This window comes from Melanerpes formicivorus, unplaced genomic scaffold (assembly GCF_026170545.1).
Source record: "Melanerpes formicivorus ecotype bairdi unplaced genomic scaffold, bMelFor1.0.p_v2 SCAF_2, whole genome shotgun sequence".
NCBI lineage: Eukaryota > Metazoa > Chordata > Aves > Piciformes > Picidae > Melanerpes > Melanerpes formicivorus.
In genome coordinates this window covers 43,093,015-43,165,103 of record NW_027142354.1, presented here as the reverse complement: position 1 = coordinate 43,165,103, position 72,089 = coordinate 43,093,015, and positions in this window count along the sequence as shown.

Below are 72,089 nucleotides of genomic sequence, written 5' to 3'. Positions count from 1 at the left end.
AGCGGAGGTGGGGGACCCCTCTCTGCCGAGGGGGGCACTCTCATTTCTGTGTTACTCTGTTGTATATCTTTGTATATATTGTAGATATTGTAAATTTGTAAATAATCCCCTGCAAACCCTACATCGCTTTGTAAATATAGCTCCACTGCTTTGCTAATTCAGCTTGCGAGTTTTTTTTTTCCTTTCCCTTCAATTTTTTTTTTTCCTTTTACCTTACAAGGGGGAAGGGAGGAGGCTTCTTGGCCTTACCCTTTCACCCACCACATTTTTTTTATTGGCGTACCCAACGTGCGGCAGATAATTAGTTTAATTTATTACTTGATTGATTTAGTGTTTTCTAGCTGAATTAGCAAACATGAAGGTATTGTGGTTTGTGGAGCGATTGTTCTTTTCAATTTTTGGGGCTCTGGTTTACAGGTATTGTTTGGGTTTGATTTTGGATTACCTGGGTAAATATTTGGTGCGGACAATTTATATGTGGGTTATGTATAAAGTTAAACTATGGTATGGAAAATGTATTAATTTCTTATGGCCAGTGAGATACAGGAATGTTACCTCCACCACTCTCCCAATTGAGATAAAGAGTTTTAAGATTCCGCCTGAGGAGACAGTAACTTTAGGTAATGCCTGGGATCCAAAAGTGATTTATGTGATGTGTATAAATCTGTTGCTGGTGATGGTAATTGCATATTTACTGTTCTCTCTGCGGCAAGAGAGAAAGTTATCCAGGGCATGTTTTGTTATTAAAACTAGATCAAAAAGAAAACGCCGTGGCTCTCGATCAGTCCCAGAGTCATCTAGTGACGAGGACTGTGGAGAACCCGTGTCAGTTAAAAAGAAGGCTAAAAAGTTAATTGGTAAAGCAGCTCTAAATGACTTTGCTGATTCTAGCAAGCAGCCAAGGGCATCGGCTGGTATCAACATGGCACCTACTCCTTCTCCCACTCCTTCTCCTTCTTCTTCTTCTCCGTCGGCCAGTAACGGAGCAACATCACTTCCACCCACTCCCTCGGTGGGACCGGAAGTCACTGCCCCAGCAGCTGATTTATCTCAGGACTTATCAGCTTCTATTAAGGTGGCTGTAAATTCAAACACAGCTCCAGTTAAGGTGGCTCCTTTAAAGACTAGAGCTGGAAAGGGCAAAGATGGAGAAGAAGAAGAGGAGACTGATCCTGGTGAGGGACCCTCTACTGTAAAAGATCCTGCTCAGGAGGAAGAGAAGGTTTGTTTTAAAGATCTAGCTAACCTAGTGAGATCAAAGCAGGATAGAGATGAAGCTAGGAAAGCAGCTGGCAAAGGTGGTTCTCAGCTTAAAGAGATCCTTAGGAGAATGACAGCAGGATTTTATGGGCAAAGAATTCAGGGAGATGAAGATGAAGATGATATTACGGACTGTTCGTCACCACGGGAGGAATTGCGTAATGTCCGTAAAGATTTCACCAGGGCAGATAAGGAGCCAGTTCTAGCTTGGCTTAGTAGGTGTTATGATACAGGTGCTTCAGCTCTAACAGTTGGAGACAAGTCAGCAGCTCAGTTAGGAACTCTCTCAAGGGACAATGGAATAGATAGACATCTAGGCGAAGCTCTCGGTAAGGTTAATCTGTGGATACGCCTTTTAATAGCGGTTGCCCTGAGATACCCTTCCCGAGATGATCTTCCCTGGAATCCTAAACCCTGGACTACCATAGATGAGGGAATTAAGCGCTTGAGAGAATTTGCTGTTAGAGAGCTACTCTATGGTGAACATGAAACTCTGAATCCTGATGACATTCCTGTGGGTATTGGTCTTGCTAAAAAGATCATCAAACTTGCTCCTTCCAATTATGCAAACATTCTGGCAAGCAGAATTGTGTCAAGAAGTTATGGTGGAGCTTCTCCCACGGTTGGCCAATTCAGTGATCAAATGAGACAACTGGAGGATAGCATGACACGTGGTTCTTTGGTTTCAGCCATTGAAACTCTGTCTGGAAAAATTGAGAATTGCATGAAGGATCTGAAAGATTCCATATACCAATTGGCACAAAGGGATAATTTCAATTCTTCCTCCAGGTGGGTACAAGTTTCATCTGTGAGGAATACACGTCCTCCAAGGAGGTCATTCCAAAACAGGTCATTCCAAAACAGGTCGTTCCAAAACAGACCACCAAGGCAATCACGTAGAACTATTTGGATAACTCTGCGTGATCAGTTTGGTGAGAACATGAACCGCTGGGACGGCCAACCAACTTCTAATCTTTTCAGGAGACTGAGGGAATTGCAAAGTGGCAGAACCCAAGGTAGCAATACCAGAAGGGTAGCTGTTACTTCCACAGTTCCCCAGAACGACTCTTATGGCTCCAACAGTGGCTCCAGTTATAACATGCAAAGTTATAACCCTGCACAATATGTGCAATGCACATGTGCGCATGTTCCCCATAACTAGGGGTGCCCTGCCTCCCGCCAGGGGGAGGAGAGGGATAACAGAGATAATAGAATCTATTGGGATGTGTACATCCAGTGGCCTGGCACTTCACAATTTCGGAAGTACAGGGCCTTGGTTGACACAGGAGCTCAGTGCACCATAATACCATCAAATTATCAGGGATCAGAGTCAATAACTATTCTGGGAGTCACTGGTGGATCTCAAGAGTTAAGTAAGGTAGAGGTTAATATAAGTTTAACTGGTAAACAATGGAGGAAGCATACAGTTGTGACCGGACCTGACGCACCTTGTATTTTGGGAATTGATTTTCTGAGAGAAGGGCGTTTCAAAGACCCTAGAGGTTACAAATGGGCTTTTGGAGTAGCTTCAATAGAAATTGATGGACAAAAATTGAAGCTATCTGCCAGACCTGAACTTTCTGATGAATCTGCAGTTGTGGGACAACATAAGATACAGGACATTAAATTGCCGGTTGCTTCTCAGACTGTGCATCACAGACAATACAGAACCAACCGTGACTCTTTGTTGCCCATTCAGAATCTGATTCGTCAGTTGGAGAGTCAGAAAGTCGTCAGCAAAACTCATTCACCTTTCAACAGTCCAGTGTGGCCTGTGCGGAAGCAGAATGGAGACTGGCGTCTGACGGTAGACTACCGAGCCCTAAACGAAGTGACATCACCTATGAGTGCAGCAGTACCAGACATGATGGAGCTACAGTATGAGCTGGAATCCAAAGAGGCCAAATGGTATGCTACCATAGACATTGCTAATGCATTTTTCTCTATTCCTATAGCAGAGGAATGCAGGCCTCAGTTTGCTTTCACCTGGAGAGGAATCCAGTACACTTTCAACAGGCTGCCAATGGGCTGGATCCACAGCTCAAGCATCTGTCATGCAGTGATCCACGATGCTCTGGAGAAAGGCGGTGCTCCAGAACACATCCAGTTCATCGATGATATCATCGTCTGGGGTAAAACTGCTGAGGAAGTCTTCAAGAAAGGTAACAAAATCATTGACATTCTTCTGAATGCAGGTTTTGCCATCAAACGAGACAAGGTGAAAGGTCCTACCACAGAGATTCAGTTTCTGGGAGTGAAGTGGCAGGATGGACGCCGACACATTCCAGTGGATGTGGTAAATAGAGTCTCTACCATGGCAAGTCCCACAAACAAGCAAGAGACCCTACGTTTCTTGGGGATAGTGGGATTTTGGAGACTGCACATTCCTGGATACAGTCAGATTGTGAAACCTCTGTATGATGTAACTCGAAAGAGAAACCATTTCCACTGGGGACCTGAACAACAAGCAGCCTTTGACCAGATAAAGCAAGAGGTAATTCAAGCAATGGGTCTGGGACCTGTCCGAGATGGTCCAGACATTAAGAACATTTTGTACACGGCTGCAAGTGACAATGGTCCAACCTGGTGCTTGTGGCAAAAAGCTCCAGGTGAGACACGTGGACGACCTCTTGGTTTCTGGAGTCGAGGTTACAGAGGTTCAGAGGCTAATTATACTCCAACAGAGAAAGAAATCTTAGCTGCCTATGAAGGAGTGAAAGCATCTTCTGAAGTGATTGGAACTGAATCACAACTTCTTCTAGCTCCCAGATTACCAGTTTTGAATTGGATGTTCAAAGGCAAAGGATCCACACCACATCATGCCACAGACTCAACCTGGTCTAAGTGGATGGCTCTGATAACACAGAGAGCTCGAATGGGAAATCTTGAAAGACCTGGTCTAGTGGAGGTGATCTCAAGTTGGCCTGAAGGTATCAACTGTGCCAAACCTCCAGAGGAGAAAGTAACTCGTGCTGAGGAAGCTCCTCCTTACAATGACCTTTCTGATGATGAAAAGAAATATGCTTTGTTCACAGACGGTTCCTGTCGTCTTGTTGGAAACAAGCGAAGATGGAAGTCTGCTGTGTGGAGTCCAACACGCCGAGTTGCAGAGGCGAAAGATGGAGAAGGAGAATCCAGTCAGTTCGCAGAGGTAAAAGCTGTCCAGCTAGCTCTTGACGTAGCTGAACGTGAGAGATGGCCAAAGCTTTATCTCTACACCGACTCATGGATGGTAGCCAATGCTCTATGGGGTTGGCTAAAGAACTGGAAGAAGAGTGGTTGGCAGAGAAAAGGAAAACCCATTTGGGCAGCCAACCTATGGCAGGACATTGCTGATCGAATCGAGAGAATTCCAGTGAAAGTGAGACACATCGATGCTCACATTCCTAAGAGCAAAGCTACTGAGGAACAGCAACACAACCATCAGGCAGATCTAGCTGCAAGAGTTTCTCAAGTAGACATGGACTCTAATCTTGATCTCGACTGGAAACACCGAGGTGAGATATTCTTAGCTCGGTGGGCTCACGATTCGTCAGGACATCAAGGCAGAGATGCAACATACCAATGGGCTCGTGACAGATCCATAGACATTTCCATGGATGCTATCACGCAAGTCATCCATGACTGTGACATTTGTGCTGCTATTAAGCAGGCAAAACGACTTAAGCCCTTGTGGTATGGTGACAGATGGTCCAAGTACAAATATGGTGAAGCTTGGCAGATTGACTACATCACTCTACCCCGTTCTCGTTCTGGTAAGCAATACGTGCTTACTATGGTAGAGGCAAACACTGGATGGTTGGAAACTTATCCAGTTCCACATGCAACTGCACGCAACACCATTCTCGGTCTGGAGAGACAAATCCTGTGGAGACACGGAACTCCAGAGAGAATTGAGTCAGACAACGGAACTCATTTCAAGAACAACCTTGTAAAGAACTGGGCAAAAGAGCACGGTATTGAGTGGATATTCCACATTCCCTACTATGCACCAGCTTCAGGAAAGATTGAACGCTACAACGGTTTGTTGAAGACCACTCTCAAAGCCATGGGAGGTGGATCTTTGAAAAACTGGGAAAAACATTTAGCACAAGCAACCTGGCTGGTAAATAGTAGAGGTTCAGTGAACCGAGCTGGAGCTGCACATTCAGATTTGCTACGGAAGGTAGAAGGTGATAGAGTTCCTGTTGTTAGAGAAAAGAATCTGTTAGGTAAAACTGTTTGGGTATTTTCACCCTCAGGAGAGGCTAAACCTGTCCGAGGGGTGGTTTCAGCTGAAGGTCCGGGTCACACTTATTGGGTAATGCAAGAGAATGGTGAAATTCAGTGTATTCCACAAAGAAATTTAACTTTAGCTGAAAGAGGTTAATTTCTAACTGTTGTACAGCTACATCGCGTCCAAAGGAAGAATCAACGAGGAATCTACGGTGCACGAACCCTGAGATCCCTGAGAGCCCTGAGTCAACTAAGAGACCCTGAGAATCCCTGTTTCCCTTTTCTTCGCTTCATCGGTGAAGAAATGAACTGTTTTCCATTTTTCTCATTTTCTGATTTTCTTGGACTTTTGAATCATCTACATCTGAGCATAGCCGGAATGGACTATGAACTTTACTCACGAACTGTAAATATCATTTTGGATTGGATGGACAGTATGAACAGCCAATGAAATTGTTTAGAAGGGGTGGATTGTGGCCGGTTGACGTTGCCCCCTTAAGAAAGGGAATATGGTGGACGGAAGTTGGTAAACGGAAGGAATAGTCTAAACTAATTTCATTGGATGAGTGGGAGGAAGCACTTCTGAGCTGGGACTATACTGGACATTTCCAGCACTTCTCAGTCAGTCTTGCTTCCGCCTCTTCTTCAGGCAACAGCTTTCTGTCCTGGGCTTTCTGCCAAGGCCCCGGCCTTGAAAACAAGATACCAGGCCTGTATACTAACTCCCTTCCAATTAACACAAACTGCTTCTAACTTTTTTTTCCTCTCTTCTCTTTCTCTTTCTATCCCATTCTGGGGAAAGGGGGGGAAGAGAGGGGAGAGCGGAGGTGGGGGACCCCTCTCTGCCGAGGGGGGCACTCTCATTTCTGTGTTACTCTGTTGTATATCTTTGTATATATTGTAGATATTGTAAATTTGTAAATAATCCCCTGCAAACCCTACATCGCTTTGTAAATATAGCTCCACTGCTTTGCTAATTCAGCTTGCGAGTTTTTTTTTTCCTTTCCCTTCAATTTTTTTTTTTCCTTTTACCTTACAAGGGGGAAGGGAGGAGGCTTCTTGGCCTTACCCTTTCACCCACCACATACATCGCACATGGCAGACTAAGGTGTAATTATAGAACTCTTACTCTTTTTCTAAGAGGTTGGAGAAGTTCTAGAGACAGCATTTGATGCTTCTTGGAAGTATAAGCAAGAAGAAAGGGAGATGGTGATCTCACTAGGGTATGGCAACCTTCATCACCTCAAGTCACTTGCACACAGCTTATTAGTCATTCCAGATTTTGCACCTGATATCACCCAGATATTTTAGCTATCTGCAGGTAGTCAAACAGGCAGAACTCCTATTATCTCTTTCTTTGAAGAGAGGAGAGAGAGAAGCAGCAGCCAAGGGCCTTTTACTTTCAAGCACTTCTTCTGAGCTGGATATTTTCTGTTGGTACTTATACTGTAAGCTCATTCCTTTAGAAAAATTCCTAGGAGAAGAAGCTATACCAGAAATACTGGCTGAAATAGTAGCTCTTCATTCTTAAGGTCAGTGGAAAAGCTTTCCTGTAAGCTCAGTGAAAATGTATCTGATAGATAGAATCATAGAATCATAGAATCAGTAAGGTTGGAAAAGACCTCAAAGATCATCAAGTCCAACTCCTCATGACTAACTAAACCATGGCTTCAAGTGCCAAATCCAATCCCCTCTTGAACACCTTAACATAACATAACACAGGCTTGGGGATTTTCAGCCCAGTGTTACTCCCACTGCCCCCTGCCCCCACCTGCAATCCACTCACATCTAGAAAGCATGTCCAGAAGGACAAAGCTATGTGAGCATTTCCCTACAAATCCCCAAGCTGTAAAGCATGAAACCTCATCCCTCAGCTCTCTTCCAACAGCAAATGCTCTTGAGCAAGGTCTAAAGGATCCTTCATCCCTCCCAGCAGCCCCCAGTGCTGCACCATCTCTCCCAGCACTGCTCACTGCTGGCTGCCAGCAGGAATGAAAGTAAAAAGAAAGTTGCCCACCGTATAAACATAGAATCATAGAATTAATAAGGTTGGAAAAGACCTCAAAGATCATCAAGTCCAACCTGTCACCCAAGACCTCATGACTACTAAACCATGGCATCAAGTGCCACGTCCAATCCCCTCTTGAACACCTCCAGGGATGGTGACTCCACCACCTCCCTGGGCAGCACATTCCAACAGCTAACAACTCTCTCTGTGAAGAACTTTCTCCTTACCTGGAACCTAAACCTCCCCTTGCACAGTTTGAGACTGTGTCCTCTTGTTCTGGTGCTGATTGCCTGGGAGAAGAGACTAACACCTTCCTGGCTACAACCTCCCTTCAAGTAGTTGTAGACAGGAATAAGGTCTCCCCTGAGCCTCCTCTTCTCCAGGCTAAGCAACCCCAGCTCCCTCAGCCTCTCCTCACAGGACTTGTGCTCGAGGCCCCTCCCCAGCCTCATTGCCCTTCTCTGGACACGTTCAAGAGTCTCAATGTCCTTCTTAAATTGAGGAGCCCAGAACTGGACACAGTACTCAAGGTGTGACCTAACCAGTGCTGAGTACAGGGGCACAATGACTTCCCTGCTCCTGCTGGCCACACTATTCTTGATACAGGCCAGGATGCCATTGGCCTTCTTTGCCACCTGGGCACACTGCTAGCTCATGTTTAGGCAGCTGTCAATCAGTACCTCCAGGCCCCTTTCTGCCTGGCTGCTTTCCAGCCACTCTGACCCCAGCCTGTAGCACTGCATCTCCAAAGTAAATAAAAATCATGAAGGGAAATGACAAAGGGCATCAAGTGAAATCAAGTGAAATACCAGAAAGAAAAAATAGTTCAAGAAGACAGATTCTTCATAAGCAATAAGTCAGAAGCAAGTAAAAAAAATAAAATAAAAATTAGAAACTATGGAAGGTATTAATAGATTAAAAAAAAAAAAAAAGATTAACAGTCTGACACAGCTGTACCTTCTCCCTCTAAGAAACAACACAACAATAAAACAAGACAACTTTAGAGAAACGTATTAGCATTAGAACTTAAAATCTAATAACTCCTCTAAGCATTTTAGATTATGATGCTGTTGACAGGAGGTTAGAGGTGCACCTTTGCAAGTGGGAACGAAGATTAGGATTTCACTTGAGGAATTAAAAACGTGAGAGAAAAGAATCAGAATAAGGAAGTTTAGCACAAGCAATGCCAGAAGAGAGCCATTTGGCCCAGTTCTCTAAAATTGAAATACATTTAACTTTGATTGAATCAGTCAGTGCTTAGCTGAACAGGGTACCTGGACCTGTTGTCAACTGGAAGGAAAACAGCTGATTTAAGAATCATCAGTGCCACAGGAGTTTGCTGTTGTTAAGCAATGTATACAGAAGAAACTTTTGGTTCTGTGAAGATATTGGCAATCCTAAACACACATTGTTAAGGAGATTATTTATAGCAGCATATGTTCTCATGAGCCCTCTGTTATCATTATGGTCTACATTAGTATTTTGTGTGTAAAGTTGTACAGAGAAGAGTACTCCAAAGCAAACATGGCCAGGACACAGGATCAGGACTCAGGACTTGATTTTTAACTCTCTCACAAATTCACTTTCATTTAATCTCTATCTCCTTTTACATATATTTGACCATAGCCATACCTATCACTCTGGACATCCTCTATGTATGTCCCACCCCATGGACGTCCTTGGAGTACTTTCATTCTTCTTCATGGAAATGTCAAGAGCCATGCCATCTGCTAGGAGTTTACTACCGACAATGGGCAGCTCCCCAACGGCAAAAAGATTACTGCCAGCACTGTAGCTCTGTTTCAGTACACATCTTCATGCCTACCTTTGCCCAACACAACCAAAGAGTAAGAGGCAGTATCAGCAGAAGTCACACCGCAGGTTGGTACATGTTAGTGTCCTCAGAGAGCACTAATTTCAGGGGCATTTTTCATGTGTTTTCATGTGTTTCAGTTCTCCTGTCAGGAGGCTGTAGAAGAGAAGGATCAAAATTTCCCTTTTTGTGTCTGTTCTAACCCTTTCCCCCCCTTCTTAAGAAGTCTCAAAAATCTCTTTTTATATTTTATTAATATCTCTTAATCTCTTCCTCTTTTTTCCAAGAACAAGACAGAATCTACTTCAGTATTTATCAGACTGATGACATGACAAGGTTTAAATAAAAACAGCTCTTCTAGTTTCATTTGAAAATATGACAAAGCCTGTTTATCAAATACAACAAACCCATCTATCACCTTCTAATTGGAAGCCTTTTCTGCCAGCATGCCTGGTGCCTCACTAATCTGTACACAACTTAATAGGGAAGTTAATAAATTATACAAGAGAACTAATTACACCTATTTGTCAAAAGATGAGATAGTTAAACTGAGGATTTAAATAACAAGAAATTAGCATTTTATCCTAATTAGTTTGACCTCAACTTTGGGAGACAAGGGAAAAGAAGGAGAATTTTGTTCTGAGTAGTAAGAGCTCCTATAGGCAAGACAAGGCTGACAATGAATGTCTTATTGCAGTCTTACAAAGGATAGACTGGGCTAACTTTGTACATCTTATCATTCTGTTTTCTTACAAAACACACATTTGTATTCCTATTCACTGCTTTTTATTGTAACCAAGATGGAAAAAGCACATTTATATGCTGAAGCTAACTGGTAACTGGTACATGTACTTTTAAAAATGAAGTTAAAAAAGTCTTTGCTTTTTAATGAATCCAGCAATTACTGTTTCTACAGTTTCTGGTTTTGAAGGGGGAGGGAGAGCAGGAGGGAACAAATCATATTTACTGCACAGTAAGCTTCTTGATTCAGTTCTACAGAGAAATTTTTTTCTTTCAGCATAGATCAACCATGGACAATCTGAACCCTAAAAAGTGAGAAGTTTCTGAAACTCCATGGATAGAAAGAGATGGAAAAGGATTAGTATGGAAACAGCTACTGCAGTTGTGACCTCTGTGCTGTCATAGGCCTATTTACATTCATATAAGATTTTTGAGGAAGATGATTTTTCTTGTAAATGGTGGGTTTATCCCTTTTTCCTTTTTTTGTTTTCACTTGAAATCTCATCTGATTTTCTTGCCTTTGTTTTGTGTAGTGAATAGATACAGGGATAATGTTAAAAATTTGAGTTCCCCAAACCAAAATTGATAAAGTGAATTTTCTAGTATGTGCAGACTTGCTAGTTCAGTTTGGTATGGTTTAAGTTTGATCAAGATTAGTCTGCAGTGAAACGCATTAAGTTTACAAATCCTGATCGGGAGCTTCCAGGAATGCCATGCCAAACACTTCCAGTATCAAGATGTCTTTCTTTAACTCAAAATGAAAATAAATTAGACAAATAAAAAAGGGTTGTCTTTTGGAGTGTAATTTTATCCTGTGCTTTAAGACAGACACATGCATGAGTAATTATTGCAACAAAAAATGTCATCAATAACTTACTCCACACAAATTTGATTGCCTCTACTTTGTATTAGAGATTAGAACAGACAAAACGATGGTCACAGATCCATTAGTGGATTTTGGATTGATTGAGCAGATTTCAAGTGGTATCTTTCTCAGCAAATCTAATTTTTGCTTATCTTTCTCAATTATATTTCTCAGTGTAAGAAGAGCCTAAGAAGAGACAAGACATATTTTCCCTCCCCTTGAATTTTGCACATGACAGAATAACCCAGTCTAGATACATTAACATACATTGCCGTGACTATACCTTTGTTCTGCACATTCCTGAGAAAATGACACTGCAATTTCTACCTCACCAGCTAGTAACAGTTTTGATTGGAGAGATGCTTACAGGTTATACTGGGCTATTCTTTCTTATTCTTTTAGGAGTATTGGTATTCAATAACAAAATATACAGAACACCAAAGTCTATCAGCACATTCATCAAGAAGCACACAGTACAAAAGGCAAGATGAAAGAACAAGGGAAAAATTACAGAGGTAGAATCAACACAAAATTACAAAGTACATCTTCCTGCATCAAGTTATACAAGTCAGACCTGTCTGCAATCTAATCTTAAAAGCAAGTTTTAAAGACTTATTACAATGGAGCGTCTGCAACCTTTAGGAGCCCATGGTACAATTTAAGCTCCATACTTGCTCCATCCACCACAAACAGATAACAGATTACTCCCTTTCTTCTTGAAACAGCATTCTATGTATTTTAAGATTTATTACATCCAGCCTTTTTCTATTTTTAGGCTAAAGTACTCTAGCTCCTCTTTATTACTTTCTCCTTTCTCAGCAATGTTTTCTAGGCCTGCTGTTTTCATGTTGAGGTTTTAATTCATTGGGACCACCAGTGGAAGCACTTTTCTAATAGAGGCCTCACTAACTCTGAGCAAGGCAGAAAAATTATTACTTCACAAGTGTTACAGGCATGTTAATATGGCCTTAACTATCACCTTAGCATTGTTTTAATGACTTGTAATTAGTCATGATTCGCTATAAATCCTAAATCCCTTTACACAGATAGATTTAACCAAATCTTTCCATGCTGTATTTATGCAGCTGATCCTGCTGAAGTGCATTACCCTGCTCTCCTCCCTGTTGGGCTCTCTGTCCATACTTCATGGTCTTTCTTACGCTAGTAAGGCTGGCAAGTAATTAATAAAAATATTAATTAATGCAAGACATAGAATACTGACAAGCTCTATTTGATATGTTACTATGTTCTGACATTTGGCCAATTATATATATTTTTTTGGAAAATTTTTTGGACCAATTTGCTGTCTACTGGATGTCTAGTGGATGGCTCTAGACCGCTTTTCCTTATCTGACTTAGGAGAACATTACATAAATACAGCGCAAGAAACTTTAGTCAAGTCCAAGTGTATAACATCTACTGCTTCTTTCCTAACTACCTGACCTGTAACTCTGCCTTACAAGGAAATTAAATGGGTTTGTCATGATTTGCCCTTGAGAAATCTGTTTACTCGGTAACCAATCTTGCTAACTGACAGGGGCTTATGAGATGTCTATCCAATTATTCCTTGCTATATTTAAGCCAAACAGACTGGTCTTTAATTACCTAGCTCATCCTTTTCCTAGCCCCTCCTGAAGCATTTCCCCAGATACCACTTTCTTCCCTATGCAGTCAATTCTTTAAATACCCTAGAATTAAACTCATCAGGTCCAGCTTCCCTGAAACAACTACACTTAGAGCTAGAAATCTTCTGTACCTATTTCTTCATCGATATAAGTCACTTGGTACAGAAGAGTTTTCTCAAACAGCTATAAATGTTTTCAAAATAAATAAATTCTAAAAGAAAAAAACCAAAGTGACAGTATTCAGCTCAAGAAAATGTTCTTCCTATTCAGCAGGCCTTAGGATCAAGAGAAGCAGTGACACCTACCAACAAATATTTACAATTTTTAAGCAATTGAGAGTGTAACTGTGCACCTGGGTTTCAGGATTTTTTTAAGTGCATTTCTATGTCTCCATCCCAACATTTATTTCAACTTTATTGTACCTTTTTTTTTTTTTCTTTTGAGACTAGATCACAATAGTAAAAGTTTCTGCTTTATATCCAGAAAATGAGAAACCTGGCAACACAGAACACAGTGGCCACTAGAGTTAAGTATTTGACTACAGTTTTATTCTTTGCCATCCTGCTGTGGAAGGACCTCAGTACATACCTAATACATTGTGTTCTGTGAAACACAAGGCCAAAGCTGAGATCTAGGAACATGAGATGAGAAGCGACTGAATTAGACATGTGCCAGTCAACAGCTCAGCCCATATTTCATATTGAGTAGAGTCAGCTGATCCTCACAAAGTGGACACGTTCTGAAAAGTCTGCTCACTGCAGTACATGACTTTACTGCTAATACAGATATCAGGACCAAACTAATTCTTTTTATCACAGTCAGGTGTCCTACGAATAAGCACCTGCAGCCTTCCATTGCTGCTGTTGATCAAAAACCAAACCAAACCAAGTGACCAAAAACCACAGCAAATCCTTTAAGTCAACTTCTGCACATGCTCATTCCCTGAATGTAGAACAGTTGTAATTTTCAGATCACCAAGTATTTGCCAGATAATGCCATGGTGTAAAGCAATTAGAGAGGATCTAAGACAATACAATGGATCTTCAAAGAGCTTCTTCAAAATATGACACAGGGTTTGATTTCACTTCTTCAGAACAGACAAACAAACTAACAAGCTGACTGATATTTTTATTCTTTTCAGGAATGCATTCTTACTGTATGCTGTTGTAGAAAGATGCATTTCTTGAGCACCTACAGACAGCTATTTTCTGCCTTGAAAATGCTATTTCTAGGGACTACAGTAATTATGTGACAGTTATGATAAAATTTGCTTTAGTCATAGAACTGTGTCTGGAGATCATAACAAAAACTTCTGCACTCCACTAAGATGTAGTGGGGAAAAAATTCCTTTTTGTGTGATCTTTCCCTAAATATAGAGCCTCTTGGCATAAAAATATCAAGGCAAGAATAAAAAGCAGGTTCTGGACTCACTCTGATGCCAGCAACTCCAAAATTTTTCTTCTCATTGACTACCAACATCAGCATATCTCACTATGGTTGGGCACAATTTTGAACATTACAATGACACCTTGATTAGTATAGAGGGCCTTGTTTCATGTGTAAGGTAGAGTACAAACCAAACTTTTTATCTTTTCCAGTACAAAAACAAATCTGTTCCAGAAGGAACACACCTCACCAGAGCAACAAAGAAAATGTCTGTCAGACTGTCACCTTCCCTAACTACTGGAGTTAGCTACCGTAGGTGCTGCTTACTGGACTACACATGGTCACTATGATAAAGAATTAATTATTTGCAAGTCCCTGCATCTGTCTAGAGATAGAGATGCTTCCTTGAGGGAGCTACACAGTATTTCACCTCTCCTCATATTATTTTATTGTTCATGGCAGTACTATAGATGCTGGAGTAAATGACTCAGCCCTTACATGCTAAGTGTTGATTGATTACAAAATCATTACTCTTTTTTGTTGTTGTTGTTTTTTGCCAAACGTGTTGTGGTTCAAATACCAATTTTCAGCTTGGGTCAGCATAAAGGTGCTTAAACAGTTACACTCAACTGATCCAAATAGAGACAATCCTGGAGAATCTGTATTACAGACATCATGATATCACAGAGTTAACTACAAACCACATAAGATAAATACAGCTATTATAATTAATTACACGAAGTTGCCTGAGCCAACAAGGTAAGTGCCAAAGAACTGAGACCACTATCATTCCACCCAGCAGAATGTCTGCATAATCACAAAACATAGAGACTTGCTTAGAAATCACAAAAGAGCACTGGGATTTTGGGCATACCTGCTATACAGCAACTGCTTTAAGAACGCTTACAACTAAGGATTATACTCATTTAACAGCTAAAACAAACAAAACACCACCAAAAAAAAAAGCCAATGAAAATGATCAATTCTATTTTCAAGGGGGCAGTCTCTCCTCCTCAGCAGACCTAATCTGTCCAACATGAAATACTCCAATTGACCTTCAAGCATCCACCACAAAATATTCAATTTTTGATCTTTTGAAAGAAACGCAAAGGAAACAAACCCTCCCTTTCAACTAACTGCTAAAAGACAGCCTTGTTTTTTTTCCAAAGGTCAGGCATTCCCCCCTTACCAGAGGATCCAACCTACATATCCTCATGTCTACAACTGTTAGAGAAGAGACACTTTGCAATGGGGATTCTTTATATTTGTTGAGGTTACTACAGATTGCATAAATCATGAATAATGATTTTCTAATGTAAAACGTAGAACCAGTTACCTCAGCACTCTGGTTCTCCTCACTTGACACTACTATTCCACAGATGGATGCTCATTGCTTTCAAGCAGAATAGTTCCCAGAGAAACCAGCAATATAGCCCACCTAAAAATTCTGTTAGCTCTCTGTCACAGAGCAGGAATTTGAATAAAGTCTTCTACTCTTGAACTATCTTTTCTTGCTACTGGTGAGACCACTGATAGAGCAGCAAACCTACTCAAGGCTGTTTACACCCAAAAATTCTTCATTGCTACTTAAGTAGCATGCCATAAATCCTTGCCAAAGTGTCTCAACCCACAGTCTACAGGTCTTGTAAGAGGTGAAATGCTGATTTATGTTACGCAACAGACACAGGCTAAGTATGGCTGGGAAATACAAATCCTTGTTTACAGTAAAGGGAGCACAGCAAATCAGTAGAGTAATAAATAAGCTTGTCTGCAGTTTGCATGTCTTTCACATCAAAGACATAAAAGGGGGATAAAAATATAGAGATAATTTTGTCCTCAAACTGTAACACCACACTCCACTGGAGCTTGTTTCTCACTGATACACACTCATCTTCCTTCTGCAGACAGGACTAAACAGTAGGTAAAAACTATTGAGCCATTTTATTAAAGTTCTGTTTTTGCAATCTACTTTCTCGGTTAACTTGCTGGTAATTAATCACTTCCTATAAGCTTAATTACAACCAGCTAAAGAAACACTGTGCAAGTCTTTAAACAAAAGTTTGGTCAATTTGAGGTAATGGGTAGTTGAAGCTAAATGAGACTCAACTACATTGAGCAGGCAGCATATTAACACGGTCAATATTACAGTGTGAGACTCCAGAGGAGCCTTGAAAATTAACTGTGGCATTTGTAACCATAATCTATAAATTTGTACTTGTTTAGGCTGACAGAACAAACAATATTCTTACAACAGACTTCTTACAGAAACTTGAAGCAGCTCTGTAATTTCTTCACAATCAGGTTTAAATAAAAGTGAAAAACCTGGGCTCACCTATAGCAAAGTTTCACTCCAGATTGCCAGAAGGTCATACTGATTAAATAAAGTTTATCTAAAGAGAACAAAGTTACATCAAATCTTTTCTTACATAAATATAAGAGGAAGGAAAGTGATGGGCATCTGTTGAGAAACAACTTGGGGTCTGCATTAAGAACTAGCCTCTAAGGAAGCACTTTTCCATTACCTTCTTGCTGTTTGAGATCCAGCTCTTACACTCAAGAGCTCTTTATCCATCTGAAGTCTGAAAGACAAATGCAGGCAGCAAGAGACAAAGAAAATATAAAGGAAGAAACAACACTAAAAGGATAGTTTTCCTGAAATACTCACACAGTACTCAGCATCAGATTGTTCCTTCATTTCTGAAGGTTCCCTGACAGATGTCTCCTCACACAGTTCTTCAACTGTACAATTGATTACATTAATTACCTATTCAAGGTATAATTCAGTGGAGGACACAAGCTTATCATTTCCTATTTAGGGACCAATTGTACTCTCACATTTTAAGGTTATTTTTCAGTTGCTAAGATCTACTGTTTCATGTGTGTCAGACAGACTTCATGAGTCCCTTTGGAACTTTATTTGTCTTTTATCATCAAAAGCACATGCTGGTTTATATATGTATGCATGAAATGTTTCATTTCCCTGTCACCCTCCCCTCCCCACCCCTACCCTCCCCCCGCCAAAAATTTGTGATTGTCAGCACTGCAAATTCAGAAGTGGCTTGCAAAACAGCATTGTAGTCTTTTTCTCAGAACTACAGCAAGGGTTTCACAGACCACTATGCATACAAATAGGTGAGATAAATGCAATAGAGTTACACTGATAAATTAAGGTAATTCAGAACCTGAGCCTTCTGCTCACCTTGCTTGAAAACTTATGCACATGCCTAAACTACCTAAACACACCCTCCTTCATGTACATGCCTTGCTTTGTACTAAAAGTCATTGACAAAGGAGAAGGGAGGGAATATATTTTCTGGTATGTCTATGCATCCAACTTCAATTTAGTGTACAGAAATCCAGATGAGTTCAGTTTAAAGCAAACCAGTTAATGCAGAAAAGCAATCTAGCTATAGCAAGATGCTAATGAAGGATAAATTACCTCATAAAGACTTCTGGAATGCTGCATTACAAAACTATTTCTGATATGCAGTTAACCTCTTGAAAGTTACCTGGGATGCAGTTTACAATACACAATTTTTTCTAGTCTCCCTGTCATAGGTTATTTCTGAAAATCTACAGAGAAAAGTGAGATATACAAAGCAGAGCAGCATCTGTAGTGTATTGTTCCATTATCATAACATCTTTCAACCCAAAGTACCGTTATATTAATTCTCATGTAAAAAAAAGGCCCCAAAAGCAAAACATGTTAATATGTTCCAGCAACTCTATGACACTGAACACTGAAACCAGATTCACAATTTTATAATACAAACATTTCTGCCTCCTTAGCATCATGGCAACATCTACCCTTAGAAGTCTTTGTCATCTTCTGTTATATGGGGGGCAAAAAAGGGAAAACATTCAAAGCCCTGAAAATGTAAAGGAATAGATGAAGCTTTCTTTAAAACAGGCAAACAAAAATACAAAAAGTCAAAACCACATAACAAAACACATACAAAGAGTACAAACCCAAAGCAAATCAAACAACAACAACATAATCCAACAAGACAAAACCATCGACAACTAACACTCCATATTAATTCTCAATCATTTTAGGTAAAGGACATAGAGAGGGGAACAATCTTTTAGACAATATTAGTTGTTCTGTAATATGAGGTCTGTGGTGACAGGTTGGACTTGATGATCTTTGAGGTCTCTTCCAACCTTAGTGATACTGTGATACTGTGATGTTGCAGTTCAGGTATGTTGGAATTTGGTCCTTTATTAGAATTAGAATAAACCAAACCAGGTTGGAAGAGACTTTCAAGATCATCGTGTCCAACCCATCAACCAATCCAACCCACCTAAACAGCTAACCCATGGCACCACGTACCCCATCAAGTCTCCTCCTGAACACCTTCAATGACGGTGACTCCACCACCTCCCCGGGCAGCCCATTCCATAACACAATCACTCCTTCTGTATAGAACTTCTTCCTAACATCCGACCTGAACCTCCCCTGGTGCAGCCTGAGACTGTGTCCTCTTGTTCTGGTACTGGCTGCCTGGGAGAAGAGACCATCATCCACCTGTCTACAACCTCCCTTCAGGTAGTTGTAGAGAGTGATAAGGTCACCCCTGAGTCTCCTCTTCTCCAGGCTGAGCAATCCCAGCTCCCTCAGTCTTTCACAGTATCACAGTATCACAGTATCACTTAGGTTGGAAAGGACCTCGAGGATCATCGAGTCCAACCTATCAACACAGACCCCATGACTAGACCATGGCACCAAGTGCCACGTCCAATCTCCCCTTGAACGCCTCCAGGGTCGATGACTCAACCACCTCCCTGGGCAACTGGTTCCAATGCCGAATGACTCGCTCGGTGAAGAATTTCCTCCTCACCTCGAGTCTGAACCTCCCCTCCTCATAGGGATTGTGTTCCAAGCCCCTCACCAACTTTGCTGCTCTTCTCTGGACTCGTTCCAGCAAGTCAACATCCTTCCTAAACTGAGGGGCCCAGAACTGGACACAGGACTCGAGGTGTGGCCTAACCAGTGCAGTATACAGGGGCAGAATGAGCTCCCTCCTCCTGCTGGCCACACTGTTCCTGATGCAGGCCAGGATGCCATTGGCCCTCTTGGCTGCCTGGGCACACTGCAGGCTCATGTTCAGCCTACCATCGACCAGTACCCCCAGGTCCCTCTCTGCCTGCTTAGAATCACAGGAATTCAGACTCAGCCCCTATCTCCACTAGCCATATTGACACCCAGATACCTTACTTTGCTTCTCTGTCTTTAGAGGTCTTTGTTCAGTAAGACAGTGTCACTTTAGTATTTCAACAGCTTCTTACATTGTTTACAATCCTACTCAGACTGATGTTGAAAATGCTTTTTTCCTCTTCCCAGTGTGAAGCTACAACATGCTGTTACTGTTTACAGCAAATAGGCTAGCATGGCTCTCCAGAGTAAGGAGGAACACACATGAGCTGGTGTATTTGCCATAGTATTTTCACAGAAACTTGAAAATACACAATTTTTAAATTGTTTGGGTGTGAAAATGGGTCTGTGGTTCTTTGACTTTGTAAATGAAAAGGAAAAAGCTCAAAATGAATGCCATGAAAGAAATCGCATGAAAATGTGACCTGCTGTTGCAAACTTCTTAAGAACGGAACTAATTTTAGTAAGGAACATAATAGTACCTAGTCTCTTGGGTGGTAGTGTATTTTTTTTTCCAGGAAAAAAGGAAAAAACCATCCAGCTTAGTGCAACTAGAAAGCCTGAATATGATATTCTGGACAAATTACATCCCATTTTATTTTTACCTATACAAGTCAGTTTGTAGGCTATGCTACAAAGCTGTTGTCCAACCAAGGAACAGTCAAACACACAGAATTCAAAATCCATCACTGAGACTCAGAGCAGGAGGCTCCTCTCTGGTAATGAAATTACATGGGATGCAATGTGGTGTGGTGTGTGTGTCTTAGTGGCAGGGTGGTGCAGAGTGCAGGTGTGTGCAGTGTGGGTTGTATGATGTGATGGGGGGTTGTAGGGGTGGTGTGGTATGGAGTGTGTGGTGGGGAGGGGTGTGGTGTGGTTTTTGAAAACAACTTGAGCACACATAAAACCAGAACAGGATCTACTTGGAGAGGCAGAGAACACTATTTCTGATGTTGGCACATAGAAATTGCCTCAAGACAAAACTCACAGGAAGCACAGAGTGGAGTCAGATACCCCAAATCTCACAAAATCATACCAGATTTAGAGTTACGACAGACATTTTGTCTGACTGTTTGGTGTTTGGAGAAATGTAGAAAACTACACAGAGCTAGAGCCAAACTCTTAGAAGTTAGAAAGGAAGTGTTACTAAAGTTTTCATCAAATTCTTAAAAAATATTTGGATTAGGGTCATTTTTTGCCATCTTCTTCAGCTCCTGCACATATTTGTTTTACAGACCTTTTATAGAATTTACTACTACCTGCTGCATGTTAGCCACACATCAGACACCAGAATTTCAATCTATAGGAAAAATACCCTATGAGGAAAGACTGAGGGAACTGGGATTGCTCAGCCTGGAGAAGAGGAGACTCAGGGGTGACCTTATCACTCTCTACAACTACCTGAAGGGAGGCTGTAGACAGGCAGATGATGGTCTCTTCTCCCAGGCACCCAGTACCAGAACAAGAGGACACAGTTTCAGGCTGCACCAGGGGAGGTTCAGGTTGGATGTTAGGAAGAAGTTCTATACAGAAAGAGTGATTGCCCATTGGAATGGGCTGCCCGAGGAGGTGGTGGAGTCGCCGTCATTGGAGGTGTTCAGGAGGAGACTTGATGGGGTGCTTGGTGCCATGGGTTAGTTGTTTAGGTGGGTTGGATTGGTTGATGGGTTGGATGTGATAATCTTGAAGGTCTCTTCCAACCTGGTTTGGTTTATTCTAAATAAAGGTGTGGGGTTTTTTTATTCTAATTTGCCTTTGGTTAAACTGTGCATCTTGGGAAACAAATCAAAGATGGTGGGGTTGCCTGTAGAGGCATGACCTATACCTCACGCTTCTCAGATCAAGACCCTAGAGCCTAAGAAGACAGATGTGCAATGCAGGAAATACTTCAATAAACAGGGTAACCACCACACATGCCACAGCTCTGTATTTTTATGCAAATAGCTGCAAGTACATTCAATGTCTGTCGCTCTTCCTCTTCAGGAAGAGAACAGTCTCAGAGCACTCACTGAAATGGTTTAGTCCAGTTCAGATTTGAACTGACAGCAGTATTAGAAAACAAAAACCTGTAGTGCTTTCATATCAATGTATTCAGTTTTAAATCCCTATCATAGATATCTCCATCTCCTTTTCTTTCTGAGCAATATCAGAAAACTGTCCGTCAGCCACCATCTATTCTGACTCAGAGCAACATCACTGAGAGATGACTGCTCTGAGTGTCATATTTCAGACAGCACTTGGCAAACCTCGGGGAAGAAACCTGTTTTTTTTTGGTGAGTCTGCAGATCACAAAGCTAGAGTGGCACCAAGTGGTGAGCAGCTGAATTTAGGTCTTATTAAGTGCATTTTTCCAATGATACTAGAAGCTACGCTTGACATATTATGAGTTTAAATTAAATGGCTGAGCAGTTCATTTTTGCTGAGGAATCCAGATTTATCGGGAATACAACTTTGTGCACACATGCGCACATAGAAGGGGTAGAATTTCCCATGGAGGACTCTTAGGTGAGTGAAGTGCAAACTATTACGCCAACAAACAGCATATGAATGCCAATAACGAGCAGGAAGTGAACAAAGGTATCCTAATGGCCAAGGGCTCAGGTCCAGCCAACGTGGATTTAGGAAGGGCAGATCCTGCCTCTCCAACCTGATCTCTTTCTATGATCAGGTGACCCGTCTGGTGGATATGGGGAGGCCTGTGGATGTGGTCTACCTGGACTTCAGCAAGGCCTTTGACACCGTCCCCCACAGCAAACTGCTGGCTAAGCTGTCAGCCCATGGATTGGACCATTACACTCTGTGCTGGGTTAGGAACTAGCTGGAGGGCCGGGCCCAGAGAGTGGTAGTGAACGGTGCCACATCCAGCTGGAGGCCAGTCACCAGTGGTGTCCCCCAGGGATCAGTGCTGGGCCCCATCCTCTTCAACATATTCATCGATGATCTGGATGAAGGGGTAGAGTCAGTCATCAGCAACTTTGCAGATGACACAAAGTTGGGGGCAGATGTTAGTCAGTTAGAGGGTAGAAAGGCTCTGCAGAGGGACCTCGACTGACTGGACAGATGGGCAGAGTCCAATGGGATGGCATTCAACAAGTCCAAGTGCCGAGTGCTGCACTTTGGCTACGGCAATCCCATGCAGAGCTATAGGCTGGGGTTGGAGTGGCTGGAGAGCTCCCAAACAGCGAGGGACCTGGGGGTGCAGATCGACAACTGCCTGAATATGAGCCAGCAGTGTGCCCAAGTGGCCAGGAGGGCCAATAGCATCCTGGCCTGCATTAGGAATAGTGTGGCCAGCAGGAGCAGGGAGGTCATAGTGCCCCTGTACTCTGCTTTGGTTAGGCCACACCTTGAGTACTGTGTCCAGTTCTGGGCCCCACAGTTTACGAAGGACATTGAGACACTTGAACGTGTCCAGAGAAGGGCAACAAGGCTGGGGAGAGGCCTTGAACACAAGCCCTATGAGGAGAGGCTGAGGGAGCTGGGATTGTTTAGCCTGGAGAAGAGGAGGCTCAGGGGCAACCAGCACCAGAACAAGAGGACACAGTCTCAAGCTGCACCAGGGGAGGTTTAGACTCGAGGTGAGGAGGAAGTTCTTCACCGAGTGAGTCATTCGTCATTGGAATGGGCTACCCAGGGAGGTGGTTGAGTCATCGACCCTGGAGGCATTCAAGGGGAGATTGGACGTGGCACTTGGTGCCATGGTCTAGTCGTGGGGTCTGTGTTGATAGGTTGGACTCGATGATCCTCGAGGTCCTTTCCAACCTAAGTGATACTGTGATACTGTGATACTGTAATTTTCAGGACCAGATACAACTGCAATTTATTTTTATCAGGCCATTTGACTTTTAACATTCAAGGTTACCCAGTTCTCCATGCTGGAGCCATTACATCTCTTGAAAGATTCTAAAAGGACACCTTTCTATCTACTTGCCTACTTTACAGCATCCAGTGTCACCCCCATTTTTAAAATATCTTGCACATTGTCTCTTCTCTTAGCAGCTCAGAAACAACAACAACAAAAGAAAACCAAAATCAACTACCCAAACCAAGAACACTATGTAGCTCCACAGATCGTGTCAAGAAATGCTTTTTCCTCTGTGGTTAGTCACAATAACCATACACTTCATCTTACTCCTTCTCACAATAGCTAGGCTTCTAATCAAACCTGGAGGAACAGAAGAATAGATGAGTACTGCTATGAATAACAGTAATAAATAAATGAATAAATAATAAAAGTAAACCACACAGACACCCCCTCACCCCCATTCCTCTGCTGTGATTCTCAATAAAAGAAATAAAAAGCTATTTCAAGTGCACTACTGCATTATTTCTGCAGAAATTGAGAGATTGCTTTCATCGTGCATTTGTACAGCTAACACCTAACAGAAGCTATTATTTACCCAGGCAGCTGACAAAACTGTTCCTTCACATGGAACAAAGTATTTGATGTTAGACATCTGTTGACTGCTTTGGCCCAGTTTTTCAAGTAGTGAAAGGCAATTTCACCTTCTGCCTTGTGTAACTGATACATTGAGGACAGAAAAGGTGTTGTCCTAGGAACAGTAACTAAAACCAAAATGAAATTACTATCCTCATAAATCTGAAATAAAAAAAAACCCTCTGATTTACTACCATGATCAGATCCTTAAAAAGACACAAATAGGAGATGTCTTTGGAGATATATAACCAAAAAGCCGTAAAAAAAGGTCAGTTACAAAGTTACAAATTATGTCAATATTTACAGGGGAAAATAAAACACGTTCTGGAAAAGTGAGTAAAAAATAGAGCTTTATGGAAGCAGATCTTTGTTGTACATCATGGTAGTGATGGGCAGGTTTATAACACACCACAGCCCAAGACTGAAGCTGGGGTCAGAATTCACTTAAGTAATTTTAAGAACAGCAGAAGCTCAGAGGTTCAAGCAGCCACCCAACTCCCTTTCAGTTACACAGGCTGTTAGTAACACAACCATGTCCCAGCATAATCAGGTGGTTTTGGCTTCCAGGTAGCAAAGCTTAGTTTTCGCTTCAAAAGTCAGATGATGCAAAATCTGAGCTATGCATGTTTTTACTACACAAAACCACTAAATGTCTCCTAAGATTCTTTTTTTAATATATTTTATTGTATGTTATTTTAATACAAGGTCAGGTGGTTCCCTTCTGTGTGTGAGTATCCCAGCTGCAAATTAATGCTTTGTCCATAAGCTCTACTTTCTTTCCTTCTTCTAACAGATGGTATCAACACTGATCTCCACATTAAGAGAAACTGATTTCCAATTTGAAAACAAGTACAATGACCTTTGTATCTTTCCCCACTGAGATGTAATTAATGGATATTTGCAAGCTGCTGGGAGACCCTCTAGTAAGGGGAATTTTGTGTGGTTTTGGGGTTTTGCTTTTGTTTGTTTTGGTTTTTAAGTGCTGTGCAATACTTATAGCCTGTGTTTCACAAAGTCACATAGTTTACTTTTTGTGAGATTTCACATACCTCACTTTATTCTCTCATGCTTAAACCCAGCCTTCACTGACTTCTTGTGTCTGAGGCACCATCTTCACTTCCTGCTCCAGATCAAAGAGCCTCCTCTGCTCAAACTCAAAACTTCCTAAAAGCTAGAGAATGAAGATTTGCAGCTATGCTGAGGTCCATTACATTATCACTTCCCTGTCTCTACCATCTCCAGCCATTTGTCAGATTTCACTACTGACAAAAGCTATATGCTTAGATTACAAAACGTTTGGGAGAAAATTACCAACTTCTTCAGTGTTTTAGTAGGAACCATAACAAGGTCCCAGTCTAAGCAGCCACACTTCCTACTAATTGCAAACGTCAACGTTAGCAAAGGTAAGAGGGCTGTGTAGTCTGCAGACACAGATACACTAGTTGATTTCCTCTATGAGGAACAATGAGGGGAAAATCCACAAAAATATCCTGGTGTTCAATGAGGGTGGTATACAGTCCTTCTACAAACTTTTAAGGACAGTTGTGCTTCCTTGGAGAAGTGGAAGCTTACACAATTTTTACAACAGCAGTCATCTCCTCACAGATCTGACCACTGGTAGGCAAGTGTTTGAGAATAAATATATACTACCTACCAATTTATTGTAAATGAGAAGTTGCACATTGTGCTACATTCTGAATTTTCTCATAAATGAGTGTTTTCCTGGGATAAGTGGATATGGATGAATAGCAGACTAAAGCACCAACTTCTTTCTTAAAACAATAATTATCTGAAGTCAGATCTTCTTTGTTGGTTGAAACCTAAATTGCAGAGGGAATTATTAACCATGTAAAGAGAAAATCCACAGATAAGCTACCACAGACAGAACTGTCTTTATCACTTCCTCTTTTACTTGAGCTTCTAATAGAAAGCTTTGTCTAAATATCAAAATACAGTGTCATTAATATCCTCTGGTGCAGATTTCTTGATAATTAGGCTTTAATGATATCAAAGTGCTGGCATTTGGATTGCTTAGCAGATAAAACTGTTTTTTACACAAGAAACCCCAAGTTTGCACTAAGGATGAAAAAAAATGCTGAAAATAGCTCAGGGAGTTTAACTAGCATTTTCAGCCGCATTTTTGCAACTGTACTTTTGCCTACCTGCTGTGTTCCTCAATTCTCATTGTATGGCTCTCTTCAAAGTTCAGACTACACATTCTGATAGCACCACAGAGGAATTGACCACTGTATTCTAAGACGTTGTTTACTACCAAGAACTACACTTTTGTATTGCATGCCCTATATATATCCTCACCTTTTGTATCTCCTTTAGTTATTAATTACTATGCAGAAAACCCCCTGAATTCTTTGCTCATAACAACATGGCATGGAGGTACAGAATGCAGACTACAGAAGAGGAGAGCTGAAGGGATCATTTCAGTCACTGCCGCCATATATGACCAGCTTAGGTTTATTTAGCTTCCTTTCAGAGAGCATTACAACTGGCTGAAATAGCCCAAAGGCCACTAATTATGCTCTTGAAAGAACAGAATTACAAGGAATTTCTCATAACAGTTCTTTTACTTCTCTTAGCAATGTCTAATCACTCGGTACTTGTCTGCAAATGGATTTGGCCTCATACATAGTAATAATGATGACAGATGTTTTTCTGCCAGTCAAACTTAACATTCAAATTTGAGTTTCTTATTATGAGTAAGCTACAATTTCCTCCATAATTAGGGCTGCAACTTTGTTCCCATTAAAAAGTTCAAATTTGACCTCCCACTCACATCTATTAATGGAGAACTTAAATGATATATGAGTATCATGGGCAAAAGGAGAATTTTCCTTCCCATTCTGAGTGAATGAAGGGGGGGAATTCCAATTCATAGCAATGTATTACAGATATTGCCACCTGCCAGCTATCTGTTATTTTATTGGAGGGAGAGAAGGAGGGAGAAGAAAGTAATATAGCTTTCTGGAGTCAAAGTACGTCCTCATGCACAGAAATGAAGTTGAGACAACACAAGTCTGATTTTAATGATGACAGCTCCTTTACTAAGATCTGGACAGAATACGGGATCAGAAGTAAAAGGCAAGAAACAAGCTCTATAGCTATCTTCCCCTGACTATTACCTCATTAAAACAGATTACCTTCCTCTCAGGCACAGAAATCCAAACACCATCAGGAAGATGACCCAGAGAAAACCAGAATTTTTTCCTAACAGAGCAGAATTTATTTGAATGAGCTGAACATAGTCCAATGATAGCTGATTTATGATGTTGCAGTATTAATCACTGGATTTCTAAAATCTTGTACTTGGGTAGTCTTTACCAGAGAGAGAAGGAAGGTGATAAGACACAGCTTAATGGATTTATCTACTGAAAATCTAATGCACAAGGACAATGTTTTGTTACCCAGAGTCCAATTTTAAAAGTTATTAAGATTTTAATAGGCTCACTACATCGGTATGTTGACTCTGACAACCTAATTTAGGCTCACTGGCAGTTTCAGAGATGCTGTATTAACTGTTGGAGCTGGCCAGTTTAAATAAACTCCTTACTTCAGAAGAGCAACAGACTAAAATAACCTTTTCTGAAGAGCTGAGGTTAAATGATTTGAAAACAACTGAGGGATGGGAACAGGCAATATAGCGCCAGGACCCATAATGAATCTCTAAATAGACCTGTGTTTGCTGTGGGAGACAGAAGGCACCAAGAAACAGCCTTTCTGAACTGAAGGAAAAAATAAGTCCAAGTCTTTGTTTTCTTTACTGCATGCAAACACACTGAGTAGTAGCAGGAGAACTGGAAAACAGCTTGAGAAGGCTGTAGACAAAGAGATATATTTTTTCATAAAAAGCTGTTTCATTCCAGAATCTGGAATGTCAGAATCCAGGCAGAAAAATTTTGATTGCTGAAATGACTCCAATGCAACACTTTTTTATCTCACCATTATGAAAACAAAAGAAAAGATATTTTTCCTCTACATCATTTGTTTTCATCTTGTCAGAAACAAAATTAAAAGGAAGAAAGTGAAAGAAAAAATGGTTACTAACATTTCAATGGCCCTGTACTTAATTCCAATACACTTTGTTTAATTATGGATGATAAAAGCTCATAATTACTGACATTTTTCCTTGGCTGCTAAAAAGCATTGAAGAGTTGCATTTATTACAACAGAAACTAAGGATAGTTTATTTCTTCACTAAAGGTATTTCCAAAGTGCTTGAGAGCAGCACAAGAATTTCCAGTGGAAGCTTGGGAAAATAAAAGAAAATGCCGAAACACTTGTCCTCTAACTTTCCTGTACCAGCAACTGTGAGGTTTTCCATTTTGGCAACCCTAGAAAGACAGAAGATGTGCCAATTTACAACCATCAAACTGAACCTACTCTTCGGACTTTATTTTTAGGTGCTTTGTACTTCCCCCCAGGCAGAGCAGTTCACATTCTGTGAACACAGTATAGTAAGCTCTTTAGGAAATGAAGGTACAGTACAGCCCCCTCGACTTAAACAAGAACTAAAAAGAAATAAATAATAAAACCCCCCCACACAATGTCGGCACCAAACACAAGAGACACTGAATCTGTTCAACATAAGATTCATGTTAAGGGCTACTAGATCATTTGAAATAATCCAAGAGCTATCTTTTAACCTTGAACACTTTGGTCTAACCCCGTATGTACTCAAGTATTCTTAGTGTTTATGATATAGCCACTACAAACCCCTGGATTTACATTGTGTTGTCAGTATTTTCCTACTTTCTTTCCTTTCTTTCTTTCTTTCCTGCCACCAGGTTCAAGGTTCCTCTCTTTATTTAAGGGCATGTGCTTCAGAATGCTTGCATGCAATGCACATTCATAGATACAGTGAAGGGATCAATATTCTTGTTTCTTTGGATGTCTTTGTTACTGTCCTGACCTACCATAGGAAAAGAAAGTATGCACACATCTATATGACAGTCTAAAGCCTAACGTGACAACCCATTGGTATGAATGGAAGTTGATATATGCAGTCAAATATGTCAGTTGTCTTATTCTCATGTTCTTGTCTGATCACAAGCCAGCAGCACCAGTGTAAAGAAGAATTCTGCAGTCAAGATACCAAGGTTCTTCCTAAACTCTAATGAAGTTTGACATAATGACACAATTCCTATTCCTTCTAAAATTCCACTTAGCTCTTTCAATACATATTCTAGCTCTAGATGATCTTATCCAGACAGCACTTCTTGGAATCCTGCTAAGCTTTTGGCCTCAGTGAAATCTTGCTGCTCATTGCTTCTGCAGCAATGCTTTTGTTTTCCTCTTCAGTCAGTCAACTGTGCTATACACTGCTTCTCACAAAACATTTAGCTTGTAAGGCAGGATGAAAGCTGTTACTAGATGCCACCAGTACTGGCTGAGGACCTTTGATTTCATGCCATCTTTTCTCAGTATTGATAGGGATTCTTTTGTTTTGAGCTGGGTTTTTTCTGCAAGGGTCGTCTGAATGAAGACACATCACTGTCATTTTCTTCCTTGAGGCAGGAATAGGATGGCAATTCTAACATTTATATTATAGATGGCAGAGTTCAGAGGAATGCCTGCCTTATCTGCTCCTGCTTTCTTGGTTGTTGACACCAAGGTTTCTCCCATCTTTCAAAGCTCATTGTACATGTACTGAATGTGATTTCTCCTTATTTCACCCGCAAGTAAGTTTTATTCACTGCAGCATAAGATAGACACACTTACCGAAGCTCACCTGATTTCCTATCAAAGTTGCTGCTTAACAAGAAGTCTATTATCAGCATGTGTCAGCAGCTGGTGAAGCTATGATACATAAGAACTCCAGAGTCAGCTCCAGCCTGCAACATGCACCTCCTCTAGATAAGACTGACTTTTGGTGGAGTGACCCATCAGTAGGGCTGCTGCATTTATCAGAGTAAGGACAGCTGAAAAGAAAGATTGGTCTTCTAGCAGTGGCAGCACAGAAAAAAGCATTACTCACACTGCAGTATCAAATATAAGCATGTACATTTTCCTTGAGATCCACAATGAAACTATAGAAGATTATTTAAATTAGCAGATGCCAACTTGTTCCACAGCAGAGAGGGCCAACTCCATTTTCTCAGATGTGAGGCACATAAAACCGAAACCACATTGAAAGCCAAGCACCTACTCATGTATTAGCAATTTGATTCTGCCTCAGACAGATTGCATTTGGCACTCCAAAGGCATCCATAGTCTCTCTTAAGTACAACAGTTTGCATCTTCCACTTAATACTCCCCATGCCTCTAAACAGAAATCACCAAAGAGCCCTGTCAAGTCTCTCTGAACAGGGAAGACTTTGTTAACCTAATCAAAATATCTCCCATTACACAAATAATGTTCAACACAACATTTCACTCTCCTCAGCATTGAATCACAGCTATGCTCACCTTTGTTTCTTATCAGTACATCTGAATACACCAAGCACATGCAACAGCACTGCAGTTCTCAACAATTCACTTCACCCTTCTGCAAGTGCTATGTCACATGTAATAAAAAAGAAATCACACATTTGAAATCCTCCAAACAAAACACTGCAGCAGATGAAGAGTATTACCACACTACACTTAAACAGTTCCTAAACAGCTTGGCAAGGTCAGGGCAGTAAGCTACACCTCTAATAATGTTCTCAGGAAAATGACACACAAGACAAGCAAGCGTTCCAAGTACTAATGAAAGTTTTCAAACATCATTTTACTGTTATGAAGCCAATTAATAAAACTGTCATCTTAGGAACCCAACTGACCAAGCTATTTTAACATAGCTTTGAAATTGGCATCACCTGAAACACAAGTTTGAGTTACTGCTTTTTAAGGAAAAATAACTATCTATGTGCGCATGATACATCTTTAAAATCCTCTTAGCAGAAGGCCAGTGAGAAAGGATAGACATGTAAATTATTTTAATATCACCTGTGTGGAGTAGATATCCACCAATAAAGACATGGTGTATATTAAGTGGCTACAGGGAGAGTAAATTTCAGGGCATCACAGCATCCTTATATGGTAACAGCTATGGTAAGGCAGAAATGCTTCAGAAAACTGGCAGGCGGATGATGCTGACAGACACACCACAAGTGGACCATAAGCCTGAATTAATACTAACACTCTAGGATTCACCTTATGGGCTGACACCTGAAAACTTTCCATAAAAGTCAGGTTCAGAGCAAAAGTACTACTACAAAACAAACATTTTAAAGTAACTAGCAATTACTCTGCCAACATCACAATATATCTTACTTCATCAATCTAATTAGCAATCTGTATCATTATGAAGATGGGAAGAATACAAATCATTACATGTATTACCTACACAAACCGCATACACACAGTTCTACTTTCAAAGCCCGTACAAACCACCAGTCGCAATGAAGCCGTTGCTGGTGAGAAGCTGATACAAGCACACACACACACACAGAGGCATCAAGCACTTTTGCACTTTTTATTTTTTTAACCTAAGATAATGGGCACACTGCTGCTGGTGGGCAAATCCTGATCATACACTGTATCACACTTCCCAGCAATTTTGATGAAAACTACAGGTGGAGATAGATTATAATGGGAATATCTAATTGAAATTCATCTCCATTTTGCCTCAGATGGAAGACACGCTGCTTGAGCCCTGAAACAGATTCAATTTCATTCAAATTGTATGCTGATTTTTAGGCAAAACTGAATTTATTTAAAAAAAAAAAAAAAAAAAAAAAAAAAAGTTTCAGAGAGTCCTGGAAGAGTTCAGTACTGTGAGTGCTTTACAACCATATTTTCAGCATCTCTGTACTCTTCTACCCCCATGAAGGCTCCTTGAAAACACAGGCAAGGGGAGAGAAAAATCACAGTGGTATTTTTGATAAGAGTTTGACGTCTTCCACTGAAGTGTTCAGGCACTTTAGGTCCTTGTGGATTCACAGGGGCATTAGCTCTTCAGTGGGGTTCCTTCCAACACATTCCCATAAACACAGACAACTGATCTGTCTTTCACTTTTCAAAATCATCTTGTGAGACAATACTGCAGCCTGGGTGCTGTGGGGTTTTTCTTTAGTTTTGTTATTTTGCCAGTGAGGAGACTGAAAGCTGCCAGTTTTACAGAAGATTTAGGAACAAAATACCCCCAGCACAACAGGATTCCTCCCCGCTCATTTGGATACAGTCCAGTAGAATACTCCATCTTACAACAAAAACTATAAGCAAACTCCACTTTAGTAATTGTCAGGATTTACATAAAGAATAAAATTAGTGAACAATAAAGTTTGAAATAATACTTGCAGCAAATGGTAGCTAACATGACCTTCCTTTCTCTGAAAGTGATTGATGCAACCACATTTAAAGTTATTTCGATAAAGACCCTGTCCCATCATATAGATTCATCAATGCAGTTACGTGACAGAAACTGATACTCAAGTGTTTATCCTCAGTATCAGATTTTAGCTTAAAATTAAATCCAAGTGGAAAGGATAAAACCCCCATAAACTACACAAAAAGAGGATTAAAAAACAAAGATTAAGCACAGAAATAGACGATTAACAGAAGAAACCCAAAATTTAAGACATCAAGCAGTCTCTAAAAATGGATCATTAATTTAAGTTCAGAACTTGAACATGCCTTACTAACAATGCTCAGGCTTTTTTTTCCCTACCATGTATTATTTTGATGTACACAAACAAGCAGAGAAGTATTAAACATGCTACCTTCAAGAGAAAATCACTAAGAGAAGTATTTATCACTATTTGAGAAGACAGGGATAAGCCTCTTGCTACCCTTCTGCTGTTTATTTCTCATAATTAATACAAGAGCACAAAGGGTAAACCCTGGTTTATTCCTCTTCATTTAGGCAACAATCATTAATGAAAGCTAAACCACTCCTACACTTAATTTTCCCATATAATTTCTCATGAGACAAAAATGGTGGGAAGAATGAAAAGTGTAATGAAAATCAGACGTGCATCCAATTCTACCACACCAAAATCAGACTACAGGAAAGCTATACAAAGCAGAGGAGCTGCAAAGAACCAAACTTGTAGAAGTCTTCCACCTAAAAACTGAAGTAGAATGTATTTCAGTTCTGGGGGGTGGAAATAAAGTAAAAATAAGTACCCAGCTCACATCCTAATGTCACTTTTCACAAGTAACAGTCCACCTCTAAGCAGAATTTTAACCCATGCTAGATAAAGTGCTGCAGCAACAGTACTCCAGGCCAGCTGATACAAGTGCTGCAGGCACTGAATTCTGGATCTGAGAAAGGTCTCAAGGAACACATTTCTCAGGAGCCAGCAAGAGATCAGAGCACAATTTCAAAGAATAAAAATTGATTTTCACTGGAACCTCAACTGCAAATTATGCTTTGTCCACAAATATGGCAAAATGTTACACAGTACAATATCCATATGACAAAGTATGCAGGCATGCAGCTCCTCTGGTGTGGAATCTTGAGCAATTTCTAACAGATAAGAATAAGTAGCACTGCAATAAATACACGATCACTATCTGAGGAAAGCAGAAAGCATCATGAAATGCTAGTTCACGATGGCATTGAGACTCTTCAGTCACCTAAAATGAGTACTGGCAAGGCACACCTCAAATATAACAGTAAAAAGTCATTTGATTTACGCACAGATGGGAAATCTGTACAAGAATCAGTGTGGATCTATCCTCTCTTGAAAACATAAGCAGTCAGAGAACACACTAAACTGACCATCTGTTCTTTTCTGATAACATGTAATTAAGTAATTTATTTATTCAGCACATAACTCCCTTCTCTTCATATTAGTCAAGGGTGATTATGCTAAATCCAGATGTAGTTAACATATTGTGCAATCAAGTGAGCAATGTCCTCACAGGCACATGATTTGCCTTCTGGGTATCCACCTTCAGCATCTCAGCCTCTGCCTTGTAGACCCTGTTCCATATCCTCTTCTGTTCACTCAAGCTGGTCAAGTATTAGGGTATTGGGTATGGGGATTAACTGAACAACATGCAGAATTATGAACTGTCCTGTGGGCGACAGTCACCACACACATTCCAGCTGATGCACACATCTGGCTAGAATTTCTTCCTGTTGGTAGAATAAAGAGCAGCCGACGACACAAAGTCAACCTGGAGTACATTACCCAAACCAAGCTTCTTTACAATTTCTAGAAATCACTACTACTTTGGTACCTTTCTGGAGATTTCTCTAGAGTCTCACTGAGATATCAGAAAGTCAATGACTTCTTAAGGCAGTCTTTCCAAGAGAAGCCTATGTCCCTCCCTACTCTTCAGGAAAGTTTGTGCAGTGCTCCGTGGTGGGTTGAAAATTCCCCCCAACATTAAATTGCCAGACCAGCCCAACTGGAAGCAAATGAAGCTGCATTTACAACCAAAACCACAATCTACAATGAAATGCTACAAACATATATAAAATATATAGTATTTACAATTTATAAACATCACAAGAACCCCCCTTGCCAAAAAATAGAGGAGCTAATAGCTTTCCCCTCCCTGCTCCCCTCCTTACCCGCCCTGGACACAAAGGGAGTAGAGAAAGAGCAGAGAATTGTTTTTTTAGTACTTAGCCAAATCAAAGAACACAGCCAAGGTTAGCACAGCCAGCCAGAAACCTCCCAGAGCTAGGAAGCCGAAAGAGAGCAAAAGTATATACAGGCCCACTTTATCGGTAGTGTGTCCAATGGGATGGTTTAGAACATATCATGATTATCCTTTTTACACCCAATAGTGATTTATTTACATTCTACCACTTTCTGTTCAAGATCTGTGGAAAATTTTAAAGGCATAGACTGAAACTACCACATACTGCCAAACTAATGCTCAAGTGACATAACCTAACACATGGAGACCCCATTCTGACAAACTCAAAAGCACATTACATTCAGTATAACCTTCTACTATAATATTTATACTGCAGCCAGTATCTTCTGACTTCCACTCAAAAGAAGCCATAAGAGAAAAAACCAAAAAGGAAGTAGTATTGTACAATCCACTGTTTTCCATACTGTTTTCCCTAGTTCTTCCAGTCCTGCAAATCTGTCAGGAGGTCTGTTTCTAGTTCTCAGCACACAGTTAACTGACTGCCAAATTCAATAAGCTGACACCACTTCTTGTATGTGTTGTTCTTGCTGGGTTTTGGTTCTGGTTGGTTGGTTGGTTTTGTTTTGTTGGGGTTTTCTGTGTGTGTGTGTGTAGCTTTAAAACTTTTATTTACCCATAGCTCTGCAGAGTTTTCAGGGGTGGTGCTTTTCATTTGGTATGGGGGTTTGTCATGGTTTGGGTTTTTGTTGTTGTTCATAGTATCATAGTATCAGTCAGGGTTGGAAGGGACCACAAGGATCATCTAGTTCCAACCCCCCTGCCATGGGCAGGGACACCCCACACTAGATCAGGCTGGACAGAGCCTCATCCAGCCTGCTCTTAAACACCCCCAGGGACGGGGCCTCGACCACCTCCCTGGACAACCCATACCAGGGTTTCACCACTCTCATGGTGAAGAACCTCCTCCTCACATCTAGCCTGAATCTCCCCACCTCCAGCTTCATTCCATTCCCCCTAGTCCTATCACTACCTGAGATAAGTCCTTCCCCAGCCTTCCTGTAGGCCCCCTTCAGATACTGGAAGGCCACAATTAGGTCACCTCGGAGCCTTCTCTTCGGCAGACTGAACAGCCCCAACTCCTTCAGTCTGTCCTCATAGGAGAGGTGCTCCAGCCCTCTGATCATCCTCGTGGCCCTTCTCTGGACACACTCCAGCACCTCCACATCCCTCTTGTAATAGGGGCTCCAGAACTGGACACAGTACTGCAGGTGGGGTTTCTCTTTTTTTGTTTGTTTTGTTATTACTTTGTGTGTTTTGTTGCTTTGTTTTTTCCTTTGGGAGTGTGTGTGTGTGTGCATTTGTTTTAAGATCAAGAAGCTGTATTGGGAAGAGGTGATTAAAATACCAACTCTTTGCAAGTAACTGCAATCCTGAATCACCAAGTAATGCATCTGGAGCCAAGGAAACCTCTCCGAAAAAGTCTTCAGAGATCTTGATGCTGCACACAGACAGTCCTCCTGTGAAACCTTCTCTAAGACGACACATTTTCATCTGTGCCGGCTTTAGGATTAGCCCCTAGGAACTCATTAGAAAATGGGCCCAGGTTTTCAATGGACTAATTTTTTTTGCCCTAAGGTACAAGTGATTGAAGGTATCCTTTTAATAGTGGCTTCCCTGTATTCTTGTGGAAAAAGAATGTCAACTTAAGATATCTTGAGCTAAGATCAAGCTTTGTTTTGTAAGTTTGATTTGTGACATTTCTACAGCCATTACTGGCATTTCTTTGCGGTGCCACAAAGCCCTTGATTCCCATATATATTTAGCCTTTTTTCTATTTGCTTTTGCTACTAAAGCATGAAGGCTGGATTGAACCGTTCATCCCACTTGTAAAACAAGAAGAACAAACTCCCATAAAGCTCAGCAGCTTAGCATCATTTGTCTTGCAGACTCACACATCTTTCCAAGTCAAATTACTGTTCTGAAATGTGAAGGTGTGATTTACACCAGCTCACTAAGGGCACATTCCAAATGACAGTTACTTAGTTAAAAAAAATGCACTTTAAACCCATATTTTGTTATTCTACCTGCAAGTTACCAGCATATATTATTTCCATTTCACAAACACTGGAATGATTTTTTACTGTAAATCCACAATTTAGGTTATATTCACTTAGAACTAAACTATGACTTGTAATAAAACCGAAAATGGTGAGTAACTATCAAGTTTCTCTCCACTTCCAACAGCAGTATTGAATGGACTTGGGCAGGATAGGGGTGAGAAGGGATAGGAAAAAAGAAGAAACAAACAAAAAACCAAACATACACAAATACTTAAGCTCACTGAAGATCTGGTTTCAGAAAATGTGAGGTTTTGAAAATTAGGACTCCCCTACCTGGGCCCTTGACAAAAAAAAACCAAAACAACCCTGATGACACTAACATTTTAACTTTAATACAGATAAAAAAGAGCATAAATTGTTACATTTGTATGTGTATACTGTGAAGGAGTGGCAAAAAACTTTACAAATACAAATTTCAAAGCAATACACAGTACTTCCATAAACAAAGATCCTGCCATAGAGTATAAAAAGCCCTATTAAAATGGTGCTTGTATGGAACATCGAAATAGAAATTGATGGCACGTTCAAAGGAGCAGAAAACATCCATCATAAAAGACATACATTTTATTTTCCATGTGTATGCTTTTATTGGCCACTGATTCGTGGGGGGTTGGTTTGGGCTTCTTCCTAAGCAACCAAAATCAACAAAGAATACTAAAGTCAAATAAAAATACTATTAAGCGAGTTGTACTTTGTTTGCAGGCAGAGTCAAAAACTCTGGGTCTGTAATAAATTCTAGTTTTCCAAAACCTTGCATTTTCCATTTAATTTTGCATTGATTTATGAGTCAGTCTCCTGGGTACTAACTGTATATAAAAGAAACATTAACTCAGTGGAGGCAACAGTTTGTTGGGGTTTTTAATAATAAAAAATGCATACTGTTTATACCATTATTGCTTAGGAAATTAGACACAATTCCTTCTAACACCCTGTGCACAGGACACTGTTGCAAGCCACTTAACACACAATAATAGAGTATTGACGAGGGACAGTGATACACCAGACAGTGCTCCCACCAGATCAGAGCAGTTCTGTGCTGTCACAGCCTTTGCAGGAACACATTTCTTCCACCTTTACAGAAACTTCTGCAGAGAGATTGCTTCCAACGCATAAAAAGATCCAACTTAAATGAAATATTTTGTGGTTATTTCATAATAAACATTGTCCATAATAATTAATGTTTATTTTATAAGCAAAAAAATGACCCTTTTTTCCTTTTGTCAGGAACAGCTCTGTGAATGGGGTATGCACAGCACGAGAAGGGAATACAGTAGTTGCCACAAAGGGTGCCCAGAAATACACTGCTGTCACAGACAGAAAGCACTGCACAAACCCTATGTGCTTAAAGTCTTTTGCACATGCAGTGTGTTTCACCCCACCAGCAAAGTACTACTTCATGGGAAGAAAGCACATCTTTGGATAGACATGCAAAGCAAAGTCCCTTTCAGAGGGAGTTTTTGTTTGCTTAATAAGGCGGGGAGATAATTTGTAATTCAGTCAAACACAGGTTCATCGGGCATTTTTTTCTTTCTTAGTTTGTTTTTTAAAAGAAGATTTAGAGGTGGGTTTATGTATTACATTTGCCCTTGGGTCTTTCCCTCACTTTCAAAATCACAGTTTTCCAGATTTTCTAAACATTTCCACCTTCCATGCCACTACATGACAAACACATTAAAAAGAAAAAACGCAGAGGGGCTTGCTGGAAAAGGGGAAATAGCATCGCTGTCCACGCACTGAATGCTGTCGAGCACAAACAGTGAGAGACAGTAAGACGAAAAATGTTTTCCACATGCAATGACCTTGAAGAAAATATTAAAGAAGTGGACTACTCATAAATGCAGAAGTAGAACTATTGAGTGGTAAAGATAGAGAAAGAGCAGCAGTATACAAAGAAGAAATAATATCCTGGGCAATTTCATCCTTTTTTTTTGTGGGTATGTAACTGGAGAAGAACCAATATATTTATCCCCAATATTAAAATACACAGACTATTTCTCCCACAATGCACAAGGTGTTTAAATATTTTGCAACATGGGAAATGCAGTTAGCAGAAGGGAGACGTGAAACAACCAAATGTCAGCTTTCATGAGACTTCAAAACATTTCTATTTTTGGTAGAAGCATTCAGAGACAGAGGAGCGGAGTTTCTGTTTTTCTGACAAACTATTTTTACTGAAAACTATTTCTGCAGGCCAAATTTAAAATTTCAGTTCATTGACTTTAAGATGAGTTTAAGAGCTCCCCCTTAAAGATTTCACCTTTTCACCAGGAAAAGGGGCTGGTCTCCATAAAGGCAGCACTTACTCCCATGTACAAGTTCTGTTCCCCTCCAAAATCCCACTAAATGGTAAAATATAGATCAATAAAAGTAAGTACTTTCCATCATGAATAAGTGTCTTGGCTTGAGCAGAGAGAGAACTATTTATGAGACACCTAACAAGCAAGAAATCCAGAAGAAAATTTCTCTGGCATTTACAGTTATTTGTGATGTTGGTTCAGAAGACCCGTCTTTCTCCAGTGCTAAACCAACAAGTAATATTTTGTACTGGTGTCTAGAGCTACATCAGAAAGATTAACCTTTTACAAGAGTTCTGTCACATATTAAGACAGACATAAGAACAAGGTAGTCTCAGAGGGGAAACAATCTAGTGGCTGAAGGCCATCTACTCAGGACACAGTGTACTATCTAGCTTCTTTGAATTCTTATCTCTAACTTCACTTTCCTGCATAACTTAAAGCAAAACACTTAACCATTTTCTATCTTAAAGCAAAACACTTAACCATTTTCTATCTCAAAGCAAAACACTTAACCATTTTCTATCTCAGCTTCCCCATCTGTAAAGCAGGAATATAAGTACACTATTTCTATGCTTTGAGGTGTCATACAGCTTATCTCATTAGCATCCCTGAAGTGCTTTTCACTTCCTTACAGTTGAAAAGATTAAAAATCATACGGCCGTATGAAGATATTTTTACTGATATCCTCAGAGAGTGGCAGGTGGGGCCATGAATGAAGAAATACATAAATGTAGAAATAATACAGAAAAAAAAATATAGAAGTAGCATAGATTGAAATACAAACACCTGTCAAGCACACCAACATAGTGTACAATGGCTACTCAGCTACTGCTATTTAAATTCTACCTCTGGAGCACTAGTAGCTTACAGAAAACTTTATGCAGGAGGTAAAAAAAACTCTTACAGCTCAGTCCTATTTTGAAAATGACCAGATTTTTTCAAAAGCTTCTCAGTGAGTTTGCCAGTAGAGAAATGATGCATCCCTCTCGTCTATATGTAAGAAGAGCTCTGATGTGGTAATTCATTTGCTAGCACTGCTGTTGTTCCAAGTAAAGACAAGTGGGACTTTGCGCAAATTGAACTAATCGGCAACACTTGATCAACTCAATTAGTTCAAATCAACCCAAGTGTTTCTCTGTCTACAGTTACAGCTCAGCATGGATGCAGTCAGGCTGTAACAGCAAATTACATGCAAAGAAACACAGATTTGCTCTGCCTGACCTCCAAGCTAGCCAGAAGTTAGCTGGTTTGGAAGTTTCACGGTTTGGAAGTTTCACAACTATATTAGCAAAACACCATGTCCTGCTGATGTGACCTAGATAAATTCTTGCCTCTGTCAACACAAACTGGGAACATTTTCAAGGAAGACATTTCAGTTCATAATCAAACAAAACAAGCAAGAATAATACAATCAACATCATTATTCTAGGAACAATTTCTGCATAAACCCAGAGAGTATGCATACCTTAGGTAGGTTTCAACTATTTTAATGCCACAAGTTAGGACTGATTTGCAGTATAAAAGAACTGCATCTTAGATGACCTTGTTGAATGATTTCTGGGATGCCAAGGTGTCTCCATATGAAGGAAATTAGAGGAAATGAAAGAAAACCTAACAGCTTGCCCACTCAGCTCTCCTTTGATGCCAAGAAATCATGCTGGCCACTGAGACATGGACAGATTACTGCACTGAAAAAGTATTGGTGGTTTTATTGATGAGTCTCTCAAATCATTACTAAAACAAAATAAGTTGTTCACTTCTCAGCTAGAGTCAAATGGACTGATGACTATTATCTCAACCTTGGCTGATGATAAATGAGGCTACCCTACTCATTCAGGTCCTTGACCCAAATTCACAGTTAGGCCAGTGACCTAGCCAAAACCTTTGAGAGAACAATGTCTAATGATGCTTGTCTCTGTTCAAACCACTCATTGGCACCTCTAGTTGCCACACGTCTGCTAAAATGGATATTCAATAATCAACACAGCTGCCAAGGAACTTCATGAAAGTCAACACTTCTTTCTGCTTTCCCTTGTCTATCCTCCCTACTTAATATACAGTTGCACCAAGTGCTTCAAATTTTATTTCTTTCTTTACATGACAGGAAGAAAAATGGTGAAAAAAAAGCCACCAACCACTTTTGGCTGGTTTTGGCTGGGATGGAGTTAATTTTCATCACAGTAGCTTGCATGGTGTGTTTTGTATTCTGTGACAAAAACAGTGTTGACACAGGGATGTTTTGGCTATCGCTAAACAGTGCAGTTAGGCTGGGGATGTATCAGAACTGGGGTGGAGACACAGCTGGGAGAGCTGACCTCAACTGACTAAAAGGATATTCCATGCCATATGGTGGCATACTCATCAATAAAAGCTGGAGGAAAGGAGGAGGAAGGGGGATGAAATTCACAGTTATGGCATTTGTCTTCCCAAGCAACCAGTTATGTGTGATGGAGCCCTGCTTTGCTGGAGATGTCTGAACACCTGTCTGCCAATAAGAAGTAGCAAATAAATTCCTTGTTTTGTTCTGGGATTTGTTCATGCAGCTTTGTTTTACCTATTTTGATCCATAGGTTCTCTCCCTTCTGACTCTATCCTCCATCCTGTTGACTAAAAGTGAACCACTGGCTGTGTGAAATTTAGCTGCCAGCCAGGGTTAACCATAACATATCTCTGACCTCACTGTCCACCTACCCACCATTTCATCTTTCTAATAAAAAAATCAACCAATCAACCAACCAACCAAGCAAAAACACCCATAAAAAAAAACTAAAAACTTTGCCCAGCATTACTTTCAACTATTACAACTCACAGACTTATTGTGATGCAGGATCATAAATGCCTGCAAAATAAGCTGGTATTTTCTAGGAACTGAAAAAAACAGTGAAGAGCCAAATCTAAGGGAGGCTATCGTCATCCCTTATAAATTCTCAAGTGCTTTCAAGTACCCCTCTATATTAAAAAAATATATAGAAATAATAAAATAAAATCCAACAGCCTCTAGAACAGTATGTCCCTATAATAATAACAGTCAGATTCTGCAAGTGCAGCATTTGCATTTTTCTGGCTTATTATGGGAGCAGTGTAAACAATCATCAGCACTAGTGAAAAATTAGACCTATATATCATCCAGAACCTACATTTTCGCATTGCCTTTGACAGTAATCATTCAAGCTAATCAAGAAACAAAGTTAAACAAAAAACAAGTTTGACTAAACAGAAACAAAACAAAGAAAAAAACCCACAAAACCAAAGCACAAGCCAAAAACAAACCACCAGCCACAAATGCAGCATCCTACTTTAGTGTTTATTAATATTCAAGCCACATACTATGATAGTCGGCAAAGTCACCCAAGCAGAAACAAACAGATATACCTTCCAGGGGTGTTATAAGATTAATTAGTTAATAACTATAAGGCAATTTGAAGGTGTAAAGTCATGTTACAGAAATGCTAAGTACTGTAACATTATATATGTAGAAATGAAGGTGAGCTTGCCAGAAATTCTATGAGACTGACTGCATGTGAAGTAATTACAAGAGCAGTTCAAGCTATTTTCTTGCTTAATATAACAATCCGTGTCCCAGCCCATCAAACCATTGTTTCCAAGGAGTGAATATTGAGTGGATCTAACAGCTTACAGTAATGGAACTGTTCTCCAGAGAACAGAATACATATCACTATCTCATAAAAAAAATAATCCTGGAACAAAGAACACAAACTCAAGATGAGCACAGGAACCAGGCTGATGCCATTCTTTTATCCATGCCAGGACTAGAGGAATTCTAAGAGAAGATTAAGAAAGAATATCTCAAAAGAACAGTTTTAATCCTGCCTTTTGTGCCAGTACAGTGCCTATTAACCTCACTTTACCTAGAGAGTGCAGCATTAACAGCAATGCCTCTAAATCTGCCCAGAGTGCTTTAGAAAGATCCATTTATATGCAGATACATACACGTGCACACGCATGTCCATATACTAGAAGACAAGGCCAGATTTGGGTCTCAGCTCCAGCAAATTTAACTCAAGGAATAACAATAATTCTACAGAGTGACACTGCACTTGTCCAGAATGATTGCATCCTCCAAACCACAAGGGTCAAATTCTGAGCAGGTCTTCAGAGCAGTACACATGTCCGTTACAAGACAGTACTATTGCACAACGGCATTAGGTGAATTATAGAGTATAACACAGTTAACTTTGAGAAGTGAAAAGCATAATGATGGCACAAAGTAAAAATGCAAGTGAAAAAACTATATTGTCAGTGCTACTTTGACTCTCCAAATTTCTACATCATTATCCAATCATTACAAAGTTAAAGATTGCTATGAAATTGTCCTCTTGTACACTGCATGACACTACTGTGTAAATGGCAAATGCAATGCTGCTCCCTAAAATCTACATTCCTGATCAGTCTCACTGATCACCATTTCTAAAGGTTCACCTGAAACCAAAGCTGATGTCAGTGACAGTAAAAAATAATCACACACTGTTTTATTTAGCTTTAACTTTACTCAGTGCCTTCTCAATTGCTTATTATTTTCCTTGCCACTCAGTTTATAACACTATCGGGTTTCCTTTAACAATCTTTGCAAAGCCCCCTCATACTAACCAACTTTACCAAGTTCTGCTGCACTAGTTTTTTGTCAACTCCATGACCTGTGTGGGAAATGTTCTCTTGAAGCTAAGGACGGCAGATTCATACCCATGGAAAAGGAACGGGCAGAAGACAGCCTCTCAGAGATTACTTTCCATAAAATTGAATTGGCAACATCTGCTCAATCTACTGTAGATAAACAGTGAACTATTTTCCAACTCATTAATTCAGGGGATAAGATATTAAATAAACCCCAGGAGCCTCATGCTTTGTTATCACATTTAAGGCTTGCCCCAAACTCACCAAATTAGTTCTGTGCAAGACAGAATGTAAGAATGCAAGCTGCGGTTACACAGCAGACACATACCCATTTAAATTCCTGGATAACCTAAAAATACCCAAATCAACAAACCAACACTATACCAAACCAGCTCTTACTTAATCTGACTGTGTTTCTAATTACTAGTCACTTAGCCTAAATTATTAACCACGTCCTCGGCAGTGATGTATGGTACATGTAAATCTCCAAACAGGATTCTAATAGAATTATCTAATTCTATTAAACCACAAACAACTATCCATTAAATATTTATTAGCAAGCTTGCAATCACTTAAAATAGATTGGAGTGTCAGCAAACCCTTTACTAATCCCTTCTTTATTTGAGTCTTCTACGTTTAGGGTTCAAAATGAGCTTATCAGAATTATGCTTATTGATTAAGTACACATTAGTTGGCTAATGAAAATCAATACAAAGATCTGAAAATAATTTATAAAGTAGATTATGGATTTCTCAAAAAAAAATACACTGTTTAAATAAACAAGTTTGTTAAATTCTACATTATTTGATTATGTAAAGCTTTTTAGCATATTCTACCATAGGGCAGGGGTGATAAATGCCAACTAATTAGATTTTCTTCACAGCTTCAATGATCTGCACTTCTTAAAAAGAGAAAACAGTTTTAAAGCACTTGAAAGATTCAATAGCATTTTAAGTTCTCACCTTTTCTCTGCAGTGGCTGTAGATTAGTTATGCAAAACCAGTCTTTGTGCCATTATATTTTGTGGCAGGTGCCACCTTTGATCAGCATGGTTTTATATACATATATACATAGATATATATTTTTACATACACATCTGAGCCACTCCAACATAATCCAGGCTGCTTACAGTTGAAGTGTAGTGTAACCAGCCCACTAGTGACACATGTCCTCTGGAGTCACCCCTTCAGGAAAACACAAATCTACATTGGCTGAAAGAGTAAAATTTAGAAAACCTTCATGCAAGTGCCACGTGTCCCAAAAGAAGACACAATTAGGTGTCCTTGAGCCCAGAAACCACATAAAAATCTTCCTTCCCTTTTACTTGCTCAACATGCTTTCTTCAGTCCCTCCCATCATTTGGAACTCCTCTCTTGGTGATAAATCCTATACCATATCTGATGCAAATATTCTAAGCGCTGCTGCCCACCTGCAGGTAACACTGGACGCTACTTAGGTTCCAAGTGTTGGCCTGAAAGTGTACCTTTGCAAAGGAGGAGAAAGGAGAAATCCTGGGATTGTTTCCATTCTTAGATGAACTCTACGCCAATGCTGAAACACCCAGAGAGGCATGAGGCAAATCAGACAGACCATATACTATAGTTCTCCTAATCTTATTAGGATTTTGAAGTCTTCTACATTTCTCACAATTACATCTATCACAACCAGAATAAAAGTAATTGCTTTCTAAGATACCTAGGTTATTTTAAATTCCCTGTGGCAATATCCCTGAAGGACATGATGATATCCAATGGACCTGGACAGGCTAGAGAGGAGGGCTGAGGAAAAACTCCTAAGTTTCAGTAAGGTGGAGTGTAACATCCTGTACCTAGGTTGGGTATCAATAGAGGTAGGTATCAATAGAGGCTGGGTGATGATGAGATTGAGAGCATTCCTGAAGAAAAGGACTTGGGGGATGCTGGTGGATGAGAAGCTGGACATGAGGCAATAGTGTACGTTTGCAGCCCAGGTGGCCAAAGGCCATGAAGGTATTCAAGGTCAGGCTTGACAAGGCTCTGAGCAACCTGATCTAGCAGAGAATGTCCCTGCTCACTGCAGGGGGTTTGGACTAGAGGTCTTCTGGAGGTCCCATCCAAAGCAAGCTACTCTATGATTCTATTATTATTTTTTTTTTAAATCAGAGTACAATATATTCATTTAGAAATGCTAACATAGTAAGACAGAATTCCTACTAACAGGATACAGGTACATGTGAATTCATAACTATCACAGAAATGCACTGAAATAGATGTAACCCTTGAAAGAAAAACAGTGTCTAGATGGTCAGACTGAGCCAATTTTAAGAGAAAATGCAAGTCTGTAGTCTAACCATGACAAGAGGTCAAAACTCCATTTTCAAGGCCATTTGTTTACAACTTAGCAATTCACCTAATGTACCTTAGATGGGAACAGAAATGTCATTAGCTTACTGTGCTTCACTCTGCTTTGGTTTACAACGCTAAGCAGAGGCAACAAGCCAGCTTTACCTGTAAGATGTTTGCTGTCCAGTACATGAATATTCTTATTTCTTTTCCACCTCTGCCAGTTACAGAGATCAAGAAACTCTCATACTTTTAGTGAGTTGGTTGGGGGGTTTCTGTTGTTTCCCCTTACACATGTATCCAGGCAATTATTGAGCAATGGCCTGCATCCTTTTGCAGGGACTGTAACACAAATAATGTTGGGCTGTTGCATGTTGTCTGAAAAAATCCCACTCTAAACTGTGCAGAAGGAATCTATTTCTGACATTACTTCTTGCCAGTTCATAAGGAATAAAACAAAAACATCCTACACTTAACACTCCATAGACATATGAAAGGTGCTCAGTTACACTCAAGACCTGTAACTGAAGTTTAGCTTCTTGCAGAGCCAGACCGCTCAAGCAGCTCAGTAACAGAGACTATTTACATACTCTCTGAAGCATCCAGTGACAGTTAAGTAACCTGCTGCTGTCTTGTCTTCAGCATTTTGAGAGTCTGAATCTTTTAGATACCCACCCAATGTTCTGTTTTCACACATTTTTCTGTGGGTCATTGTTATCAAGCACAGCTCCTTTGGTGGCAAGAAAATTGGGTCTGATTCTGCACTGCATACCACTTTGTGCCATCTTATAGCTAGGGCATGAGGTGAGAGAGGACTATCAGCTCATAAATAGTTGCAATTTACAATCACTTTGCACAGGTGTAATTGACTGCAGAGAGCACAAGATGAGGAAAGTCAGGCCTGATGAGATTTTATGAGTAAGGCAAGCAGAAATTTGCCTTAATTTTTGTACAATAGGCAGCACTTCAGCTCTCCACTTGGAAACTTCACAGCTGTGAAACATTTACAGAAAGAGAAAGCAATTACAGAGCACTACCACTGGAGGAGCTTAAATAATTTAAGGTTCACTATGTATCTGATTCATTTTGTGTTATTTTTTTCTCAAGCCAAGATGCCTCACATTTTAACACTTTTAATTTCCAGATACTGAGCTGGGGTTCTCTTTTCATCTAAGTGTATAAAGACAACATATGCCTCTGTGAAAATACAGTGATTATTTCCCAATTGGGAGGATATGGGTTCCCATCCATATCTGAATCCTGGAAAGAGCCCCTTTTTTGATCTAGCCATGCTAGTTTATATGGGGATGTTAATGAACTTGCAGAGAACTACATTGTCATTGTAGAAATTAAACTAATGGAAATATATTGTCAGTATAATCAGACTTGTATACATGTGTAAAAATGAACTCACGTCAGACAGAGTGTAAGCGCTCAGCCTTTTGTTTATGCAGTGGTATGCACTTTATGGTCTCTCTCTCTTTTTTTATTATGTTTTTTAATGACCATTTAGAGAGGTAGAATTGGACTGACAATAAAGATTCTATGACAGGCCCTAATCTTTATAGTATATCCATTAGAATCTTGTTCATCTAAACGCTTTGAAAGTTCATGTTATGCAAGACACAGCTTTGCATTAAAAGAAAATTTTAACATTAAAATCCCCCAAAAGTAGCTAATTAAATATGTAAAATACACTCATCAAAATCCAAGGAGGCCAAGGCTGGTATATTACTGGTCAAGTCATCTGCGTTTGCAAACACTAGAGTAGCAAGGTGGTGGATTTTCTGTTCCAAACACCTTTCTTCAATTCTGCTCCACACCTACCCTCTGATGAAGAATGATGTTACTAAATCCAAATTTCTCTGGATATAAAGTCAGCACACACAAGAACACACCAATCTGTCAGCTTTAACAAAGATATACCTGAACGTCTAAGATAAATAGGTGGCCTGGGGTGGGGGAGCTTGGCTGTTGTTGGAATTGGTTTCATTTGGGTTTGTTTTATGCTTTAAATGATTTTTGCTTCTAGACTAAGTCATTACTAGGGAAAGCATTTGCTTGGGTTGCAGGGAAAATGGTTTGGTTTTTCTGGGGTTTCTTTTTTAAACATAAAAATGTTATCTCATTGCTAATTGCAATCAATAATGATGACAACCAATGAGTAGGAACACAGATGCTAGGTTTTTACACACAGATTAGTTAACCAGAACATTGGTAAGCAACATGAAGGTAATCAAAAAGCAGTTCTGTTACTGTTAAGAACAACTGTATTGTGCAAACAACAATATTCACAGTGAGAACATACAGAAAAATTTAAGTAGGCAGCTGTTAGTAAGATGCCCGAGCTCCCATACCCTGCACATTTCTGGCACACTTCTCAGCATTGCTTGCCTGTCTGCGTTCATCAGCTCTTTTAAGGGTGCCCTAATTCAACACTGCAACTGTTTCCTGGGCTCATGTCCTACACAAAAAAATTTGCAGCTTTGACAAGCTGATCAGAGTCTTTGCTCCTTTTGTATGAAATAGCTGGAGGCTTGTCTTTCTGTCTTTCTGCTCAAGGACTGATTTGCTTGAAACAGTCTTCCATTTGTCACAACATTTATGTTTTAGGACCAGTAATATGACTCTCAAGTGCTCATGATTTTACTGTATTCACTTAGTCTGTGATACACTAGCCAACACAGTAAAAATAAAGCTAAAGGGAATAGTTTTAGATATAAAACAGATTAAAAGCTCTCTAAACTGATCACAATAATTCTTTCCGATATGTAACTGTCTATCTCTAGCCAGAATTCATAGCAGAGAGAGAACTGCAGCAAAAAGAACTCCCACAAAGATCAAGTAGAATAATAAAACATAGAAGGGCATTATTTAATTTTAGCATGTCAGAAATAAAAGCAAAAAGCATCAACCACTGACTGTACAAAATTTTGTTCTGAAGTATCAAGTTGGTCAAGGATTTGAGTCTTGGTGAGATGTGTTAAAAATACCTACTGCCAAGTTTAATCACCACTTATCAAATTGTAACTCCTTCATTTGTGAAATATTCTACTTATGACCTTCAAGAGTAGCCCTGCCAACAAAAGCACTGTGTTATAGGTATGTAATAGAAATACTGCTAAAGAAAATGCTGTGCAAAGATCAAACAAACTGCATTGAAAAGGCAACTTGCTCATGAGCACCATTAACACACCATGGGTCTCAGTGTCTCAAGATAATAAGTCCATACTGATTCATAATTTCCAGACTTTAAATTATGCATTTAAAGCTTTGTAATGCAAGAAAACCTGGCAGATGGCTACACAAGACCTAAAAGCAGCACTCTTGATTGCTCAGCCCCATAACCCTCAGGGCCACATTTTCTGAGTACCAATGAAGCACAAAATGTGAGACTAACTCCTATGAATCATTTGGAAGGATTTGCATAAAAGGTACAGTTCTTAATGTCAAAACCTCAACTACTGCCTGTTACACTTACAGAAGAAAGTTTGAAAAGGTATAATGTTCTTTGAATGCTTTCTTTTTAAAGGGAGCAAGAACTCTAGATTTCTGATCAAGTAATAACAGATAATGTCTTGCAGGAAGCTCAGCATGATGAGCAAAAGAGCTCATAATGACTCACTGGTCACTGAATCCAAGTTGCACATTTTTTTAACTTTTTTTTTTACCTCCAGGTTATAAGAAGATTCGGATTATCAGTGGTTATCTTTCATCCAGTTTTAAACAAATAAATGTGAAACATGCCTATCCCAATTTCTTAGGGCATAAAATCACCCAAACATCCTCTGTTACCTAAATTGCCCACTCAAAAAACAACTCAGTTCACTCTGTGACACATATCAGCCATCTCACTATTTGAGAGTGCTCAGAGGAATTCCATCCTAGTTTTCTTACTCTAAGATTTTCTGGCTTCTTTCATAAACACCAAAGCACTTTCAGATTTAGAATATTTAGTTACCATGAAAACTTGGAAATAAGCAGAAGATTCATATCGCTGTAACTGAACTCTAGTTAATAATTTGTGAGTAACTGATATAGCAAGCATCACTAAGTTCCAAACACCTAATATTTAAAAGGCCTCATGAAGCAGTGGTATGTCCTTTTAAGTGGTGGTAAGGAAAAGGGAATAATTCAGTTAATTTTATTAACGAGTTTCACATCAGGCATTTCCAACATCCATAAAACCATCACAGGCTCAGCAAAAGGCAGCCTTGCTCCAACGAGAAGCTAGGAGAGGAGACTCATAGCATTATCTCTTTGAAGTGAAATATAATCAAATTGAAAACAGCAGCTGAGTTGTCTGACTAGAGAAAATGTGCAATATCTTCAATATATGGATGGTCGGGTAGACTAAATGACTGTCACATGAAAGCTTATCTGTAAATACTGCAGAAAGCCTTAGATTTTACCACAATAGATGACTGGTTTCAATCAAATGCTGCTAAAGCAAAGGCATGGCCCACAGGAGCAATTACTAGTCTCTTGACTGAAACAAAGGGCAATTACAACAAGCTGAAGTATGCTCACTATAGTTGAGCACTTGATTCTAGACTGCTGCAGCAATCAGCCAGACAGGGATATTGGGGGTGGGAGGAGGAGTCCCTAGGTGGTCCCTGTTTAATATTACTGAGTAGTGAGGGGTGGACTGCAATTTAAGCAAAGCTTAAATTTTGACTTTTACAACCCAAATATTTCAAGTATAGTTACTGAATTTTGACTACAGAGGAGGAAAAACAACAAATCACTCACAAGGCAGGAGATGAGGAAGGCAGCCTACATGTCCATACTGGAGTGCAGCCTATTGTATTGAATGTTAGCAACCTACAAAACCTTTCACATTTAAGTATATTCCCTGTAAATCCTATGGCAGTCTGAACAGTCTTAATTAATTACATTTTTAATGGTTAAAACAATAACAACAAATCATCATTAAGTTGGGAAAAATAACTTTACAAATACAAGACTTAAAGCATAGTAAAACTGATCTTTACTTTGGTGCCTATCTTTCCTGAGATCACAGTATCACAGTATCACAGTATAACTAAGGTTGGAAGAGACCTCGAGGATCATGGAGTCCAACCTACCAACACAGACCTCATGACTAGACCATGGCACCAAGTGCCACGTCCAATCTCCTCTTGAACACCTCCAGGGATGGTGACTCCACCACCTCCCTGGGCAGCCCATTCCAACAGCTAACAACTCTCTCTGCAAAGAACTTTCTCCTTACCTCGAATCTAAACCTCCCCTGGCGCAGCCTGAAACTGTGTCCCCTTGTTCTGGCGCTGGTTGCCTTGGAGTGACCAACCCCTTCCTGGCTACAACCACCTTTCAGGTAGTTGTAGAGGGCAATGAGGTCACCCCTGAGCCTCCTCTTCTCCAGGCTAAACAATCCCAGCTCCCTCAGCCTCTCCTCATAGGGCTTGTGCTCCAGGCCTCTCCCCAGCCTTGTTGCCCTTCTCTGGACATGTTCAAGTGTCTTGATGTCCTTCTTAAACTGAGGGGCCCAGAACTGGACACAGTACTCAAGGTGTGGCCTAACCAATGCAGAGTACAGGGGCACTATGACTTCCCTGCTCCTGCTGGCCACACTATTCCTAATGCAGGCCAGGATGCCATTGGCCCTCTTGGCCACCTGGGCACACTGCTGGCTCATGTTCAGGCAGCTGTCGATCAGTACCCCCAGGTCCCTCTCTGTTTGGGAGCTCTCCAGCCACTCTGACCCCAGCCTGTAGCTCTGCATGGGATTGCCGTAGCCAAAGTGCAGCACCCGGCACTTGGACTTGTTGAATGCCATTCCATTGGATTCTGCCCATCTGTCCAGTCGGTCGTGGTCCCTCTGCAGAGCCTTTCTACCCTCTAACTGACTAACATCTGCTCCTAACTTGGTGTCATCTGCAAACTCAACCCCCTCATTCAGATCATCAATGAAGATGTTAAAGAGGACAGGGCCCAGCACTGATCCCTGGGGGACGCCGCTGGTGACTGGCCGCCAGCTGGATGTGGCACCATTCACCACCACTCTCTGGGCTCAGCCCTCCAGCCAGTTCCTAACCCAGCACAGAGTGTTGTGGTCCAAGCCACGAGCTGACAGCTTAGACAGCATGACAGCTTAGACAGCAGATCCCCTATGTCCTTGTAAACAGCCATATTCCACATTCTGCAAAGTATCCAATAAACACATTTTAGTGCTCTTATTCTCACATACTGTTAGATTTTCAGTGAGATGAAAAAGTGCAGTGAGAAAAAGTTATTTTTCCATCAGTCATTCAGTGCTAATTTCTACAGTATTAAGCCTTCCTGTACTTCCCCTCACCCAACTCTGACCAATAGGGTTTGACTGTCCTACCACTTTCCTTGCACATAGTTCAGCTGGATTTAGTATAGATAAAAGTTCACAACTATAAAACATTAAAGATACAGAAGAGTCAGCTTCAATTGAAAATAACAGCAAAACATTAAAGTAACAAGTAAAGGAAAAAGAAATAAAATTAAATTCAGATTTGTTTATACTTAGGATTACAAAGGAGCAATTAGATGATGAACAGGTAAAGATGGAATACTGCACAATGCAAGTGGCATTCAAGTTGAAGATATAAATAACATTCTTCATTAAACTGTTTTATTCTCACTGCATGTGCTGCTCAATGTCTTTAGCTCATCATCTTAAAAATCTAACCATGTAATCAATATATGTCAACACATCACAAAACAAAACAAGATAAAAATAAAAGAGACAGTTAGTCACAGGTGGTTTCTCAAGCTGTGGCCTATGTTTGTCTTTTCCTTATTAAAGACATTCATATCACTTCACATCTTTTCAAAAGACACACAAGATGTGTATGCACACACACAGAGTCAAAACCCTGAAATGTCAAGTTCTCAGCTCTTACAAAGCAAACCTTGGCAACCAAAGAGCACCTCAGCTTTTTTGCTTCACAAAATGCAGGTATGCTGAACAAATTCTGTATGTAGCTTCAGACTAGTTATTTCCCTGAGTTCATCATTTCAGTGATGTTCTTGTGTATCAGCATAAACACATTTAAATTTGTGTAAGTATACTGCAAATGGATGCAGCATAGATACCTTCCTACGACAGGAAAGGTTTGCTCATTAATAAACTTGATGGACTTATCCTCCCTGTATACATAGCCAGAAGTCAGTTACCTGGTCATACTGAATCTGTGACCTTTGTACACAAATGCAGAGGTTACTATGCCTAAATTAAGAGAACAGGGCAGTTATCTTGAAGGCAGTAACAGATTTTTTTCAGGAGTTCAGGATCAAGGGAAATAATGTCCTGTAGTAGGTTAATACGGGTCATATTTATTATGCAGGTAGGGCTGTCATTTTCCAGGCTGCCTAAGGGATCTGAACATCCAAGTCACATAATGCAAGCAGCAGATACAGCAGTTCCTCCTGAAATTTTCTCAAGACAGGGTAACTGACAGTAATAGACAGAACCAGAAAACAGTAATCCTGAAAATAAACCTGAAAGAATCCTAAATGAACTTATGGAAATAGTTAATAAAGCCAGACCTGCAGCAGCTTCCTCTAATGTACACTGCCAACACTGTGGCTGCAACCCTCGACCCGCAGCTGGCCGGCTCCATTTTGGGTTCTAGAACCATCCCCTGATACTGCCTGCGCTCACTGCGGGCGGAGACACAGAGGGACAGGCAGAGGATCGAGTGGGGGTGACCTACAGCAACTTGACAGCACGAGGCTTTTATGCCCAGTTTTTGCATTGTGTCATGGGTTGAGTTGAATCTAATGATGATATTCAATACTTTGCTGTTATGACTCAGGGCTTCACCCTAGTTTGTACTTGGGTATAGGAAAATAGTGAAGTCTTCATACAGAAATTTTACTCTGCTTGTTCAGTCGTCACAGCTTTCATGCTGGTTCCTTAAAATTATTTACAAAAGAGAAAACGAACAGCTTATATCTTACCCCAGACCACTACCTCCCTATAGGTGGGATGGCAACATAGTTGTATTCTGCTTTATCCAAATTTTGAGAGAAAATGCTAATGTAATCCTAGCACATAGATGTAGCACAGCCCCAAAGATCCCAGAGAAACACTTACAGTTTTAAATAGCATAGTCAGTCATCAGATCAACAACTTATTAAAAAACCCCAACCAACCAACCAAACCCAACACATAAGGACCATAATGATTATATTCACTTGCTGGTCTGACATAGTGGATTACTTGATATGCATTAGTCTGATCTTCCATTCAAATTCCATATGGTAGCTTCCTACGACACTGAACACCAAGAGATATGTTAACATAGCCCACCCAAGAAGATGAAACACAACAGTAAAGGCTGAGTTAATAAACGATTTGTGAACTTAGAGTCTGAACCTTGAGAACTGAAGAATTATGGATCGGTGTGGTTTAGAGGCATAAGCATTTAGGGAGGTAAGATAAAAAAAAGTGTACTAAGAGGCAGGACTGTAACAATCAAGTTGACAGAGTGGAAATACCCATGTAATTATTGTCAGCAAACCAAGAATGACAAAGGTTTAGAGAAGAACACAAAACATATAAACAAAGCATCTTGTATCCACAACTGTCATTTCAACCCTCCTTTTGAAATGGCTTTTCCCACTCCAATCTGCTTCAAAGAAGCAATAGACACTGAAATACTGAATATGTATGATAGACTGTAGATATTTTAAGAGCTTATTTTCTTTTCCAAGAGACAGCTTGGCTGAAAGGACTGTAGTGAGTTGCTAATTATGTCACCTACTACTTTGCCTAGTTCAGTTAACTATGTTTGAATACCTGTGCAGGTGCCACATATTTTAATATACAAATATGAATTAGAACAATTTAATTTTTTACTCATCACACCCCATCAGACGCCATCTTTACTCTCCACATTCTGTTGCTACTGTGGCAGTCTGTTCCAGTTACTTACAAGTCTGTGCTCATAGGTGAGTGAGGAAAAATTCATTTAGCAGTAAAGAATAGAATCTACCCACCTCTGCAACTACGGAAATATGCCTGAACATTGCTATACTCTTTAAGGAGCTGGAGAGAAAGAAAAATTCTCAGTGGATCAAATGGCTGACAGCAAGTTATGTTTGCTGAGATTTCAGCTGCTGAGTCAATGGCTTTGAAGCCAGAGCCTGTTAGGAGAGACAAGGCTTCCTGCAGACTCATTTTTCTGAGTTTAAATTTGGCACCACTAGAAAAAAAAAGACAACTGCAGGCGGCTTTTTGACTTCTGCTAACTTCTAGGCAACTTCATTGTCAGTGGTGTGAAAAGTTTCACTTGTTAAATATGTGTTCTGTGTTCTCCCTTTGCTTTTGTAACAAGTGTTTTGGTTATGTGCTCATAATAGTCCACCGTTAATAACAGGTACTGGTATTCTACACAAGAGCAGGTAAAAAGCCCTGGTCAGTAAGGAGAATCTGAGCCAATTTCAAAGGGAAAAACAGTATTTTAAGAGGGCTCCAAGAAAGCTGGTGAAGGACTTTGTAGGACATCATGTAGTGATAGGACTGGGGGGAGGGGGGGCAGGGGGCAGGGGATGGAGCAAAACTAGAAATGTGTAGATTGAGATTGGATCTTAGGAAGAAGTTCTTCACCATGAGGGTGGTGAGACACTGGAACAGGTTGCCCAGGGAAGTGGTGGAAGCCTCATCCCTGGAAGTTTTTAAGGCCAGGCTGGATGGGGCTCTGAGCAATCAGATCTAGTGGGAGGTGTCCCTGCCCACGACAGGGGTGTTGGAACTGGATGAACCTTGAAGTCCCTTCCAACCCTGACAATTTTGTGATTCTGTGATACTGCTCTGATTCAGCTGGTTCCAAAAATCCAAAGTTTTTCTTACACTGCAAAGGACGTTTCTGCTTGAAGTCAGACTCATCAGTGAAGCTTTCTAACACAAATCTCACTGATTTTGCATATTGCAGCATCATGCTGCATTTTAATTCTGTGGTATGTTTGTATCCATGTCCCATTACTTGATTTTAAAGTATTCTTCCTTGTCACTTTGTTCTCTTTCTGCCCATGTCGCTGATTGCAGCACTCCTCTGCGAGCCAGGCACACTACTAGACAATCACTTACCCACAGAATGCCAGTTTGGATTTCAGACTTCTCAGGAACCTACTTCCTAACAGCTTTTAACAGCTATTTGGCTCCTGTGTATCTTAACCTTAATTCCCTGAAAGTATTAGCAACTAATTCTCACTGAATTAAAAAGAAACTCAACGTATAAAAACCTCTGAAAGCAAGAGGAACTAGGCACTTTGCAGATGGCAGACATTCACAGGAAAAAATTCTTAAGTCTCAATGTCATTCAATAAAAATAAAAGGGGGGATGGGGGAGAGGGAGAAGAACCACTATGCCTTACCTGTAACTACCTAACAATGATAGATCCATATTTTTATGAGAACACTGTCCAGTTGAGTTAATTAACCTGTGCCTTTAGTCTGTCTATTATTCAACATTTGGTTGTTTTCTTGCTCAGACTGAGTGACTAAAATACTTTGCACTGGCAAAGTCCAGGAAATATTCACATTGAATTATAATCTCTTCCCTGACAACTCATATGCCACCAGTTCAGCTCAGTGCAAAACCAGTATTGCAAAGGAAACAAAACCAGATGTTTGCTCCACTGTCATATTGTCATACAGACACCAGGTGTACATAAAGTTCAGACTGTGTGACTTCAGGGATTAATCTGAAGCTCTTGTGTACTGCACATCTCATAGACATTTGGACTCCATTTACCTTAGATATGGGTTTAATTATTTACTTACTTATTTAGTTACAAACCCATGTAAGAGCCTCTACTTTGGCATACAGCTGTAGGGGTAAAGCCTGAGGTTACAGGATCTTTTGTGTAAGACCACCTTTCTCTCAGCATGGGTATCCTAGTGCCAGGAAATCTTGATTCCACGGAATAGAATATTTGACTTAACATCACTTGAAATTATTAATATTATAACACTGAGGAACACAATGGGTTACTTCTACTCAGTCTACTATCTAAAATATTACAAGTCTGAAAGACTAAGAAGGAAGAAAAGAAAAAAAGATTTCTATATGTTTTCCCATGATCCTCAGCTCAAAACTATTCCTATGGGTGAAATTGGTTAAGGTTTTCTTGAACAGAACTGTCTTTGATTAAATCTTTTCTCTGTTCACTCTGCTCCAGCAATGGCATCATTACAGTTCTGATAAGCTGATGTTAGACAGTATCTCACTTTACAATCCCATTTGAACTCGCAGTGATCATGGAAGAAATATTTTTACTGTTACACAAAATTGAACTATTATATAAAAGGCATCAAAGTCCAAAGAATTAAAATCCCCTAGTGTGTTGAGAAAGCTATTTATGCAAGAGAATAAATGTTTGCAGAAACTTCACAGGAGAACTCTGATACAGTGGTATTAATGTTTCTTGCTAACTAAAAGCAATATGCTTTTCCCCCATCCCAACAGAGGAACAGACTACTATCTGTCTTCCAGAAGAACAGAATTGAGATGTTTCCATTCAGGATCATAAAACAGCAAATGTCAGAGGCAACAACCTGACCTCCTATGCCCTTTACTCTTTCCCTTTCCTTAGGCCTGGGTTCGTAGTAAATTATTTTCTACTGAATAATTTAAGTATCTTAAATAAAGGTATTTTTACTTCACCTTTGGGAGACTGCCTAGTAATACTCTAACTGGCAGGATACTATTTTGACAGTCATTTTATTATTATAGCAACTAGAAAATGGTTAAATACAGATACAAACTATCCACCTGAGCAACAACCAGTCTCTCTTTCTTACAGCTTTGCTGGATTTGTGTTTCCTGTTGTTCTCTTCATGTTTGTTTTATTTTTTCTCTCAGGAAATGCCCTGTAGCATGTACTGTGTCTTCCTTTTCGTGTCTGTAGGTGTGGCACTCTGCAGGCTGTCCCATTCTAAGCTCTAGCAGAACTGACAAGCAATAACCTCAACAGAACTCTCCCTTAAGCCTCTTCTGAAACAATAATGTGACCTTTACTTGCTTCTTTCATAGGTTATTTATAAACTAATGATACAGATCTGTTTTTTCTTCTTCCCTACCAGCTAAATTGTAGAGGCAGCCATACTGCCAAGATGAGAGACCTGATGCCACCCACCCATCTGGTAGGGGAGGTGAAGAATGAGCAGGATCAAAGCTGATCATTTGGGCTTACTCCAAAACATTTGTGCTTTAGAAAGAAAAGTCTAAATTCTTGATTTGAAGTTCTGGTATTATCACAACACAAGCAGGTAATAAAAGCCAGCAAACTCTCTCCTATGACACTCTGTCAACCAAATTGTGAAGTGTTTGTGGTTTGTTCAATTGGTTTTATAAATCAATAGCCTCAAGAGCAAAACAATAGACCTATTTAGAAGTCATCAAAAACAAACAAAAAAGATCAAGATCGTCTGGGCTACCAGAGAATGTAAGGTGAGTCAGAAGGGATTGCAAGAGCTGGTTAAACCACAAGAGCACAGATGACAGTTGACAGGGATGAGGGAACTACTGAAGTAGCTTACCAGTGTGCAATCAGCCACATGAGATTTTAGCTGCTAAGACTTTCCTCTCCCTAAAAAAGAATATAAAAAAAAAATTAATAGACAAGTACTAACTTTGCATTTCTTTAAAACATCAAACATTCTCTGCATTTTATCAGGTGATGAGTTTCAAATCTCAGAGGAGAGGAATAAATTGATTTAATCAGACCACATCCCACAGCATTTCAGTTCTCCTTGGGTACTCTCAGTCAAGCATTTGGAATCAGGCTGGATTTGCATGAGGGGCAATTATGCCAGAAGACCCACATTCTTTCCTCAGCTGCCACTCCTTCTGTGTGTTCTCTCCAAATTCACTTAATGAGTTTTTGCAGCATAGTACAAAGAATAGTTAGACATCCTGAGTCAAGGAATAAATAATAGTCCAACCCATTTTTCTTTAAGATAGATATGGAAGAGCACAAAATAATGTCTGTCCTCCTCCTTCCCACTATCCCCAAGAAAGGTGGCTGTTGATAAGCTTTGTGGAACGAAACATCAGCCAGCGGACCTCAAAATGAAACTGGACTACCCTTAACAAAAAGCCCACAAACATGTCAAAAGTAAGTTTTAGCTATTCCTTTATTGTTTGGAGTAGCTTTCCACTCCAAAAGAAGTATATTCTAAGCACGCTGATAGAATAAGATTCTAAGAAGCCTGGAATGTCACTGCTTGCTCCATGGCTAATTAAGCCATCCACTTGTATTGCTGTCAGTCTAGGAACCTCCCACTAGAATCAAAAGGAAAAGAGGAAGAAATTGCCCCCAGTTTTCAGGCATTTCACTAATGCATGTCTTTGGTCATAAATTACGGTTTACCTATCAGCTGGGTTCAGAACACCCACAAGGTGTTCTTTGAAGTTAACCTCTTGTATTTAAAGATTTTTAAACAGCTGTTGAAGGACTGTTTGATCTGAAAATCTGAGTCTTTTGAAGTTGAGAGCTAATGGAAGCTTTTTTTTTCCTCGACACTGATCAAGCAGTTAATGAGATAAAGCGACGGGAAGACAGGCTTAATAGAATATGGGGATGGGATCTATCTTGTATTATTATTTTTGTAAGGATTAACAGGAAACCCAAACATACTCCGGGCCACATGTGTCAAAATCATAATGAAGAAGAAAATTAACTTTAGTCAGACACAGTTCTTCACTGGAATCAAAGCTATTTTGGGACTGTAGTCTAGACCCCCTCACCAATGCATATGAAATAGAAAATTAAGCTATTAGAGATTTGGCCTATGCTGGTTTGGTATGCTAAGATAGCTGGCCCTTGACACATGGCTAATATATCAAGGAGAGGGCATGGTTAAACAAAATGAAGATCTGATACAAATGGGCTATACATACACTCTTAATGTTTTTCAAACCCATCAGGCTTTTGAACTTTACTATTGAAATTAAGTGCTTCCCAACAGTAAAGCTAATATTAAGGCATTAATGCTTTTAGCTACAGAAACACCCTGCTCATCAAACAAAATCCTCTGATGACAGAGTCCCCTAGTAACATGTACCACTGGCATAAGTTAGCTACTCCATTCACATGGGCTACAGCACCAGAAAAATCAAGACACAAGAAGAGTAAGGCAGTTCAAGGACAAATATCCTGTTGTGGACAAGAAGTCTGAGAAGTAAAAAATTAGGTAACAGATTTATTTCCTTATATTAAAATACAAACAGACTAAAATCATGCCTAACAAAATTGAATAAATGCACTGTCGGTTGTATCTGACTTGGCCTTCCTTAGGTTTTGTACAAGTCATTTGCCTAACTCAGAAAAAAGAGGTGTAAATATACAGAAGAGTATTTTTAATATACCTCTTAAAAAAAAGTCATATTCTACAAAGGATGGATAATAACAACACACATTCATACTGGGGGGGGGGGGGGGTTGTTAAAAAGAAAAGGTGCCTTCTCAATCTTACTTCTTTTATAGAAGAGCAGTAAGACTACTTTCAACATTTAAAAAGAAATAAATAAATCAGGTTATGGATACAATCCATATTTATTTGTGTCCGTCTTTAGATTAAGCACAGTGTTCCCCTTGAAGTCAACACCTGAAGATGATGAATCAGGCAAAACAGTTGTTGAGCAAATAAAAAGAAATGTAAAGAAAGCAGCCCCATAAAAGAACTTGCAATCTGGCTTGATAGCTTTGTGCACTCTACTTTAGCCTTCATAAGTCACAGTAAAATTGCAGAGGATTTCAGTCCTGCATCCTCTAAGGCTGCAATATAACAGTGACAGAAATGGCAAATAGAAGCCACAGAGGGAAAAAAATGAAGATAAAAAAAAAAAAAAGATACTTCTGTTTATTTCCTTTAGCACATTCTATTCTAGGGCAAGAGTGCCAAGGACACTTGTAAGAGAACTGTCAGTGACCTGAGCAAACTAGGTAAAATGTAAATACTCAAAGTAAGCAGAGAATAGAAGCCTATCTAACATGTGATTTAGAAATCATGTTACAAAATGTAGATACAAGTGAGGATATTTTTTGCTGTCCTTCCATTATTGCCCACCAATAGCCTAATCATTCCAACAACTACATTTGCATGTGTTCTTACAAACCTTCTCTAATGGGATAGTTAATAATACAAAACCACAGCTCAAGACACATTGCTGCTCTTTCATATGCTTCCACCACCTATGTAGTACATTTGTTGGTAATGTTTCTAGAAGGGTAAAAAAGCCCAACTCAAACTCACAACTATCCAATGCTTATCACCAGCTCATTTCTGATAGCAGCCAATACCACATCTTTCAGGAAATACAAGGAAACCCCAGGGGAAACCCATCACAACACAAACAGAAAGATGCTTCTTTCCTTAAGGTGAATACTAGCTTATATTGTTTGCTTTGAAGTGAAGAACTGAGGATGGAGCAGTTGGACTATCAAATATTATATTCCAAATATTTTATATCAAGGTTGCTGTCTCCAGTGCTTTGGAGTCACCACAGGGAATACTAAATAGAGTGGCTTAGGCACTCAATGTCTTTACTGTAATTAAAGAATTTAAGACAAATATCACTACTATACATCAGACTGACTGCCCATCAGTTTTTGAGTTAGCAAGATCTAGAATACAGAGAAATAAATAAATAAAAACTGGTCTGCCATTTCCCATGCTAAATAGATGCTGAAGGAACAGCAAAAAAAAAGCATTAAAGCCTTGGCCACACAAAGTCTTTAATCTCTGGGAGAATTCAGTGATAGCAACCTGAAAACTAAGCATAAGATATCCACCCTGCCAAAAACTACTTAGCACTGTTTTGTGTAGTGTAAAAAACATAATGTGAGCAATGTAATCCTTCATATCACTGTGCAGAAAATCAGTCTGAGCCCTGTACACTGCTTAAGTCTCACTGAAGTCTACAGTACTGTAGAATTTGGAGCAATAGACCTTGAGAGTAAAGCAAGTTAATAGGTTCTGAATCCCAATTTATTGTCAAACATTTTTTCTTACTATGATCTACCTTGGCTTTCAATTCATCTTAATCAGATCACCGACAGAAGCTTTTTACATAGTTACCTGGAAACTAAATTGTCTGATAAGGAATATTTATTTCTCCTACAGAAGCTAATTTTGAGAAATTCAGCTGGGACTAACCACAGTTATAGAAGCCAATATTACAGAAAGAATTGTTCCCACCTCATGCAAACAACTCTCAGCTTCCTTTGCATGCAAGGAGTATATACAGGTTTCACAGAATCGAAGAGAGAAAAAAGAATCCACAACACAATGAAGTAAGAGATTCCACTCGTGTTCCAATGTCAGAAGGCAGAGCACAACACTTAGGAAATGGCTCACAAACAGAGAAGCATGCCTTGGAGTAAGCTCAGGTGAGGTTTAAATAGAGTAGATTGCTATCCAAAGTCAAGAATGGGACTCTAATCCTAGCTTTTGAGTAAACTCGTGCTCCGACTTCAAGTCAATATGTCCTGCAAATACTAGCCACAAAATCTAATTTCAATACTAAAGAGAAGATAAGAGCTAACTGGAGTGATTATTTTAGCTCAGTGTGGATATGTCAGCATCCAAGACTATATCTTATAGCCAGTTCTTCCTGCAGATTTTTCTTCAATATGCCACAAGTTTAATTTTCATAATTCCTATTTTAAAACAACTCTTTAGCTTTCTCCTAGCATGTGTATCACAGGTCATTCTAGATAATCTAAAACTCAAAGAAACTAAAAATAAAAATGAATAATAAAAATAATAATAATATATATATATATATATATAGGGTAGGTACTATGATGCTGTTAACCAATGACCACAACAAGGGGGCTGGAAGCTAATAAACATAATCTGCTTCATTCCCAGAATAACACTGAAGCAATTCAGTGATTTTGCTTATTTGGCTCAGATTTTGAAGGTATATTTTCTATCTTTTCCAAATTACTTCATTAAGGCCTCCATTATATCCTGAATTCAAACCTGCTTCTTTCAAGTTCAGAGTAAAATCTGATCCAAGTTGGCCCAACTGATATGCTTTAACTGCCTGCAAGATCTGGCATTGCACGGAACTTTGGCAACTCAGTTACTCATGGAAGTTTCCAGTGAGAAGGGAAGTGGTTGGAAGAAACATTCATGAATATACATGCAAACTAGAACTGAATTTTTATTTGGCTGCATTCATAACCCACTTATGTTCATTTATGTGGATGATCAGATGCTAGAGATTTATTCATGAAAATGAACTGAGCATTCAGTCACCAAAAGGGAATTCTGAGCAGCATTTTCAATGGCAAGGTCTGCCAGTGCTGGTGAACTACACAAGTCACCTAATCAGACAAGGGAAATAAGCAAAATAATAATAATAATAAAAAAGTACATGTAAATGGAGCACAAATTACAAATATTCACAGTGCGGTGCTCGCAGACGAGCTGTTAATCAGTACCAATTCATTGAGGAGTGGAAGTCAGTGGTCTGGGTCCTGCCCTGTATCTGTCTGTAGGCAATGTGAAGTGGTAATAACCAGTTCTCTAACACAGCATTTGGAAAGCTACAAGTAAGAAGCATGAGAGAGGAGAGCTAGCTATCAGTAGTAAGCCACAGAACTGTGCAACGGCGTGCTGTGCTTTCATAAATGAAAGGGAGAAGAAAAACCAAAACCAAAACAAAAATCAGAGAGAGAGAATAGCTGATTATTTGTTATGAGAACTTGCACAACTCTACATAACCTAGACAAGGATTCAAATTAAGCTGACAATGATTTCATGTGTACTGAAAATCCTCACAGTGCTAAGGCACAGCCTTCTGCCCTAACCAAAGAGATAATCTTGTCTGTCCTCTCACATAAAGACCTTCTTTGTACACTGGACAGTGCTCTGAAACTATATAGTGCATCAGATTTCAGGAAGGCAAATGGCAACTTGGCTTAATTAGACGCCATCAGGAGAGCTGTGTCAAACCACTTTCCTCTTCAGATTACAAGAAAATCCAAGAACTGTGTTCCAGGAGATTTAAGTTAGAGCAGTGCAGAGCCTCAACTGTAAGACTCTCTTACATTTCGGACTTTCAAATTCTTAAATTTGCCCTTTACTTAAAAAAGTCAATGATTTCACCAAGAAAGTTTGATTAGTTTCTTTTACTTTCTGTAATGAAGTGCCATCCTTTTTACACTTGAAAGGATCTTTGTAATAATGCAACATTGATCTTTTGAATACAGATGAGCTAACCTAGATAATAGGATTTGGTACCCAAAAGAAAGGGCTTCTGAGCATATATATCTAAGGCTCCAGTGCCATCAAGAGGATTTTGAAGACAAGGCACCTATTCAGGAGCAAATGCTGAGATTTGGCATTGTAACAATAGTCTTCCATTGTATTTGTAGGTGATCTTCCAATGCAAAGAAAAATTCCATGACATAACTGAGAATATAATAAACACACATAAGCAAGTAATGATGCAGAACCAGCCATAAAGAGATAGTAGAGTAAGAAGCAGCCAATAGCTGCTCCTATGGAAAATAATTCTGGAGATTTTCTTCTTTTCAGTAGTCCTTACCATGGTGCCTACTCTATTAACTGTAATAACATATTCTGGAAAGAGAGAATGGTTTGAGAGAAATGCTGACAGCATTTTCCTACATAGAAAGGGAAACCAGAATTTTTTATTTCTTTTTAACATATCTGTTTCTGCATTTGAAATGGAGTCTCACAACAGCAACTGCGCTAACAGCAGTGCTCAGTGGAAAACCGACAAGTCACCCGAGCTCCTAACAATCACCATTTACCATTTCCTTAGAGTGTATAAATACAAATCCCTATTTCCAGCAAACACAGCAAGGAGCTGGGCATTAAAATACTTGGACTGTCTTCAAATTTTACTACAGGCTTGTTGCATTTACTTTCTAGCCAGTGTAACAAATCTGCCCCTTTGTTCTTCCATCAAATCCCACCTGTTCATCTACTTTCACAATCACCATGTGACAGCAGCAATTTCTTGTTACGTGCTTAAAACTTGCTTCTATTTCTAGGTCTATCTCATAATCTATAATCATTTAATTTGACTCTGCCCCCTGAAAACTGAGACCCAGTCTGTTCTGAGAAGGAAAGATATGCTGGAAACAGACTTAAAAGCAATTCAAGATGGATTTTGTCATCTACAACCAGTAACAACAAAACCATTTAGCACAAAACCAGGCACATGAAGGGGGAAAAATAATAAAATTCAATGTACCTGTGCCAGAGGGCACTTTGTTTAAATACAACAAATATAAAACCCTTCCCCTCCTCCCCCAAGTGGAAAACATAGCTTCTAACATCTTATCCAAGCTCTTGCCAGGCTGCCAAATCATTGTCGTAATGGAACAGCAAGAGCTGAACTCAAACTGTGCCTCAACACCATTTTCAAACACAACTCTATTCCAAGTGTAGGCAGAGCCTTTGAGGACGATAACATAAAGAATCATTTCAACTGACCTTTTTCAAATCTTTTTTATGATATAGCCCATTAATGGGCTTATTTGGAATGCATTTTGCACCAGAAAGATTTGTATTGGTCTCGATAACTTCAATGGACTTTTCTTATGCGAAGCAATCAGATTTTGCTGGTAACAGCACACACATGTCGTCATTTCAGCTTCAACTCTCCAGGCTTTCCGACTACTGAAACACAATCATTCTATATTCAGAACATCAAGCGCTTCTGTTAGACCATGATAGCAGCAGGGTATCTCCTGATTTTTTTTCTTTGCAAGTGCCTTCAGGCAGCACCTATAGATTGGTAGTTTAAGAAGAAAGACAGACTGAGCCACAGCTTTAACTTGTAAACAGGGTCTTTGAAAGAGCAAAGATGTGAGTTTGTCTCCACTAAAGCAAACTTACTTTGCTGTTTGCTTTAGGCATTTTTCTGATTAATCTACAGAGTAGGAATGGATTTCCTGTCTGTCTCTGCAAACCCACCTTTTACTGAATCAAGCAAAACTGCTAGAATTTTATTTTCAATGCCAATGTGTGTCAGGGTCAAAGACAAAGAGGTCAAAAGTACATTTCAGGATTAGGTGCATTTGTTTTTTTCAGTGCTTTTGCAATTTGCTGTCATAAGTGAAAATTAAACCCTGGGACCTCCCAGGTGTCAAAAGGCAAAATAAGAAATCTCTGGTATCTTGTTCCTGGCTGCTTTACTGATGCATTCTCTCATCATGTGTGAGTAACTGACACTTGCAAATGAAGCAGATGAACATTCCATTTGAAGTAGAGAGATTTCACACATTACTGAAATGGGATGTTTATATTTTCATTAGATAAACACAACTAAATTCTGTATAGTGTTTTCCACCTTGTTTTACAAGAAAAATCCCAAACCAGTTGTGACCATGATTTTCTCGTTACCAGCCGAGAGAAGTACAATGCCACAACTTGCTTGAAATCACACACATTTGCAGACTCTGTGCCATTGTTATCGCTTCTCAGCTATCCTGCACAAAAAGAACAAGCAGGCACATTTCCACACACCTCCCCAAAAATGATCCTATTGCCTCCAGCCATTCTAACCTCCCTGTAGAAAAACACACCTGAAATCTTAATGACAGGCTTGGCAGGTAGCATCCAACAAGCGATGCGTACACACTACTGTTTAAATATCATCTATTCTACAAGTGTTACATCAGAGGGGAAATGAGTGTCTACTCCTACCATTAGCATGTGTCCATCAAATTGACAAATGAAGATAAATCAGCTACTTTGCTGCTTCCATCAATACAAATACATAAAGAAATTATAAACATTATAAATTTTTAACTACCTATCTGCTTCTACCTGAAAACATGAAATTCCCTCACGCTTCAGTAAACGAAAAAATATACTCAATGAAGTCTAACAAATATGCCATCTGTTCTGAGAAAGCTGATAAAGCACAGCAGCACTTGAACGGGGCAATACTGACCTCCCGTGGCAGCTCTGCAGATAAACAACGCCAGAAGCAAATCGATCGTTTCTAAAAATGTGGGAATTTTCCTATACGCTATGCTAATCATTTACCACGGTCGTTGCCGAGAGAGCCCTAGTCACAGGCAGAGACTCTGCGCCCCAGACACACAATTCAAAGTGAAAATGAACATCCCAGCTCCTAAGAACAGACTGAACAAGTGAGCAACACTCAGAGAAAAGGCTGTTGAAAATATTCTTTGCTGTCTTGCTTCAGTTTAAGTCCTGCCCACAGATTTAAACAAGACAACAATCCCTCTAAAAAAAACCCCAAAACAACCAAAAAAACCACAACTAAGCAAAACACCACAAACAAAACAGCCCAGCATAACAGAGACACACACTGCTCCCCCAACAAAAAACCTACACCAAAACAAACCCTCACCTTTCTTACAGTATAATGGTTAAGCATGAGAAGAGATCATTCAACAAGATGGTCCACCTTCCAACTGGCTGGTTTCAAGAACCAGCTTGGTAAACTCTGCCAGGGCAGCTGTGCCTTCTCTTGCACAGGACTAGACCCTAGAGTAAGCTTCTTCCCTGGCCAGCATATGTAGCTTACTTGTCCTGAAAAACACTAGATTTCACATCCTACAGGCTGTTCACATCATTATCACATGTTAAGCGGCACTACTTAATGCATTACTAGAAGCCATGAACATCTCTCCAGAACTGCTTATTCCTTTGGTCAGGAAAAAGGCCATGCTCAAAGAATAGCTATTGTTTCTGCCGGCTAAATGTGGGGTAGTTTTCCCTTGGCTGAAGGAAGAAGTGGACATTTTTATAACTCTCCATTCTGAAAGTTCTTCCCAGCACAGTATTCTTAACACTTGCCCCTTAACCTATAAAAGAAGTGTGACTACAACCTAGCAGCTTAATCTGCGGTGTTCGTGCACATCACCTGTAGCACTAAGCACCTTCCAACTTGGTTACAGGCTGTGCTTGCATACTACCACGATGGTGAGACTGAACTTAAAACATTTTATTCCTTTCATTCATCTGATCTAAATAAAGGAAAATGTAAGGAGCAAGCAGATCATGATGATACACCAATGCAAAATACCTGTGAGCAATGTTAACGTAACTCACTGTCCACAGAAACAGATGGTCCTAATAGTAATCATGATACAGTAGGAACCAAGACACATTTGTGGCCAGAAATCAGAACAACACATGTACATTACCTAGAAGACCTGTAGGAACAATGCTTTTGATGCAGTTGGAGACACAGTTAAGCCTCCACAGGAAGCCTCACTGCCTCAGTAGTCACTGAGGTCTCATCCAGACACCTGCAAGCACGCAGCAGAAACATAAAGCTTCACACCTCAACAGTTAGTTCAGACGAGTCAGAATTACTAAAAGATCATGAAAAAAAGATTCCTCAAGACTGCCAGCCATAAGGCCTGAAATAGGAGAGCCCCTGTGCTGGAAATATCTTGGATAGACACTGAAGACACAACTGAAGACAGGAAAACTCCACTGGAGGGTTCTATGAAGTTTAACAGCCTAGTCAAAGTACTCTAAGGTGAAAATGTTCCTGCTCTTCACTGAGCTGAGGTCTGAAATTTTTCTTGTAGCACAAAAGCAAAATCTTAAGAATGGTTGCTGGACATGGAATTGAAAATTAATGTGGAGGCCTGAAGAGTTGTCCTGGCTCCAGTAGTTTCCATCCTAGAGTTAGTACAGTAGTGGTTACTTAGATGCAACAAAGAGAAACACAGGGCCTCAGGGGGTCACTAAGCAGTCTCTGAAAATCAGAAGGGGAATTGTTGTAATAAAAGTGCTACATGATATTTATGCCTGTTGTCACTACCTGCCGTAATCCAGTCCAGTAGCTATCTTTTCTCAAGCTATGTTTATGGACTCTGAAAATGAGTCATCTTTTGGTTTATGTAGGATTAAGAAAATTTCCCCTCCCTTCCCATAATCCAGATAAATGATATCCCCCCTCTCTGTCTTGCCTACTCAGAGCTGCCAAGCACATTTATCTTGCCTAATCTTCTTTTCCAGGATCCATGCTGACTATCCCTTAAGCAATTACATGTATCTAAATGTTCTGTGTGCATAATTGCTCTTCATGTATTTTCTGCTGCTGAGATCAGATTTACAAGCCTGCAGTGTTCTCAATCCTCTTCTAGTCATTCTGCTTCTATTGGATGCTCGCTGGTACCTAATGCTGTGCTTTGTCCTTTAATAAATTATCAGTAAAATACATACTTTTTGGAGAGAAAGTCAAAATGGCCACCACTAGGACTCAAGAATGAGAACTTTCTAAGCTATGTATCTCTACTCTCACCTAGCCTAGAGGCTTTCCTATCATACATGCCTGACAATTTTGAAAAGCCATGTTCAAAGGGAGAAGCAGAAGGGGCTGCCCATGGAGCAGGCTGAGCTCCTCATCTGTTGGCTACAGCCCCTCTGCTCCTGAGAGGGAGAACAGGTCATGGTGTTACCCAGTCAGTCCTGGAAACAAAGGCTCCCCACAGCCCTTCCCCACAGAGCCTCCTCTCCCAGTGGCAGGATCCTAGAGTATGCTGCTGATCCCAGAATGCAGCCAAACCCAGCTGGGAGCTGCAGAGCCAGTGGTACCATCAGAGCCCTGACATCTATCTGCAGTACACCCAAATGATCTAAATCTCTATCTCTGAGCCTATCACTTCGCTATCAAATACATTCCCTTCTATTTTTCTCATCTGTTCAATATTTGTTCTGTTTCCTATATTGTCCCTAGTAGTTATTGCCTTGCCCTTAGCTTCCCCTGCTGGAAGTGTCTTGAAAATTAAGATAAAAAGAGACCTATCATAACCTGAGCTCTGAAACAAAACTATAAATAAAAGAAATACTGAATACAGAGGGTAATATTTTGCTCATCTTCTGCCTAATTCCATAGGTCTTACCCCAGAAAGAGGAGAAAATGAGCCCTTTGCTCTGTACTGAGAGGCCGACAACTACTGTTTCCAGAGTTCCCCTCATTTTGTCTGAACTTCTTGTTTCTAACTTGCTCTCTTCCCTTCCTCTGCATATTTCACATTGATGTCCAGAAGTGAAGCCTCTAGATCTGTGGGATATGCAGGCACTTAACAGGAGTGACCCCCATGGCCACAGTTTGATGGATCGGGTTTCTGGAAGCTGAAGAAGCTGCATTTTTCTTCTGATAAACTAAACCAATTCTCAACAGGAGGGAGGAAGACATTGTGCAAAGCTCATCAATTAACTGCAATGAGTAGATAACGAAGAGAGGGTAAGTCAAAAGTATCAGTAAATGTTCAAGTAAGTATGGTGCATCCACATCACATTGACTGGATATATAGTTACCTCTTTTGTGCTTTTAGAAGTCAGATTGAAGTGAACAGTACTCCTACCAAGCACACAGGGAGTGTGTGAATTGAGACAAGAACTGCCTGCTGCAGAATGGTTAGACTCGGTGTATATGATAGGTATTTGCATGCTCCCATCAGTGCCTGGCTCCCAAACAGCTTTTAATGCTTTTGTAAAAGAAAATTTTGTAACATCGGATTGGATTGGACTAAGCTGGAGTTTATTCTCCTCAGAGCTTCTGTCTAGTGCTGTTTTGCAGTGATGTAGCTGGGTGTTGATAACACACCAGTGTGTCACACATAGGAATGTGTTTTGCTATCATTTGGACACTTTTCCCAAACTCTTCCTTTCCTGCTATCTTCCTCTGGGAACTGAACTTAGACATAATAAGGCTCACTTGTACAAGAGCATGTTTGTTCATTTGCAGTTCTTCAGACCTACACACCTTTTGGAGCTTCACCATCACAAACCAGGTGCTGCTCAAAATATTTCTCTTCCCACTCCTGCTAGAATACTGAAATATGTAATTCATCTTGACCTTGTGCCTCATCAACTTTTAATACTTTTAATGCCCTCTCTGCTCCAGCATCACCTTTTAACATCTCCAGTACTCCAGTTTACAGAGTTTTACCTTCTTCATCCTCTGTCATGGACAATGGGCTAAATAAATTCACTTTGACTATGGGCAGTGCCCTCATCATTCATCTTTGTTTTTTTTTTCCTTACTGGCTATTTGCTGCTTATAAATATAGAACAGTGCTTTATTTATTTCTACATTTTCCTAATTCTCTTAACCTTTTTCTGTCACAGAATAATTCAGGTTAGAAGGGACTACAGGAAGTCTTTAATCCTCCTCTAAGCAGGGTGAGCCCTGAGGTAAGGACAGGTGGCTTTATTCAGTCTCATTTTGAAAAACCTCCAAGGACAGAGACTGCACAGCCTCTCTGGGCAATCTGTTCCTGTGTCCCACAGTCCTCACTGTGTGAAAAGCTTATGTCTAGTCTGAATCTCTCTTATGTCAATTTATCTTCATTGTCTCTTGTTCAACAGCTCTTCAACAGCTCCCTGCTTTCTTGCAGAGCTGTGTAAGAGACTAAATCTAGTCTCTCTTGATGTGAAGCAACAAAGATAAAATCACCTTTGCTTCCAGACAACAGAAATGTGCAATGGGCAAACTGAATAATGACTCTCTGGAATGTGCACAGACAAGATCATCTCTACCCATCCTCTACCCAATGGATTCACCATCTGGCATGCCCTGGGGACAAGACCTGGACACATACCTAAAAAAACCTGTGACTGAAAACTGTATAAAAGACCTGAGTGATGCCTGCGCAAGAGAAGAACATACAAGGAGAGAAACGGACAGACACAGGAGAAAAGACATCACCATGTAACTTGGAGGCAGCAGATCAGGAGGAACCCTCTCTCTTAAGTTCTGCCTGCTGCAATTCATGGAGCTCTAGAGACCACACGTTGGAGGTTGCTCAGAGAAGGACTTGGATTTTGGGATCTCACCCTCTCCTCCTCCAGGGCGGACAGCACAAGCAAACAAGGATGACATCTCCTCCAAGCCAAAGCAGCAGCACCCTTCCTCCACAGACCCAAACCATCTTGGGAGGTGTGGTATTATAATTCCTTTCCTCTTTCTCTCCCTCTCTATTTTTTCCCTCTCTCTCTCCCTTCTACTGTTCAATCCACTTTATTCTGTTAATAAATAGCCTCACTGTTGGTATTTTGGCCTTGTTTGTGCCTCTAATTTCAAAAAGAACTGAGTCTCTTTCCCTCTCCAGACTGAGACGAGCTGCTCCCCAGCCTGGATCAACTAAAAAGCATTATTTTTAGGCACAGCACATGGCACTTGTCCTTGATGAGTTTCATAAAATCCCAGTTGTCCATTCCTGCAGCCGGTTTGGATCCATCTGAATGGCAGCCTCGCCCTTGAGCATACCTAATTCTCACAATTTAGTGCCATCTGCAGACTTGTTGAGCATGCACTCCATCACTTCCTCCAGGTTGCAGTCATCCCATTTGCTTCTTCCAGCTGTACAGAGAAGGACATAATTTTCTTCACAGTAGAAATGGTGCAGCTGGCACTGTCCATTCAGTGTTTGTCTTGGGGCTGGTGTTTGCCTCAGAGGTGGATTCTTCAGGGTTATTGTTGAACTAGTCAAACTTAAATGGGGTATCTGTGCTACCTCTGAGTCAACAGAACTAAACAGCTAGGACTAGTTTATTTTCTATTGATTATTTCACTTTGACTCCAGGTAAGTCTTTTATCCCCCATACCTTACATGCTCATCCATCATTCAGGACTTTCAAAATTACTGTCCTGATTTTCCTATATCCTAA